The 54894-nt window shown below is 42.8% G+C and overlaps 2 protein-coding genes, 1 long non-coding RNA gene and 1 pseudogene across 10 annotated transcripts; 1 reads left to right on the plus strand and 3 right to left on the minus strand.

The window, feature by feature from the left end:
* Nucleotides 1-263: 263 nt before the first annotated feature.
* ZNF594 (zinc finger protein 594) lies at nucleotides 264-14082 on the minus strand. 6 transcript variants are annotated; one of them, XM_074320895.1, is made up of 6 exons: nucleotides 13744-13894; nucleotides 11811-11880; nucleotides 10550-10664; nucleotides 5884-5931; nucleotides 5127-5280; nucleotides 264-4947 (listed from the first exon to the last, which is right to left on the minus strand). In XM_074320895.1, the coding sequence occupies exon 6, from the start codon at nucleotides 4925-4927 to the stop codon at nucleotides 2936-2938; it is 1992 nt and encodes a 663-aa protein (XP_074176996.1). In that variant the 5' UTR covers nucleotides 4928-4947; nucleotides 5127-5280; nucleotides 5884-5931; nucleotides 10550-10664; nucleotides 11811-11880; nucleotides 13744-13894; the 3' UTR covers nucleotides 264-2935. The 6 variants fall into 6 exon arrangements, with proteins under 6 accessions (XP_074176996.1, XP_074176995.1, XP_074176997.1 ...); XM_074320894.1 differs by having other exon boundaries at nucleotides 5127-5780; XM_074320896.1 differs by lacking the exon at nucleotides 5127-5280.
* Nucleotides 14083-14588: 506 nt separating this feature from the next.
* LOC141569017 (uncharacterized) lies at nucleotides 14589-30632 on the plus strand. 2 transcript variants are annotated; one of them, XR_012492414.1, is made up of 4 exons: nucleotides 14589-15526; nucleotides 16268-16360; nucleotides 25059-25375; nucleotides 26776-30632. It is a non-coding gene; the product is annotated as an uncharacterized LOC141569017 (long non-coding RNA). The 2 variants fall into 2 exon arrangements; XR_012492413.1 differs by having other exon boundaries at nucleotides 14589-16360.
* On the minus strand, nucleotides 20328-42391 carry SCIMP (SLP adaptor and CSK interacting membrane protein). The gene is made up of 5 exons (XM_019715122.2): nucleotides 41736-42391; nucleotides 29804-29927; nucleotides 28072-28135; nucleotides 25512-25585; nucleotides 20328-23690 (listed from the first exon to the last, which is right to left on the minus strand). The coding sequence occupies exons 1-5, from the start codon at nucleotides 41943-41945 to the stop codon at nucleotides 23482-23484; spliced, it is 681 nt and encodes a 226-aa protein (XP_019570681.2). The 5' UTR covers nucleotides 41946-42391; the 3' UTR covers nucleotides 20328-23481.
* A 9160-nt stretch (nucleotides 42392-51551) lies between these two features.
* Nucleotides 51552-51803, minus strand: LOC109436494 (metallothionein-1A; annotated as a pseudogene). Its single transcript, XR_002136121.2, has one exon. The product of XR_002136121.2 is annotated as a metallothionein-1A (transcript).
* Nucleotides 51804-54894: the final 3091 nt, after the last annotated feature.

Here is a 54894-nt window from a genome sequence, read left to right on the forward strand (position 1 = left end):
ATGAAAGCAAACTTTTATCCTTTAAGCTCTTTTCTCAAAGTTCCAAAGTAGGCTGCTCCCTAACAGGTAGATCTTATTCTGTGGAATTCAGGTTTACAAATTGGACATTGCCACATTCACTTCTACCCATTAAAGCTTTGAATGGACCCTCATTTCATAAACTGTCTTCCCTTAGCCTCCACTGGATTGTAAACTCCTGGAACAAATGTCTTTCTCTAGCCCTTTCAAATTATAGCCCTGGCACATAGTAGGCACTCAATAAGTATTTCTTCAACAACTTTTATTTCAACATTCACATTTGAAAGCATTTCCATACTGTAACAAAAATTTCCCCCTGCTTTCAAGAGTCCGATACACTCAATATAATTCAAGCTCTATCAGGGATGAAATGAAAAGGTTAGTTTTCGATCTGAGGTTTTCAAGCAATAGTTAATCTTTTAAAAAGCTCAAAGGAAATTATGTATTTGCCCACAAAAGGGATAAAAAGGCTAATGAAAATGTTAAGTAGTTTGATTTGGGCTGGAGTTTTAATACCTAAGTCTGGTTGTTATGCCAATCAGAAGCATGATTCGTGGTTATCATGCACTTGAATAACAAAAAATAAAGAACTAATTAATCTTTAATAAATGCAGTTTGGTAAATGAAAGCTTTTAAAACAGAGCCCAAGAGAGTAAAAGAGAGGGCCTCGATATTTTGATAGTGGGAAACTACCGCATTAAATTGCCTTCAAGTTCCTTTCAATATCCTGTTTATCCTTATAAACACTACTCTCACTGTACAACACTGCAAGTACAGGTAAAGGACACAGAGATGGGCTTACTAGAATGAATTCCCAATTCCTTTCTTTTACAAAAATAGAAAATTAAAATTTCCTGTTAGCTATAATGGTTTTGATTAGAATCTGGGATAACTAAAAAAATTTACGTATCTTTAATTTTTAATCCAAGTGTATCACTGATGATGGCTATTTTGAATTCCTTTTGCTTCCCAAATATATTTAAAGATGTTCTCATGTAAAAATATTATTTGTTTATGTGAGATTATACTAACGAGCTTAAACCTCTGAGACAGGTGATGGGGATGGTCAGGCTTCTGTACCACATCATCCACAAGCAGCTGCTTTCAGCGATGGTGTGGAAGGGCTTTTCCACTTCAAGACATCCCACTACTGTCCACGATGTCCCTCTGGGGAAGTCACAGCCCCCAGGCTTTGAACTTTAACAGGTCATATTTTTTATACCAGCCACAAGACAGTGCTGTATCTTATACACCTTAATATTTTTCTTGTAAATACTTCATCTTCTGTTTGAAAATGATTACAGCTCCAGATGCCTTCCTATGTGTCAACAGATTTCAGTTTTCTCATTTAAACCTCACAATTACCCCCACGAGGGAGATTATGTTATCACTATTTTATTAATGAGGAAAATAAAGACCAGATGGGTTATATAATTTGCTCCAGTCACGAAGCCAGTATGTCATACTGGATTCAAACTCGTGTCTGTACTCCCTTCACTACAGCAGACTGCCTCTCTTGAAACAATCAGACTAAAGGTTTCTATCAGACTCTGGGTTCCCCTGGTGCTGCACTGCCACTGCTCATAGCACCCTGAAACGTTTGCTTAAATGGCCCCAGGTGACTGATGTTCTAAATATTGATGGGCAAGTGTTTCTCAACCATGGCACTAATGACTCGTGGGGCCAGATAATTCTTTGTTGTGTATGTGTGTGGGGGTGGAAGGGGGCTGTGTATTGTTAAGGTATTTAGTAACATCCCTGGTCTTCAGATGCCGAATTTTCTTCCCAGTTATGCCAACCCAAATATCTCTGGACATTCCCAAATGCCCGTTGGGGGCAGAATCACACCAGTTGCGAGCCACTCATCCCCTCCCTCTCACAAGCTACTCCCACGAAGGAAAGATATGAGGTTGAAATTCTCCTTGCCTTACACTGTCCCTTTCATTAACTTTCTTATCTGATGACTTATGTAAACTCCTATGCAATCTGCCAGTAGTTCAGAGTACGAGAAATATTTGACAACTGAGTTTGATTGCACAGATAATTACCAAATTAGTTATCAGCTTAAATGATGACTGACCTTTCTCCAGAGTTCTGTTTAGACTCTCCAGTTCTCAAATAAGCTGTCCCGAGTTACAAAGCCCTGGTTCAAGACAAAATTACTGTCCCTATGATCACCTGACGTTTTATAGTAGATGCCTTTTTCTAATTCCCACCAACTCATGTCACCTAAATGCTCGGCCCTGGCACTCAGTCTAATTCTATTCCCCAAACCTACTGTTCTCCTGTCCCTTTCTCTTTCATTTCCTGATACAACTAGTACTCTTTCTCAGGGGAAACTCCTCACTTGGTTCTTGTGTCCTGGCTTTTAGTTACCTGTTGTCAAGTCATTTCTATTATTTTTTGTTTTCTCTCAATTAGTAGACCATTCCAATTAGCATTTTTCACATATGCATACACATATTTTTATAAGGGAGAATAAAAGGGAATACGTGTAAAACACATACCTATGGGGAAGAATTCATCCCAGAGAAAGATTTAATCACCCTAAAGGACTTAATGTGGATTTATACTTGTCACTAGACTAGGTAGTCAAGATTTAAAGGGCTCCTCCCACGAAGAACTTAGTTTTTAGGCTTGTTGCCAAAATGATTGCTAATGATTTTAGTAACAGTAGACGTCACCTAAAACATTCTCAAGTAATTATATCCTAGGGACCATACTCCAGTGTCAACTCTGAGGCCAGAAAAGGCTATTATGTCCAAGAGCTTTTCTACCTGATTACACCTACATCCAGTAGGACTCTTCTAATGTTTTCCTACCTTCAAATGGTTTTCAATAATAAAAATCCTCTATAGTGCAAGAAGATGTGGTCTCCACCAGGCTTTTCCTACATCCACTAGGTTTCTGTTACCTATTAGAATGAGTCCTGTTTGAAGACTCTCTCACATTCTCCAAGTTCCTTTCCAGTATGAAGTTTCTGATGTTTAAGAAAAGCTGTGTGTCCACTGAAGGCCTTCCCACAGTGGCTACATTCAAAGGGTTTCTCTCCAGTGTGAATTCTCTGATGACTACTAAGGTGTGAGTTCTGACTAAAGGTCTTGCCACATTCAAGGCATGCATAGGGTTTCTCTCCAGTATGAACACGATGGTGTTTAATAAGATCTGAGCTGCCCCTAAAACATTTCCCACATTTATTGCACATATAAGGTTTTTCTCCACTATGAATTCGATGATGTCTCATAAGGTCTGAGCTCTGATTGAAAGTTTTCCCACATTCTTTACATTCATATGGTTTCTCTCCTATGTGAATTACATGATGGCTGATGAGGTCTGAGCTGCCTTTGAAAGTTCTACCACAAAGATTACACGGATAAGCTTTTTCTTCTTGGTGAATTCGCTGCTTTTCTCTAAACAACTCATCCTTGCTGAATGTTTTCTGACATTCTTCAAGTTTCTCTCCAGTGTGAAGTCTCTGATGTTTGAGGAAAGCCGTGCGCCAGATGAAGGGTTTTCCACATTCCTTACATTCATAGGGTCTCTCACCACTATGGATTCTCTGATGCTGAATAAGGAGTGAACGCTGCCGGAAGGCTTTCCCACATTCATTGCATTGATAGGGTTTCTCTCCAGTATGAATTTTCTCATGTGTAACAAGGTGCGACCTCTGGCTAAAGGCTTTCCCACATTCACTGCATTCATAGGGTTTCTCTCCAGTATGAATTATCCAATGTCGAATTAGATCTGAACTTCCCCGGAAAGTTTTTCCACACTCAGTACATTGATAAGGTTTTTCTTCCCTATGAATTCTCTGTTGTTTAGTAAGGTCCAAGTCAGAAGTGCAGGTTTTTTCACATTCACGTTCCTTTCTAGTATGGAGTCTCTGATGTTTAAGAAAAGTTGTGCGCCCACTGAAGGATTTCCCACATTCACAACATTCATGGGGTTTCTCTCCACTGTGGAGTCTCTGGTGTTCGGTAAGGCGTGAACGCTGCCGGAAGGCCTTTTCACATTCATTACATTTGAAGGGTTTCTCTCCAGTATGAATTCGCTGATGTGTGACAAGGTGTGAACTTTGACTGAAGGTTTGTCCACATTCGTAACATTCATAGGGTTTCTCTCCCGTGTGAATTCTGTGATGTATTATAAGATCTGAGCTTTGATTGAAGGCCTTCCCACATTCATTACATATATATGGCTTCCCTCCACTATGAATTCTCTGGTGTAGGACAAGGTTTGAGCTTCCCTTGAAGGTCTTCCCACACTCTTTGCATTCATAGGGATTCTCCGCACTATGAATTCTCTTATGTCTAACCAGATTTGAGCTCTGATTGAATTCTTTTCCACATTCATGACATATATAAGGTTTCTTTCCTGTATGAATTCTCTGATGTATAATAAGATTTGAACTTTGATTAAAGTCTTTTCCACATTCATTACATACATATGGTTTCTTTCCTGTATGAATTCTTTGATGTATAATCAGGTTTGAGCTCCGATTGAAAGTTTTTCCACATTCCTTACATTCATAAGTTTTCTTGGTATTATCAATTTTCTGATGTTCAGTTACTTCTGACGTCTGTTTGAAGCTCTGGCCACAGACATCAAAACTGTGGGATCTTTCTCTGGCAGGAAGTATTTTTCCTCCTTGATTACATCCATGGCCACTCTCTCCTGCAATGGCTTTCTTGGGGATGAGATTCACATCCCTGATACCTCTCTCCTGGAAAGGGGGCTGTCTCACTGCATCCTCTGAGGGGCTTACCCACTGCCTTAATAACCTGTCCTCAGGATCACTGGTGTCGACTAACCCACATTCCTGGGAGATCTGTCTTTGGAGTCTTCCTGATACAGCCCTCGCTGAATCTTTATCTCCAGAAATTTCCATCTTTGACTTCCAGTCCTTCATCTGATTCCTGGTCTCAGAATCTGAAATGATAAGCAGACCATTCAATAATTCCTAAAGTATAAATATCACCTTTCCCTATGCTGGGACGTCTAGGATCTAGGAGGGAGGAACAAAGAACCTAGAGGAGGACGCTTCCTCCCTTCCAGGGCTGAGACTCAGACATTTTTAGAGAGATTGTGGCTACCACAGGAACACGCACCCTATTTATGGAGACTAAATTTGCCAGGTGGAGGCTGGAGCTGGTGTGTGGGAGTGGCCTGTAGAGTGGTGGATAAATTCACTGAAGGAGGCAGGCAGTCTGGAGCTGGTCCACAAGAAGTAGCCTGTTTGATGGGGTAGGAACTTGCTGGACCCTGTGTGTAATAAAAAAGCACACCAGCACCACGGAGAGAAGTTCCTTCCTTATTCTATGGCTTTGCATTGTCCCTGCAGCACCTTCTATTGACAAAATCTAAATCTTGTGCCAACTGGCAAAGGAAAAGTGGTCCAGATCTAGTAACACAAGCAAAGCAAAGAAGGGTAGATTTGGAGTTGAAAGGCAATAAATTAATAACTAGCACACTATCCATTCCTCTAAATATACCATGACAATTAAACAAAGCTGAAACTATGCCACAAATAAAAATGTTTGGCTGTCATTTTAATAGAAATCAATTCTCCCTTTCTCAGACCTGGCATTTTCTTTCTGGTATTCTGGTGGAATTACTTCCTTTTGTATGACAATTTTGTATCCTCCTGTGACTGGAAGTTTTTTGACTTTCTATATCATCAAATCCCTGACACATTTCTGAGCTCCTTGAGAGAGCCATCTCACCATGGCCTTGGTGAGACGAACTCTCTAGTCATTAATCTTCTGCAATAGATAAGAGGCAACACAACATCGTGGTTAAGAGCACAGACTCTTAAGGGACTGTAGAGCCATCCGCTGGGGTTTGAATCCTGGCTACACCACTTACCAACTGTGTGAAAGTCACTGGAGCTCTTTGTGCCTCAGTTTCCTCACTCTAAAATAGAGATAATAATAGTATTTACCTCACAGAGTTGTTATGAGAATGAAATATATGTAAACATATGTAAAAAATTTAGAAAAATGCTTGCCATATAAAAAGCACTATCGAAGTGACAGCTACTGTTATTATTCCTATTATGATTATTAATCTTTATCCTTTAAGCCCAAGAATTATCATTAAGTAATGTGTCGCTAGCACAAACCTCCATATCCAGGGTGGGTTTCATTTAAATAACATTCAAATAAAATACTGGAATGAATTGGCTTTGTCATAATTTTCTCTTATAGTGCTTTTTTCGGGTTTGATATATATATATTGTTCAAAATTCAGAAACAGACTGAAAGATGGTAAAGGCATTTCTCAAAACTCATTGAAAACAATGAAAAGAATAACAAATGAGGTGAACTCCATCTTCAAAAAGAGGGGAGGGGTGTCACAGAGAAATAAGGATTGTCCCCGTAGAGACCTAGTTTGACATATTACAGTAGCAGGGGAGAAGACGCTAAAGAAGGAACCATGCTGACAGGTCATTTCTATTATCTTGCACCTGGATCCTAGCTAAGGAACAGTGACAGAGGTGAAGCTGGGTGAAGAGGGAGTAGATAGTGTGACTTGCAAACTGTATTATGAAAAGCCTGTGATCTCAAGGGCTTTTTCTTGTGCCATACTGATCTCTTGGAAACCAAAAGCTGAAGAGATATGTCTGTAGATTAGAGGAGAGGGTGTGTGTTGCAGCAAATCTGCATGATTACTTTGAAGCACCCTAGCTCAATTCCCTCTGCCTCTTCCCGTAGTAACGAATGGACAGCCTGCTTCATTCATTGCTGAGTAGTAACCATTAAGGTAACTTTGTGGGATGTGTGCTTAAAAATAGGTGGTGGTTGTTTTAGGAAAGCAAGGAACATGCGGAACAGAGGAATTAGGAGCATACATCCAAGAGGAATGCCAAAGGAATTAACAGGAAGCATCAGCAGACTTCTCTCCATTATCTCTGAGAAATTACAGACAAAAATCAATCTTTAAGTAAAAACTCAAAGAAGAGATATAAGGCTTCAAAATAGATTTTAAAAGATTCTAATGCAATTCAAAAAGTGAGAATTTTGAAGAGCTGAGGAAAGAAATGGAAGAGAATCTAAAATCATTATGTTGACGAAATTCATCTAAGAAACAACCAAAATAATCACTACAGGGGCATGATGAGACCTGGAGAAATCATCCAGAATGAAATGGATATAAATACGATATCGAGAAGACCAGTAGCAATAGAAAGATATTCAAATTCACGTAATTAGTGTTCCTAAAGAAAAGAACAAACAGAAGGAAAAAACCCCCACAAAACATTCAAGTATTTAACAGAAGAAAATATTGCTTAAATAAAGATTTGAATCTATTGGAAAGGTACACTGTAGTCCATAAACAGTTGAGACATAACAGTCAAAACCAAGACATATTCTGGTGATGTTAACTAAATTTCAGGAATAAGTGAACAAATGGGCATGTAGGCAGAAAAGCAAGTAATGTGCAAGAGACAATTTCAGGCTGACTTTATACTTCTCCAGTTACACTTAATGCCAGAATACTGCTGGCCCTCCGTATGGGAGGGTTCTGCTAATGTAGATTCAACTAACCACTGACTGAAAATATTTTTTTAAAAAAAGTTACACTGTTGCTGACATGTACTATGTAGTTAGGCCTAGGAAGGTTACATCTATACTGAACATGTGCAGACTTTTTTTTCTTGTCATTATTCCCTAAATAATACAGTATAATAAGTATTTACATAGCATTTACATTTACGTATTATAGGAATCTAGAGATGATTTAAAAGTATGTAGGAGAATGTGTGTAGGTTCTATGCAAACACTATGCTACTTATATAAAGGACTTCAGCATCCGTGGATTCTGGAATGGGGGATTCTGGATTGGGGGATTCTGGATTGGGGGTCCTGGAACGAATCCCCTGCGGACAGCCAGGGATGACTGTACAGTAATGCCTATAAAGTTCTGAAGAGAAGCAAAGTGTGCTGCAAAAATTTTGTACCCACTGATGTGTTCCTTCAAAGCATAGGCACACATTATCAAGTAGGTAAAAACCTCAGGGATTATGACACCCATGAAACCTTTTCGAAAAGAACTACTGAGGATGCCAAAAATATGTATACAAGTGGACACTGGTCAATGTTGAAATGTTGTTCAAGCAGTAGTTCGCCGTAATTGAGCATCTCTTGCAATTGTATAAGTCAAACGTGACTTGTATTCATCTTTTGTTAGCGGTATATATTGAGTATTACAATTTTAATAGTTTTTTCCTTTCTTAAAATGTGCATATATATATTTTGGCACCCTCTGTATTGGGCTGAAATAAAGCTGATAAATAAATGAATTAAAATAAACATTCAGTAATTGACAGGATATTGTAAAAGAATGGATGGTGAGCACTGAATCAATTTAAATGGAGAAGTGAGATTAAACAATGGAAATTATTTTTGTAGAATAGAAAGTAATTGCTTTAAACCATGACAAGGTAAAAATAATTATATTATAAAAATTTCACTGTGAGGAGAAGTGGTGGGAGTAAGTATAAATTGTGCTAATTTACCTATCTTTCATGACCGGGAATCAACAGATACCATCTAAAGGAGAAATGTATAATTTTTAAAATTGACTCAAACCTTTAATGTGTTTCATAATCATTTTTTTCATAATTTTAGAGGAAGAATCTTTTAATGTTACAGAGAGACACTTTTTCCATAACATTTTTGTTGATTACAAAATAAAAAAGAGAAGAAAATAATAAGCACCCATAATCCCACAATCCTGCCACCCAAAAACTACCACTGCCAATGTTTTGTTGTATACTCTTCAAGTTTTATTTCTGGGCATATGTTTTTTCTGATTAAAAAAAGGGATCATATTATACACGCCCACTTTGTCATCTATGCCTTCCTCACTGGTGATATTGGAGCTGGACCCTGAAACATTTCTCGTTTGTCAGCTAGCTTTGTCAATAGAGGGCGCTGGAGGGACACTGTAAGACATTCAAAGAAAAAGGGATTTCTCTTCCTGGTATCTGGAAGCTGTTGTTTTTTGGTGAAGTTGGCCAAATCAACATATCCGGAGGCTTGATAGCTTCTGGTGGACCAGCTCTGGCCCACCCATGCCCTCCAATGAGTTTTTCCACCACCCGGTAGGCCTTTCCTAGGGACTACATGTGCCTTTTAGTGAATTTCTCTGCCATGTGGCAGGCCATGCCTACAGACCAGCCTCTTCACCACCAGCAGGCTGTGCCCTTTGGCAGCCACAACCTCAACAAAAACATCTGAATCTCAGCTTTGGTCTGTGGGAGTCCTCTTCTAAATTCTTGGTTCCTTCCTTGTTTACTCTTAGTCCTAGTAGTAAGGCTGCTTTTTGTATTATCTATTTCTGTATTTCTTAAAGTCCTCATTTAAGCCTTTTAGTAGTTAACTACCTTTTACTAGTTAAACATTCTTTATATTAAATGTCCCTTATTTAAATTACTGTTACAGTTTTTGTCTCTTGACTGGCTCCTGACTTGTAATGGATACAGAATATAATTTCATATTAGATCTAGAACAAAGTGAAGATGATAATAAGGAAAGTAGTAAGAGGGCTAGAAAGGGGAAACAAAAAGTGTTTGGAAACACTGATTGAAGGACTCCTCTCTATAACAATCGTTACTATCAACCTTTGCCACAGGCCTGGGCATGGCAGAGGAGACACACAGCACACTGTTCAGAGATGAGTGGCCACACTGCTCAAATTTTTCATCCAGTTCCACAGGTAAAAGGACTAGGGAGTAATTTAAGGAAATCTTTCCTTGAGAGGATGTCTGAAGTAGAAGGGCACAGCATCTGAAACGTAGGCTCGATCAGAGGTGAGTCCTCTATAGTCCAATCCAGCTGACCGCAGAGTTTCTGGGAAAAGGGCCTCAGGATTCATGTCATTCATCGATTTGTTCACCTAACATATATTAACTGAGCGCCAACTATGTTCCAGACATTGGAGAAGGTATTGAGAACACAAAAATGAACATAAGATATGGCACCTGCCCTCAAGGAACTTACAGTTTAATGGAGGGGAAACGTGTGTAAATAGATCATAACAAGATACTGTCACCGGTGACCAATAAGGTAAGCACTATCTACAATGCGAAAACCTAGAATCAACAGAATCCCAATGGTAACTGTATGTGGGGAAAGAAAGGAGTCAATAATGACTTCTCAGTTTTCTGACTTGAGCAATGGGTGGGATATGGTGCTGTTTATGAACACAGAGTAGATTTCAAGGGTGGGAAGAGTAGGTCTGAAGATTTGAAGATCAGTTGAGTTTTGGTCATCTATTTGTTTCTAACAGGACTAGAAAGACAGAGATAAAGCAAGTGCAAGGAAAATCAAGGAGCTATCAACCTCCAAGTCCACAGATCAGGCTAGCCATCCTCCAACTAAGAGCAGAAGCATGTGGACTCCAAGAGTCAAAGCCATTGGGAATCCTTAATCCTCTAATTCCACTGAGCTCTGAAAAGCTTTTCTTGTTTTCAACTGAAACTCAGAGAACTCAGAGTGTATGGATTCTAAGAAGACAGAGCCCTTACCCAGTGAGACCAGCTCGGCTCCCTCCTCTAGCATCTCTTCCTTGCAGAGATCCCACTGAGTGCAGATATCCTTTTGTGATTCATTCACAGCCACATCCTGCAGCATCTTGAATTCCTGAAATAGAAGTGCCTGCTCAATAACTACCCAACGGAGAGCCAGTAGCAGATACTCCAAACCTTCTCTTTTTAAATCTCTACTACTCCCCACATTACCCTTGGCCTCAGTAGACAATCTTGCCCCTCGCTTTCAAAATGTGTGAGACTATGTGGTAAAAAAATCACCTCCCATCACCTTGTCTTTTCAATGACACTTGGTCTTTACTGTATTTCTTCTCTTCCATTCTCTACTATTTATCTGCTCTTTAACTGAGCCCCCACCCCCCACCCCTGTGGGCCAGGCACTCACTGTGCCAGGTAGTGCAGTGATGAGAATGACAATACCATACAATAATGAGGACAGAGACCCTCTCCTTGAGAAGCCTGTGGTGGCTGTTACAGACAATGTTAATTAAACAGGTTAAGTGCTCAGAAGGGAAGTATGGGGTGCTGTGGGACCTCAAGGGAAGAGCATGACCTTGAGAGGGTGGGATGAATAAGGAAACTTCCTCAAGGAGGTAGCTTCTAAGCTGAGGCCTCAAAGACAATTTGAGATAACTAGACCAAAATAAAAAGGAAGGGCTTTTCGGATTGACGCTATGGCATGTACAAAGGCCAGGAGGTGAGAGAAGCTACAATGCATTCATGGATGCACCATGTGACTAAAGCCCAGGGTACTAGGTAGTAAACAGGGCAGTTGGTCAAGTCACGGAGGGTCTCGTATACCAGGCTCAGAGGTTTGGACTCTCCTGAAGGCAATGGAAACCACTAAGGGGTTAAAGCAGGAGAATGACAGTCTCAGGTTTACCTTTTTAAAAGACTGTTCTGACTGCTTTATGGAGAACGGACTGGAGGGTGCAGGCTGAAAGCTGCAGTTTCAGTTGGGAAACTACAGCAGTAATCTATGTCGGAGACAGTGAGGGCCTAAATGAGCTATTGGCAGTGCGGAGAAAGAGAAGGAGATTGAGTCAATATATTAAAGAAGCAGTAACAGGCAGGACTGGGGATACCCTAGACAGGGGGTGAGGGAAAAGAGCAGGCATGAAGGGTGACATCCAAGCTTCTAACTTGAGCAACTGCCTAAGTTGGGGTGTTAGAGTTAAAGAGTGGGGATGAGGGAGAGGCAGTGGTGAATTCCATTTCAGACATGTTAGGCTTGACGTACCTGTGGGGCGTCCAGGAGGAAATATACAGGAAGCTGACAGCTCAATGGGTCAGAAACCCAGGAGGAAAGTCTAGAATGGAGACAGATTTTGGAATCATCAGCACACCAGTAGTGTTTAACGCAGAAACACTAGAAGGCTAGTGGGAGGCTAGAAGTCTGAAATGAAGGTGTTGGCAGGGTGGCTTCCTTCCGCAGCTTCTGAGGGATAACTGCCACACCTCTCTAGCTTGTGGCGACAGCTGGTAATCCTTGTGTTCCTTGCTTTGCAGATGCATCACTCCAACCTGTCTCCATCTTCATATGGCTTTCTCCCTGTGTCTGTCTCTTCGTATGGCCATCTTCTTATAAGGATACCAGTCACAGTGAATTAGGGGCACATTCTACTCCGGTTATGACCTCATCTTACCAAGTTACATCGGTAATGAACCTATTTCCAAATAAGGTCACATTTTGAGGTACTGGGGACTAGGATCTCAACATGTCGTTTTGGGGGGACACAATTCAACCCATAACAATAGCCCTACTCTACTATTTACCCCTAAAAGCAAACCTATGCTCTAGAATCCTCCCTGATTTTCCCATATACACTGCTTCTCTCTAATTCCATCCCTTTGCCCATAACTCTACTACTTGGGATGCCCTTCCTACTCACCTCTGTCTACATCTGGAGTAAAGAACTCAAATGGATGCAAGAGACCAGGTAGTTAATCAGAGTGAAGCGAACTAGGTGATACATGACCCAGCGTCAGTTGTCAGGGAGAAAATGGATTAGTGGGCACAGGGGACCTGGACATTTTATACTGAGTCTAAAGGATGAAATTGCTACTCAACTCCTGCTAATAGCATCATGCAGGAATGTGGGCCACATTTGGCCACACCTTCTGATTTTTCAAGAGATACTGAAAATCTAGATTTTTGTGTGAGTGGATGTGAAAGAAATTTCCCGATTTTAAAATGTTGGCCACTAATCAAAATAAAAACAAACAGCATGAGCTAAGAAAATGCGTGTACAGACCGATCTGGCCAGGGGCCATAATTTTTCAACCTCTGACTTACACAAATACTTCCCACTGTTGCAGGTCCACTTCAGTTAGTACTTTCTAACCATTTCAACCCTTTTAAATTTGTATTCATGGGAATGCACTAGGTGATGCTAAACAGAGTTCCTGCCTAGAGAGCAGCCTGAAAAACTTACACACACACACACACACACACACACACACACACACACACCTTAAACAAGGTGATAAGTCCTTATGAATTAGACACTAAATAAACACTAGCTAAATGAGCTTAAAAAAAGATGACAAGCTTAAAGTGGGAGGTAGGGAGGTGGCAATCCTGGAGGGCTTCCCAAAGAAAATGACTTTTGAAGCTATTCCTAAAAGGATATGCAGACCTTCACAAAGAGACCAGCCTAAATCCCTCCCTCCTCTGAACTCCAACAGTACGAATATTTTAGATCAACTGTTAGAATATGTCTGAACCACACAGTTCATTCCTGTAGTTCAGTCTACTCCCCCCCACGGGGCTGTCAGTTACTCCTGGTGCGTAGAAACCAGGTCTTGTACATTAAGTTACATCTACAAAGGCGCCTGCCACAGCGCTGGGCATGGAATAGGGTCATCTTACACCCGAGGGTTGATTCTGGGTCTGGGGGAGATAGTTTGCGGTACTCACAAGTGGGAACTGGGTAAAGTAGTGGGACGCGGCAGGCGGACGGCCGTGGACAGGGCACGCCAGAGCCCAAGAAGACCAAGGGCGCAGGAGGCCCAGCACCACGGACCACGCGCCTACGTCCCTGAGACCCCAGTCCTTCCCCACATGGAGAAAAGAGGAGTCCACTGCCTGCCTCTGAAGATCTCTCCACCCCACCTCCCGGAGGGACCCAGGCACAGGGGCCCCCAGCTCTGCGAACGCAACGGAGTCTCACCTCCAGGCCACCCCCAGCCTCCCGCTCGACTGGGGGCCCCTCCACAGCCGCCATCGCGCAGCCCCAGCTCCTCACTCGGGCGCGGAGCCAACACCCTGGACATCACGCCAGTGGCCGAGCGGCCACTTCCGGCGTGCTCCCGAAGGAGGCGGTCCCCCTGCTCCCTGCGCACCCCTTCCCATCCCGGCTGTGCCCACCAATCGGCGGGCGCGCCCCCAGGCCACCTCCCACAGGCTCAGGTGTCTCCTCTGCGCAGACGCGGCTGGCTTGGTCGTCCGCTCGGTCCCGCAGGAGTCGGCTCCTCGAGGGTCTGATGCTCCGCAGGTTGGTGCACCTGTTGGCTCAGACGCTTTGTGGGCGAGGTTACCACCGAGATGCAGAGTCCTCCGGGAGTCCTAGACCCGCCTACGGCCGGGCCTCGGGCTCTGTCGGTCTGGATGGACGATCCTATCAAATAGTTTTACGTTAATAATAATATTCTGCCTTTTTAATCGGTTTACTTTTTCCCTTGCGTGACTTTGTGGTCTCATACAGAGATAAAGAAGATAGGGTAATGTTTAAAAAGGCAAGGTCTGAAATCAGAAAGACGTTCAGAAAGTCAGAAGAGCCGACTCACCAACTATGGGCTATGTGACTTTGGGCAAGTTACTTAACCTCTCTGAGTCCCGTTTAATGGATCATCTTCCTTTTCCTCACTGATTTTAAATGCTGTCTTTATCATTGACTAAGTTTACATATGTATTCGTTATGTATTTTGGGTATGTTTCTGTTCATTTACATATTTATCTCTTCTTTGATCATAAACTTATAATTATTGCGAGCTTTTAAATATGTTTCAAAATCTGCTAGGGCTAGTCCTCTCTCCATTTACTCTTATTTTTGAAGAAAAATTGTAACCATGAATGTTTTTTTGTATTTCTTGTATTACTTTCAAAATAACAAAGATTTCTTTTTTGTTTTAAGATCCAAAATCTGCTTAAGCCAGAAGGATGAAAATGGAGGACCCAGGGAAAGACAGTAGTTACATTTACATTACAAGTGGTTTATTTTGGCTTTTTTTTTTAAAGAACAAAGAACTAACTCTTCTTTGTGATCTCTTCTGGGCTTAACATGCGGTCCCTGACAGCAGTGGGGATTCATTATGTAATTCATTTGTTCTAAAATATGTATGGCTACTCACTCTCTGCCAGGCACTGGTGATATAATGAATTTTGAGCAAAACCCAAGGCCCTCTCATGGTAACTGTGGTGATTGCTATGCTGGAGAGTTACGTAGTGCCCTAAGAGTTTATCAAAGATTTGACCTACATAGGAAGGTCTGTGAAGGTTTTCTGGAATCTGGCTTTCCCTGAAGAGTTAGGCAGATGAAGGACAATGAAATAGTAGAAACCCAATTCTAACTTGACCATATCTTGGCTCATGTGTCAGGAAAGTCAAAGGGGTAGACTGACTTCGGGAAAGGCCAGAATTCAGGAATTTAAACACTGTCATCAGAACTGCTTTCTCTCTCTCTATTTCTTAGTCTTGCTTTTTCTGTATTGACTTCATAGATTTTTTTTTTTTTTCCCCCACGTGGAGATGTTTCGGTGCCCAGGATTACATACAGAAGGAGAACATCTATAGCAATTACAGAAAAAGGACTCTGGACTCTGCTTGGTTTTGCTTGGATCACATGTTCAACCCTGGACCAATCAATCACTGTATCCAGTGGATGAGGTACTGGATTGGCCAGCTTGAATCACTGTTGGAATGTGTGAAGGGAGCCGTCACCCATCACCCATCAGGTGATGGAAAAAAAGATAATTTTTGTTTGTTTGTTTTTATTTTTACCAGAAAAATGAGACAGCTCTTTGGACAGGCAAAGTAGCAGATTTTTACTATGGGAGAGATGTTTATTATAAAGGGAAGGAATTACAGGTATCAGGAACTACATGTGCAAGGTCCTGTGCCAGTTGGCAATGTGTCTGAGAAACTGACAACTAGTGTAGGTGAACAGCAGGAAGGGCTCAGGGTGGCACGAGATAAACTTGGAAAGATTGGGCCATACCACAGAACATCTGGAAAGCCATATGTAGGCTTTTGGGCTTTATCCCAAGGGCAACAGAGACCCATTAGGGGTTACACGGGGCTGGATACTTGGGTGTAAGGAGGAGGAGCCCCTATCCTACTGCAACGGCATTGGAGACTCCCCAAAACACTATGCAACTATGTATCTTTGTATCAATTTTCTCTGCCATATTCTCTTTGTCAATGGCTTTGCTTGTGATTCAAGCATTTTCCCCCATCACTTTTATGTACTGTGTGGACATCCTTCTTTTGTTGGAAGATTTGCAATTTTACTTTGTAATAAATTTTGTACAGTATTTTCATTTTATTATATAATGTTTACATCCTCAGAGGACAAGATGTTAACTTGATAGGTGGGGGTAGATATGAATATTAAGTGGGAAGGGATTTTTGCAAGGGGACTAATTGGAAGTTGATGGGTGAATCTTTTCATGATTTGATTAATTTTCCCTATCCAGATTCATAGCTGTGGAGATGTAGATAATGGATATTTGAAAAATGAGGACCCCAGTATCATGTTTCGGGCAGGGCTGTTTCATTGGTGATAAGGGGTAAGGAAACTTGAATCCCTTCATTGTCAGTGCAATGATTTTAGGTTGCCTCTGAAAGCTTCATGATTCACCATGGCCTCTTTGTTATAGTTATTAATGTTAGAACCATAGAGGTAAAAGGCACTCAGAAGAGCATAGCCTTCTATCTCATTTTTGAACATAATCAGCCTTCCTTCTTCCTGTCCATCTTCTCTCTTTCCCTCTCCACCTTCCTTCTGTAATATTTATTGGGCTCCCATGTGTGCTAGGCATTGAGAATACAAAATTGAACATAGAAAACAAAAGCATTGAAAAAAAGGCTATGAATGTTTATGTTTTTCTTATTAGCAGCAGAATTTATTGAGCAGTTACTATGCATTGCTATTTTTTTCTGTATGCAGTTTTAAAAATCTCTCACCGTGTAAATTAGAGACCAAGCAAAATCAAGAAAAGAGGAGAGAAAGAAAAATATATTTACATAAAGAAAATAATCTATTAATTCCTTTTGACCATTGGGTTTACTGTCTGATCTGAGAAATGTTAACAAATTTACCTAAATTATCTTAAGAAAATCCTTCAGTGTAAATGCAAATTACAGGGGTAACAAAGAGATCTACATTGGTTATATTATTTCTAGAAAGGCCTTTAAGTAATTGACTCAATTTCCTTACTGAATTACAGAATGCCCCAAGCAAAATGTGGGCAAAATATTGTTATTTTTCTCTTAACAGCAGTAGCCATCTCGCCCATAATGTGTATACTCTTGAATGTGTCACTAGGTGGCATTGGTTTGCAGCCTGTGGTGATTAACAGATCAAAACGTCTTAAACGTATTCCTTTATTTTTAGACAATAGAAAAAGAAGCTTACTAGTTATACTAGTGTTACTGTAGGCAGGAAGAACAGGGTGGCGGAGTGGTAGGGGGGGGAGGAAAGGAAGACAGAGGGGAAATAAAAAGAGAGAAGATGAGAAAATTTCTAAGAGAAGGTGCAGCTATAGCTAATTGTAATGGATTATAGCACTTAGCATTGCGAACACGGAAGAATCTCCACCCCCCTCTCTCCCCCCACCCTCCCACCCCATGTTGCCATGACAGTCCCTACAAGGGAATCCTTCCTCCCCAGGACCTGAAGGAGTGGTCAGCAAAGACATGCCCTGGAAACACCTATGACTCCACCCCTGAATATTTCACGCCCTCATTCAAATATAATCCTAAATTTTCTTTACGTTCACAGTAGCTCTCCTCCCGGGCCTGTCCACTTCAGCATTTTGGGAATATTTTTTCTTTCTTTTAATAAATCTTCGGCTTGCTTGCCTTTGTTAGCGTGGCATTGTTCATACATCCTGGAATGCCTTCCTATGATGATACAAGGATCCAGTCTCCTATAAGAATTCCAAGATTTGGATTCCCCAGATCACTCCAGGGTGACAATGGACCTTCCTTTGTCAGTAAGGTCACCCAAAGCCTGGCATCTGCCCTGGGGATAACTTATAAACTCCATTCTTCCTGGAGACCTCAATTCTTTGGAAAAGTAGAACAAGCCAATCAGACTTTATAAAGGACTCTGGGAAAGCTTTGTCAGGAGACCTCCGAGCCGTGGCTCCAGTTACTGCCCATTGCTTTACTTCGTTATTGAGCTGCGCCCAGAGAGCCCCTAAACTTAGCCCTTATGAAATGCTCTATGGGAGCCCTCTTCTTAAACCTGATCTGCCTGTAGACTGTTATTTCCTGTATCATTAACTTGGGAGAGGTTCAACAGGCACGCAGGGAATATGGACCTGGCACCTGCCCCAGGCCAAACCCTCTGCACATCATTGAGTCATAAAACCAGGGGACCAAGTATTTTTTAAAAGCCTGGAAAGAGGGGTCCCTGGTGCATCAGTTAACTCCTCCGAAATGGGAGGGACCCCATACAGTTCTCCTGAGCACTCGAACTGCTGTCAAGCTACAAGGAGCCAAGAGCTGGGTCCACCTCTCTCGATTCAAACCTGTTTCATTCAAGTCTCCACAAGACTCTCCCCTAGAGGAAGACTGTCACCTGTGAGCCAACTGAAGATCTTAAGCTCCTCTTTAGACAAACAAGTCAATCTCCCAAGACTGATAAGTACTATGACTAACCCCAGACTCCTGGGTTTGCTAATTATTGCCTTTCTCTTCAGCCTTATTTCAGCTCTGGTTTTCCTCTTTACATGGTCCTACTTGGGATCCCCATTGAACCATAGCCAATCATCACCATGATTTTAATCCTTTTGGCTCTCCTCTTCCCTGGGCTCCTCGGGGGAGAATGAGAAAATAACTTTATTGTCAATTCTTCTCAGACTGCTAATTTTTAGCCCTTGTCTTTGTTTTTTTTAAATTACATGAACTAATAAGTATTTTAAATCTTTCTGTTTTAATTTCCAATAAGGTAAATATCAACAGATATCTTCTGTATAAACAAAATCTCTTTAGTGTCTCAGTGATTTTTAAGAGTGTAATGGAGACCTGGTACCAAAAAGTTCAAAAGCTACTGTTCTAGGGTATGTATCCTGAAGTAGGGTTGCTGGGTCACATTTTCAGTTTTACTAGATGTTGCCAAATTGCTCTCCAAAGTGGCTCAAGCAGAACTTTAAAAAAATCTGTATATAGTTAGGCTTTTTCTCAGGTAAATCTCAAATTTTAAAGAATCACAGAATTATTATTAAACTGGTCCAGTGCTACAACAGATTTGATCTATGAAATGTTGATTCAATATCTTTTCTAAACAGTAGTGAGAAATGCAGGGTAATATTTATTTTTAATGCATTCAGAGGAAGTTTTTCTTGGTCACTGAAAATAGTGTTGCAGACTGTCAACATTAAATGTATCGGAAAATTTATTTTTGTTTGGTGCCTCATGGGAGGTAGAAAATGTACAAGTTATGCAAATAAACTTTTTTCTTTTTTTTTTCTTTTTCTACCATCAGGGGAATTTCATTGTTCTTAAATAATACCTTCTGCAATTTTTGTTAAAACCTAAGCCATGTTCCACTGACACCCAATTTGTAAAAAAAAAAAAAAAATCCTAAGGCATCTAGCATTAAAAAAAAATTCAAAGGCTGTTAGTTTATAGGTCACTAAGTGACCAAGGTTATTTAGTGTTGTTATGTGATTGTAGAATATTTAAAATGTTCAAGTGTAGCTGATCTAAAACTTTAACTGCACTAAAGTTTGGAGATAAAATGTGAGTAAACGTAAAAAACTGAATTTTACAGTTGAAAGGCCAAGATGCAATGATACTAATTGGCTGTTTCTTACGATGGTTTTGCATGTAGTGATTTGCACATTCTGTTCTAATAAAATGAAATGTGACCACCGTCACTTGTTACCTGTTATTTATGGTGGAGAGCTTTCTGTAATCAAGTGTAAATCTAGGGGAGATTTCATGTGGCTGCTTGGCCATGGCAGAGCACGCATTGGTGCACTCAGGGAAATGGATGGGATAGGTTAGAAACTGAAACATACCACAATTCAGGAGACATGTCTGAGCAGTAATAGTACTATTGATGCAACATGCATCACTAGAACAAATGGCAATTGTTTTTCATGTGTTGTGAGGAGATTATCCAGCTCCTGGTGACGCTGAGGGAACTGTGTCTTCAGTTATGTTAATAACCAGACTCCCAGCAGATCATGGTCTCTAAAATTGTTAATGCAGGTGTGAATATGTTTGACAAAAAGAATCAAGCAGTTTTTCTCTGGGCGTGTGTAATTTGGTTGAGGTTTTATTCTGGGGAGCTGTAATGTCCAACATCCAACAAATGTTTATTAAATGCCTGCTATGTGCCAGGGTTTGTGCTGGAGGCGTGGAACATAGCAGTGAGCCCCACAAGCTCCATCCCAAAGGAGCTCCAGATTAGAAAGAAGAATGGAAAATTAACCAGGCAATTATAATGCAGAGGGAGAAGTGTTTCCATAGGGACAAGTACAGGGAGTGGTGAGATCCCAGAAGAGTTCATTCATTCACTCATTCAATTGATCATTTATTCAACATGTTCATCGAGCACCTACAGTGCCTGGGCATTGTGCCAGGAACAGAGAGAACAATGGCAGAAAGAGAGACACAGTCTCTGCCCTCATGTTGCACTCAGTCCAGTGGAGGAGAAAGACAGGTAGACAGATAATTACAGCATGCTGATGTTATGAGAAGAGAACATCTAAGAGGGCACCAGAGCCAAATTTGGAGTGGTGAGGAAAGGATCTAAGCAGAGATGGCAGGGTTCAGAAGGTGGGGAAGAATGTTCCAGACAGAGGGGAGAGTACTCTGCATATCCATAAGGGCAAGAGAGACCACAGACAAGGTCATTTTAAATGGCCAGAACAAAAATATGGGCACGGTGGAAGTTGCAAGGAGGTGAGGAAAGAGAAGGTTGGCAAGATATAACTGGTGACCAGATCTGGACAAATCTTGTAACCCATATTAAGAAATCTGGGCTCTTTCTGAGGATAATGTGTAAAGAAGAACTTTAAGCAAGGGGATAAAGTGGTCAGGTGTTCATGTTAGAAAACCACTGGCTGCCATGTAGAAAGGGGATTGGAAAGTGAGATGCCAGAGGCAGGAGATCAGTTGGGAGGCTACTGAAGTTCTCTTGGCAAGTGCTGGTAACACCTGACCCAGGAGTGGCGATGGAGACATGTGGACTGATTGGAGAGCTCTTTGAGAGGTGCAATCAGTAGGAGGCAGGGAACATTGGAAAGGACTCCAGACAGTATGCTAGTTTCTGACTTCCGAAACAAAGAAGATAGCAGAGCCTGTGGGGGTAGGTAATTAGTTCCTTTCACTTTATATTGAACTTGAGGGGTCTGGGGGAGAGTCATATGGAGATGTCCTGGAGGCCACTCGGTCTGGAACTAAGGAGAGAGCTCAGCTGGAGTCTGCGATTTGGAAGTCATCAGAATAGAGGGGCTCTGAGTCCATGGGCATTGGTGAGCTCACTCATGAGCATTTGGAGCAAGATGAGGGCAGGGATGGGGAGAGAATCAGAGGAAGACCAACATTAAAGAGATGTTTCAGAGAGAGGGGCTCACAAACCAGACTGAGAAGGACAGACAGGCAGGAGAGCCAGGAGAAGTCCCAGAAAGCAAGGAGGAGTTAGCATTTATCTGGTATTTGCTTTTAACTTTCATCGTACTGTGTTTCCCCCAAAATAAGACCTAACCGGAAAATAAGCCCTAGCATGAATTTTCAGGATGACATCCCCTGAACATAAGCCCTGATGCATCTTTTGGAGCAAAAATTAATATAAGACCCAGTCTTATTTTCGGGGAAACACGTTAGATGATGAAGACTTACAGAAAATTTATAAGAGGAAAGCATACACATGAAACACTTCTATCCATTAGCTTACTTTCTATAATTTGGGGAAATAGTTTCTTTCTTTGGTTCGTGGAATCCCAGAGTTCCATAAGGCCATAGTCAGAGAACCAGTGGCCTAAAATAAGGAGGTACTGACAGAAAGCTAAAAGTCTCCCAGGAGTCTAGAAAGAGAGAACTGGTCTGGCATTAGTTGAAAGCAGAAACTTGATACGGCAGGAACACACTTTCTATCTCTTGAGGAGGAGCTCAGTCCAAGAATCACTCCCAGGCTTTTCCACTGTTCATTGTGATCTCCCAAAAGCTTGCTCATTAGCTGGATTTCTCAGGGAATGCTTAGAAATCAGCATCTCATGAATCTGGTTAGGAAGTGTCAAGCTCCGGCAGGCACACTGGCCCAGGTGGTTGGAGTGCCGTGCTCCTAATGCCAGGGCCACAGGTTTGATTCCCACATGGGCCAGTGAGCTGCGCCCTCTACAGCTAAGATTGTGAACAACAGCTCTCCCTAGAGCTGGGCTGTGGTGAGCAGCTAGAGGTTGGCGCCGGCTGCAGCCCACCAGCTGCCTCAGCTGCGGGGAGCGCAAGGCTCATAATGCAGCATGGGCCAGGGAGCCAGGGAGCTGTGTCCTACACAACTAGACTGAGAAACAACGGCTTGAACTGGAGTGAGGTCAGGGGGAGGCGAGGGTGGGTTGGGGGGGAGGCGGAAGAAGAGGGGAAAATGTGTCAAGCTCTAGGGCTCTAGCAGATTAACTTGAAAGAACAGATGAGCTTCAGGAACCTACAGAGCTGACATGGGTCTCAGTAACCACACTAGGGCACTTATTTAATAGGACAGAGGCGCACTTTCCTGGCATCTTACTAGCTGCAGCTCACCACACTAGAGTTTCCGCCTCCCAGACAGTGGGAAACATGATCTGGAAGGAAGGGTCTAGGCGCTGTTTGCATAGAACTTTACATAAGGGAGGAAGCAGTAATGGAAGAGGGAGGTAAGCCCCCTGAACTCTCATCTTGCATCTGCCATTTAGTTGCCCTTTTCTTTCCTGTTCCCCATGACTTTTCTTGGGGAAAACGACTTTTCCTATAGCCCAATACACATATTGCAATATGACACCTCTACGCGTAACTTCTGTCCTTTGGTCCAGAAGGTAACTTCTGTCTTCTGTTGTTTGGGTGCAAACAGGAAGCACAGGAAAAAACCTGGGTGAGAACTTGACTCTCTATGGTCATTCTGGCCAACGTCATAGAGAGGCACTGGGGTTTGAGGTGTGAGTTGGGGAGGAGGGTTCACAAGAACAACAAGCAAGCCCCACCCTGGAATAAAGCACAAGGCTGACACGGTGACTTTCGCGCAAGAGCAGTCAGCTGTAACTACCACCCCGTAGATGCTCAATGCAGGAAGTGGGTGAGGCTAGCTGGGAAAAGACCATATATGTGCTCTGTGGGGGCCGTGCTGGGTGATGGGAGCCTGGGAGGCTCCCACAATTAAGCACCAAGCTTTAAGTTCGCTTAGAACCACACAAACAAAGGAAGGAAAGGGGGTAGAGTGTGGAGAACAGCGTGGTTTCTCACGGATGGGAGCCACGGAGCCCAGTGGTCCTCCCGGTGGAAACTTGATCAACGGAAGCGCAAGGCCTGAATCCTCTCGCCTTCAGGGCTGAGCTTCGCATCTTTTGTGTGGCGCCAATCATTTGATGGTTGACGCTTCTTTATCTCAGGTTCAGGAAGTGCTTATCTTCCAGAGCCTCATAACATTACCACTGGTGTTCCGGACCGGGCACCTGTAGAAGTTCAACCATTCTTGATAGTTTTAAAATAAGTTGTGTGAACCCTCTTCAGCTTGCCAAAAAGAAGAAACGGTGGTTTCAAAATGATGGTTTTCCATTTCCGCAGGGATTTCCACATCGTCATAGTCACATTCGGGCTCAATGTAGCTCGGGATGGAAACTGTCTTCTTATTTTTATCTTTATTTACCAATGAGTACATCGCTGTTGGCTCACTCGGGGTTTCCTGTGGGGCTAGAATACACAAATAGGTTCTTAACATGCAGTGCTCTTCTGTGTTAATATATTTTTGACCAAATGGCTCAGCATGGTTTTCATGGGTTTTGGTGATCCTCCCACTTCTTGGGGGACCAGATCCCCATTTTACAAAGTAAACAGGCACAGACACGACACAGTCTCAGGATCACCCAAGTGACTAAATGGCAAATGTTGGTCAGACGTCATGACTCCCATGTCCCTTTGCCTGACTGCACTGCAGTGGGAACCATGAAACAGAAACTCAGACCAGGAATTGACTAGAGCGAGTAGCCAAGTGAATAGTGTTGTGTCTGTAGATCCTAACTCCCCACAAGGAAGTGATGCAAACCATATTTCCTTTTTGGTACACTCCTCACAATGACTTACACCATTTTGCAGAACTCTTGCTAATTGTTCATGAGTAAATCTCTCTGCTAAGAAGGAAGGGGACAGTGGGGTTTTCAAAAAGTGGAATTAGTGGAGAATGAGTACATAGCAAAAGGACTGAAGTGGCGAGGGGAAGGCTGATAAAACAGCTCAGCTCTACCTTTCATGGAGATGGGAACTACCTCTCCCACAATCTCATCTTTTCCTAAGAAAACCTGAAAAACCGCTGCCATTTCATTTCCTGCAGAGCTTTGCAGTTAGACAGATCTGAGTTCATGTTCAGACTTCAGCAGTCACTAGCTGTGTGACCATGGGTAAATCACTTAACTTCTCTGTGCCTCAGTGTCCTCATCTGTCAGAAGCTACTGTACCTGCCTCATAGAGTAGTTGAGAAGATTAAATGAGCTAATGCCTGTAAAGTGCCTAGCGTGGGGCCTGACACAGTGCATGCTGAATAAACGTTAGCTATTATTATTGTTTATCCATTCCACCAAAACATTTGCATTGATTATCTAAGCTCCAGGCACTGTTCTTAGTAGTGGGTAAACAGTGGTGAACAAGACAAGAAAGGTTCCTATTTCTTGGAGTTTATGATCTAGTGGAGGAGATAGATAAACAAATGAATAATAACTAAATAAGATCATTTTGATAATTGCCATAAGTTTCATAATGAAAATGAGCAGGATTGCTCTAGATAGAGTGCCCAGGAATGGCCTCTCTGAGGTGGTAGGTAACATTTGAGCTGACACCTGAAGGATGCGGTAAGGCCAGTTATGTGAAGAGCTTAAGGAAAAATGTTCTAGTCAAGGGAACCAGGCAGAGTTTTTCTGATAGGAAGTGTGAGAGGCCCAGAGACACCCTCCAGTTCCTTTTTACCCATATTCCAAGCTGGGATTTGAATATGAATTTATTCATTGAATATCGGGAGCATTGGTACTTACTCTGCCCCTTTTAAAAGTGTTCATCTCTTTTAAACAGGTTGCTTCCAGCTTCAAATCCTAGTGTTACAGACTGAATGTTTGTGGCCCCCCAAAATTTGTATGTTGAAGCCCTAACCCCCAGTGTGGCTGTATTTAGAGATGGGGGCTGTGAGGAAGTAATGAAGGCTCAGCAAGGCCACAAGGATGGGGCCCTGTCCCATAGGATTCGTGTCCGTATGAAAAGAGACACCAGAGAGCCCTTCCCGCTTTGTGAGGACACAGCAAGAAGGCAGCCATCTGCAAGCCAGGAAGACAGACCTCACCAGAAACCAAATCGGCTGGCACCTTGATCTTGGATTTCTAGTCTCCAAAACTGTGAGAAAATAAGATGCTGTTGTTTAAACTACGCTGTCTATAGTATTCTGTTATGGGCAACCTAAGCCAACTAAGACACTTAGATAAATCTGTTATCCTACCCTGAACGAGACTGCTATCAGCAAAATATACTTACAGGCATCTTGTTGAAAAAGCAAGCCCCTGGGTGGCAGAGGTGGTAATTGAACTGGTGATTCATTGTGAATATTCCTGGAGAGAAATCAACAGGAGTCAGTGTTTGGTTTTGACCATGCCCACTGCCGGTGGAGTTAAAAGAAAACGTCAAGGAAAGTGAACAGGGTTGAACATTCGAAGCATAGTCTCTAAAACCTGGAAGCATTGCCTTGCCTTTCTAGGTCTCACACCCCATTTATAACTAGCACTCTAAAGAAACCACTTCCTCTAGCCCAGAGAACAGCAGGACTTGAGGGAAGGGAGTTGAAGCACTGTAGTTTAGAGCATGGAGCATCCCTTCCTGGGCTCACCTGAGCTGGCGTAGCAGGAAAGATAAGCATAAGCTGTATTTTGATTTGCAAAACAGACATACTGCTGAAGGTAACTGTATACGTACCATGTGGCAGCAGTTCCACTACTGGGCATATACCCTACCGGAACGCTTGTAGATGCTCACCAAAAGACATGTTCTAGAATGTTCATAGCAGCGCTATTCACAACAGCCCCAAACTGGACTCTATCCAAATACCCACCAGTAGTAGAATGGATAAATTCATCATGGTATATTCCCACAGTGGAATACTCTATAGCAATGAGAATGAACAGTCTATAACCACAGACAATGAATCTCACAAAAAACATTAAGCCAAAGAAGCCACACACCAAAAAATACATACTGTATAACCCCATTTATATAAAGCATAAAAACAAGAAAAAAACACGAACTCATACTATTTCCGAGAGTGGTTATCCTTGGGGTGTAAGCGCTGAAAGGGAACATGAGATGTTGAGGTAGGTGCTGGTAATTTTGTTTCTTGATCTGGCTGCCAGCTACCTGGGTGTGTTCTGTTTGTGGCTATTCGTTGAGTTGTACTCTTACCATGTGCACTTTTATGTATTTCATATTCTATTTCAATAAGAAGTTTCAACAAAAAGTCTCCAAACCAGCCTTCTTAGCTAGACACCCATCCCCTTATAAGTCCTCTGATTTCCAAACTGGTACTAGATTCTTCTGAGGCAAATTTTGGCCTCCTCTATGGGATTAAGTCCCCCTGGGAATGCATAAGCATTTTTAGGTTGTTGGGGTGAGTGGAGAAGGGGACACGTGGCAAGAGCTCCATCAGTGGCCTCTCTCCACCCCTCCGTGGCTCTTCCTAGGGGAGGAGGGAAATATTTCTGACTTCTAAATTTGGGGAAAATCCAGCTGTTCCTACTTTCTCTTCCAGAGCTGGCCTGACTGCAGAAAGCATATATTCTGCTTGGGTCTTTGCCACTCAAAGAAAGGGGCTGCCCTGTGGAGAAGACCAGAGACTCTCCAGGGCTGCCTGTGCAGGAAAGTTCACCTGGTATTGAATTAGGAAGCACACTTGCCCATGGAGAAGAGCTACATCCTGCAATGCCAGTTTCATTCTCAATAAAGGCACTATTTTGGTTACCTAGCTGACTGACACATTTGAACTGGTGGGGGGAAAAAGCCTATCATTTGCTCGATCCCTTGAACCCCAGGAAAAGTCCCATTAGAAAAGCATAGATTTCATTTCAGATAGTGTGTGCATTTCAGAAAAAGGACTGGCCCCTGACCAGCTCCTGGGAGATAACCTCTAAGCTTTTAGACTACCCTGCCTGGTAAGAGTGTCTTTGCGTACCTAGGGCCTTGGACGAGCCAGTTTATGCTAACAAGGTGATTGATGGAGAGTATCTGCTTGTGTTTGCCTGGGGTCTTGGGTCAGGCTGTAACAGTTTGGCTTCTGGAGGGGCTGGAGACTGAGTAGATAAAGTAGTCATGCCCACACTCTGTGCCCATATGACTGACCCCAATAAAAACCCTAGAAAGCAAGGCTCAGGTGAGCTTCTGTGGTTGGCCGTGCTTTGCACATGCTATTGCAGTTCACGGAGAATTAAGTGCTGTCCATGTGATTCCACTAGGAAAGGACAATTGGAAGCTTGTGCCTGGTCAATCCTGGACTCCCCCCATACGCCTTTTTCCTTCGCTGATTTTAATCTGTATCCTCTCACTATAATAACCCATAACCTTGGGTGTAATAGCTCTTCTGAGTCTTGTGAGTCCTTCTAGTGAATCATCCAGCCTAAAGGTGGTCTTGGGGACCCCCAACATGGATAGCAATGCTAAAGCCCCACAGATATCATAAAATACAAAAGTAAAGTGAATGGCATATTTTTGTTCAGCACAATTACTTTTAGAGGACTACACCTTTTATCCACCTCAAGAAAAGAAGGGTAGACCTCACCCTGAGTGGTGGGCCCTGAACACAGAGCCCAACCTGTGACTTCTAGCGAACTAGACGAGGTAAAGGAGGACCTGGAGAGCAGAGAAAGCCAGATGGTGCCTGCACCTTCAAAGACCTGAGATTGCTCCTCTTAAAGTGGGGAGAGTTGGCAGACATGACATTTCACTGGCTGGTGGGCACTTAAGTCATACTAGCATCGCAGTGTAGGCACAAGAGTGGAAGTGAAGAGGCAGTTCTCAAAATTGAGAAGCAGAAGGATTTCCCCCTACTTACTCATACATCATTTCTTCATCTCTTGGCTTTTGTTTCAAGGGCTTGGCAATTTCCAGTTTCTTGCCTAAGGGGGGAAAAACACATATTCCTTAAGGAAGAATTAGCAAAAGCTCTGATTTTAGAGCTCAGAAATCCTCAAAACTCAAGTGAGTTCAGGATATTTGGAAGAAGAACCCCCAGGAGGAAACAGACTTAGGGACACAGAGCTAATAAGTGATAGAGCTAGAATTGAACCCAGGCCATCTGATTACAGAGCCTTTTTCTAGTTCAATGAAGGCAGGACCATGTGGGCTGTGTTTATTTTCTCACTGCCCAGTACTATACCTGGCACGTAGTTGGCTCTCAGAAATATTGGTCACATGAATAACCAAAAGTGTGGTTGGGAGGAAATGAGATAAAGAATGGGAAAAGCAGTTTGTAAATTGTGACGTGCTGGGTGTATAAGTTATTTTTAATTATAACCTGCTTGTTAATAGGAGTGGGTCAAGATAAAAGAGAATAGGAAAAGTTTTTATTCAGGGTCATATTTTTGTCCATAACTGAAAATGAAAAATTTTAAGAAGCCAAATGGATGGAGGACTATAGGGGCCAGACTATTTTAAATACATTTTGTATTTTTTTAAAAAAATTACTGTCAAGATTTAGAGGGGGAAAAAACATTGAACCGGGAGCCCAGCAGACCTGAGCTCTGGTCCCAACTCTGCCACCAACCCCTGTGAGACCTCAACCAAGGCCTCACCTTTCTCTGAATCTTAATTTTCCTATCTCTAAAAAGAAATCGAGAAGAATGACAAAAAGGTTTCACTTCTGGTGCAGCCCGGACCTTCCAGCACTGGGGTGAGCAGGATTCTGAGGCTGTGTCCAGACGCAGCAGGAGGACGGTGCCTTGATCATAGCGGGAGCCCTGCTCAGGGTGCTCTGAGGGAAGGTGGCTGGACCTCTCAGTGTACTCACCATCCCCGGGTGTACTCCAGGCTTAGGCCATTATGTAAAGGGATAAGATCTCAAGAAAACACACCATTGAACCAAGGATTTAATGTTTCTGGAGATGAGTTGTCAAAATGGAAAACTCACTTGGAGATAATCTAAAGTTAGTATTAATCACCAGGTAGCAGGTTATTTATATCTGAGGATGCCAGGTACCTCTGGCCAAGGTGAACATAATACGAGAATTTGGAGTATGGTCTTAGATGAGGCAATCATGGTGGCCAAACAGCTTGATCGTGGATTGAGTGCATTTTTCACACCACAAGAGAGTTTTATTTAAACCACTGTATTAAGGCATGATTGGCATACAGAAACGCTATACGCATTTCACGTATACAACTTAATGGGTTTGGTAGCATGATAGTTTTTGACATTGCATAGACTTGTGCTCTCTTTCCAGCCTCAGAGAGAAGATGCTGTGATTAGCAGCCACGTGAGAGAGAAAGCAGTGGAGCGCAGTGTGGCAGCGTGCCTTGAAACAGATTCTGCTCCCACCCATGCCCTTAGGGCTGGAAGAGTTCTTGGACTTCAGTTAACTTCCCTCCCTTCACCGTGCAGATGGGGAAACCTAGGCCCAGGGATACGAGTTAGTGGCAGGGCTTGAACTGAAATCCAGAATGCACGGACTTAATCCAAAGTTCAGCCCATATAGGCCCAGAATGAATCTTTTTGCTCTAAAGGAGCCCTAATGCACTGGCAACCGCCCCTCTACTCCCTCCACCTGCCCGGGTGAGAAGGCCATTACCTCGTCTAAGCAGCCGCCTACAGACACAGTACAGGATGAGGCCCAGGATCATAGAGACAACAATCATGGCCACAGCTAAGATGATCCAGAAATTGGCCTTCCACCAACCCATCGCTGTGGGTTCCTGAGGAGAACGGAGATAGAGGAATGAGGCATGAGTGAAAGGTATCCTGGGGTTGCAGGGGTAGTTACCTACCATGTTGTGTGAAGATGCATCTGCTTAGTGACCAGGCAGACACTGGTTCACGGTCAAACCCTGCTGGATAGTAACTCAGGCGAGTCACTATCTCTGAGCCTCAGCGCCCTCATCTGCAATATGAGAGTGATACCATCTACTACTTCACAGGGGATTTGTGAGGATTAGAAATAAGATACGAATTTCCAGGTATGAAACAAATAAGTCATGGGGATGTAATGTACAGCATAGGGAATATAGTCAATAATATTGTAATAGCTTGGTACAGGGTCAGGCGGTTGCTAGATTTATCATGGTGATCACTTCTTTAGGCCTATAAATGGTGAATAACTACGGTGTACCCCTGAAACTGACATAATGTTGTCTGTTAGCTATATTTTTTAATAAAAAATTTTAAAAACAGATATCTGAACAAATTAGGTGCCAAACACTTAATTCAATTTTATTTACTTTTCAGCAGTTATATAAAGATGGAGATGTAGTTTTGCTGTCATCACATTGTTTCTCTGTCATTGTGATTTGAACTTAGAGTATGTTCATGTTATTTAAAGTTCTGTACTATTATCCATCATGTCCTTCATAATCTGTGCTATTTCCAATTTTCTGGTAATAAAAATGATTATGGTATTCATAGCCAAAGTATCTGTCCAATATTTACACCCAAGCATCATTAAATAATTCCAATTTATTTAAAAAAAGGAATAAGATATGGATCGACTAGGTACTCTAGAAATGGAAGACATAATCCCTGCACTTTCTTACACTGTCAAACATTCAGTGTGGGGAGGGAATGCCATTTAAAGCAATAATTGACTGGAGTTGTTTTTAAATCATACGGGTAACATAGGCTTAATTCATAACAGGGAGACAGAAGAAGTTTTTTTGTTTGTTTGTATTCTAGAAAAATACCTTGATGGGTCTTTTTGAGTGTGACATGGTCAGAAGGGGGAAGGTGAAGATACAAAGAACACTGAGTTTGCCTGCGTGAGGAAAGTAATAGAAATTTGGGGCCTGAAAGCTGGCAGACTGCAGAGGCGAAAGTCTGGGGAGACGGCAGCAGCCGAGGGAGAGGTCAAGAGAGCAGATCTTAAATGTTCTCCCCACAAAAAAGAAATGGTAATTATGTGACACGATGAATGTGTTAACTAATACTACGGTGGTGATCATTTTGCAATATATAATTGTACCACATCAACACGTCAAGCAGCTTAAACTTACAGTGTCATATGTCAATTATATCTGAATAAAGTTTGGGGAACAAAGAAAAAAAATAAAGAAGAGAGAAGAAAGTTGGATCATCATAAGAAATTCACCACAGTGGAAAGTGACCAGTGTATTTTTAGGGCCATTATGTCTAATATTCATTCTTAAATTGTTGCCTAAATAACGCTGTGTTGTAATCTTCTGTTCCCATCAAATCTTCAATTAAATTGCACAACAAAAGCTTATATGAACAGAGCCTGGGGGAACATGACATGTGTGCAGTGGTTTTCCAAGCCAGGGATGACATACGGGCAAGTAGAAAGAAAAGCAGCTGCCAGGCTCCAGATGACAGTGGGAAGCAGGGTGGACTTTAGGAGTAGCCTCCAGGAATTCAGGGAGATTCAAAGGAAGGGCTGGGCTCCCCTCATGCATGGAATGCATTTTGCCAGGTCATTTGATATTAAAGTAAAAAAACTATCCTTGAGGTCTGGGAGAGATCCTGAAATATCCTGTTTATGTGAGAATCAACTTCCTGTGTCACCATTTAGCCAATGGAAACCACCATGCATGTTGATATAGTGCATTTCTGACTCATGCTTTTGAGTAATATTAACAATGTCAACAGAGACCCAGGCAGGGGGCAGAGGCACAGGGGTAAAATTAGGCTGCTGCTAAAGCCATTATTACTACAAAGACCTTTTAGCTTGGCTTACTATTTTAAAATGTGCATTACTGGCACAGTGTCTTCATTTGTTAAGTTGTTATATTACGATTTGGATTTTCAGTTCCAAATTCCGTTTCTTTAGGGAAGATTTGGCTTAATCAAATGTAATGTTCTCTGGCTATTAATAAAGTTATGTGTGACAAAATCAATCATGTATAACCAGAACTCTTCTGTCCACATCATTCTGCAGCTTGCTTTTTTGCTCAAGGTTGTTTTTGTCATTTTTCCATGTTGGTAGATGTGCTGCGGATTTCCTCTTAAGAGAGCAAAGTGTCAGCTATCTGGGAGATCTTATCTGCTAGGCATGCAGTGGGCAGAGGTTTTGTAGACCTCCCTATCAGGATACACAAAAGAAAGTAATAGAGGAAGAAGAACAAAGAGGAAAAGAAAAATCATGGAGACTGGAAACTTGGCTTTCAGTGGGGGCTGTGAAATTTGGTTTTCACCAGTAAGGTCAAAGGGCACTGGATTTAAGAAGCCACGACAAGCCATGACATATCAGAGGGCAGCCTCTTTGTTGAACAAATCTAAATTGGAATCTCATCTTCTTAGCTCTGGGAAACCAGATACACAGATGGATAAACAGATAGATAGAATTTCTTCCCTCCATTTTCTCTTTCTCTTTTTCCTTTTTCAAATGTGTGTCTCTTGGTTCTTTGTCTAATGTTCCTCTCCTATTTTCTATCTCTTTGTCTTTTTGTTTTACTCTTGAAGGATTTCTCCAATATAAACATCATTTTTAGAGCTATAGAAGTAACTTCCATGAAAAGCCATAGCTCAGATTCAAAGAAATTTCATCCTGATCAGATTCCTGGGGAAGAAAGAGGACATAGAATGATGTCAGAAAGTGAAAGTATGAGTCACTTTTCAGAACTACACAGAGTGATAGATATTTTGCACTTTTGTTCTTACAAATCGAGTGCATTTGATTTGCCATCAGAGGTTTTGAGTGTGTTCAGTGCACCAAGCTGTCCACAAGTGCTTTCTCATCTCTCACCTCATCTCATCCTCACCCCCACACCCTTTTCCAGACAGGAACTGAGACTGAGGTGAAATGACATGCCCAAGGTCACCCACATAGGAAGGAGGGTGGAATGCTTTCTCTTTGTCACAAGGCCTTCCTTTGTTGATATTAATCAGAGTCATCAACAAAAGGCCAAATGGGGTTCAGGATATCTTACTTTAGAAGGAGCATTGCTGTGGTAGTGATATGTGGTGTGAGAAGCCAAGGGATTCCCCAGAATGAAAGATCAGAGCCCACAGTTGCAAATAAGCATCCCAAGTTCCCCACATCCTGGGACCAGAGAAACAGTCTTCCCCATGGACTGCTGAGAGATGCCTTTTCTACAGAACCAAGAAGCACTTGTCTTTTTTGGGAGAGTGCTGCTGTGGGGGCGGCAAGAAAATCGTATTTCATTCCCAGTTGGATGTCATGTCATTCCCAGGTTGGTTTCATGGCCAGGGTGCCACCAGGGAGCAGAGAGGAGCTCTGGGGAGTGATGGCAGAGAGTACAGCTGGGGGCGGGGGAGGGGGGGCGAACATGCAATGGCTACATGATCAAGTTCAGGCCCTGGAAAGGTGTGCAAGCTGAATGCCACCCATGTTGGCAGGCCTGGAGCAGATACGATTGTGGAATGCAGGAGGCTGAGAGCTACTGAAGCATGCGGCAAAGAAGTGTTTGCATAAGAGGATGCTGGCTGTAGCTCGGTGATGTAACCGCGTCTCTCAAGGGCCCACAAGGGACCTCTCAAGGGCCAGAGTCTTCATCCAAACACCGCAAACTAGCTCAGCAGGAATGGCCCACTGATGGGAGAGTTGCCTTGGAAAGCTGTCCGTCTCTGTCTTTCCTCCTCCATCCAATACCAGGGAAGAAAGTGCTGGATGGGGTGGGGGGGGGACAGGGGGTACTGAGGGAGCTGAGGCAGCTCCACCCCTCTCTCTACTCCTTTCACTGGGGCAGAGGGGAGAGCTTTGGATCAAAGACGGAAGTTTTAAAATAAGCACAACTGAAATTTTAAAACTAAAATGAGTCTGTTTCATAATCAAAAGTAACTTAAAAGTTTTGGAATTGGGCTGAAATGTCATTTGGGGAGGCCACTCCCTCCTGGAACGAGGTGGGAGCCCAGGCAAGGGCAATGTTTGGAAACCAACTATATTCATTTCCTGTGGCTGCTCTAATAAATTACCACAAACACAGTATCTTAAACAACACAAATGCATTATCTTACAGAGTTGGAGGTCAGAGTCCAACATGATGTCACTGGGCTAAAATTAAAGTGTGGGCAGGGCTGTGTCCCCTTCTGGAGGCTCCACTGGAGAAGCCATTTCCTTATTCTTCACAGCTGCCATAGGCCACACATGTTCCTTGGTTCCTGGCCCCTTCCTCCATCTTCAAAGAGCAATGTTGCATCTGACATGGGAAGGTTCTCAAGGCAAGACTCAGACTCAGAGATAATGCAGGGCCCTGTGAGCCGGAGTGGGGGCCCAAGGTCCAGTATAGACTAGAAGAGGGTAAGATCTGATGTGTGGACCAGAACTTGTCCAGTCCCGAACCACAGGTCACCAGGTCCCAGGGCACGTAGGGTGGGTACAGGCGTAGGCATCCCGGATGTTGGGATGAGGTCAGGGAGTTGCAGGGCCTGACCTCAGTTCCTGTCAACTGGGAGAGCATTTGGTGGATACCATGAATGGAAGAAGGAACAGGAACTATGGGACACCCTTTAGTTATTACTTGTCGAGTTCCTTGGGTGTGTCAAGCCAATAACTTGAGGAATAACATGAATTCCCAGCCATGCCTGCACCTTAGTAATACCTGGGGAGCTTGAAAAACTGCTGCTGCTGCATTACATCTGAGGCTGTGATTGAGTGTATCTAGGGTAGGGCGTGGCCATCGGGATTTTGTTTTTAATAAAGTTCTCCAGCTGATCCTAATATGAGGTCAAGGTTGAGAACCACTGACGTACATGTTATCACGTAATCCTCATTATAACCTTTGGGGGGCTATGATTACGCCCGTTTTATTTTACAGATGAAACAGAACTCAGAGAGATTAAGCAATTTGCTAAAGCAACACAGCTAGTAATTGGCTAACTTCAGATGGCAGCTCAGCCCAGTCTAATGCCCAAGTTCATGTTCTCTTTACTCTGCCAGGCTAACACCAAGCTGATAAAAGTTTCTTTTCATTACAGAACTGAAAGCAGAACCCTTGTTCAAGAACCGACGATACTGGCAAGACCTCGGCTTTTAGCTGTGACTTGTTTTACATAATAATAGCCTCAATATGAAAATGCACTTTATAAAAGTAACATGCATCATGTGCTAACTTACCACGAGTTTTAAGTACGTACTCTATCTGCGCCATCTCATTTAACCCTCACAACAACTCTATAAGGCAGATCATAATTATTATCCCATTTTACAGGTAAGAAAATGGAGGCTTACAAGAAGTCTGCTCAAGGTTGCAGAGCTAGCCAGTGGAAAAATCAGAAGCCAAACCCAAGTCTTTCTAACTCTAGGGCACTAATTTATGACCACAAAGTCAGGGCCTTGGGAAAAGTATTAACATTGAGATATGGTACCAGGGTCCTCCATCCCTACTCCACTCCCAGTTCTGGTTGGTAGGTCTGGTGTGGGACTCAGGTATCAGCATGTTTAACAAGCACTCCAAGTGGTTCTCAGGCCTAAGGGAGGAACACTGCATCTGGTCAATCTGCAGAGCCCCTACCTGGGGCAGGTGAGAAAGCTGGAGCCTTGTTCCCCGCAACAGTCATGGGCAGTAGCAGCAGCAGCTGGGTGGAGTGAAAGGCACTTAAAAAGACGCCTTGAACCCAAATACTTTTCCTGTCTGCTTGCTACATTGCCTAGATTTTCATAATCCAGTCATTTCTCCAGAGCAAAGTTCCATGCTCCCTCCATTTAAACTCATTTAGCCACGTATGCCAGATACTGAGGAAGTGAAACTGCTTTTTACTAGGGTGTGAATGACTTTATTGGATCCCCAGGATTCCTTACCTAGGGCATTGGCAGGAGCAGGGGCATCCTAGAATCTTACCCAAAGTCCTCAGAGGTCGGTCATAACTCAGTACCATATAGGAATGAAGTTCCCGCAGGACCAAGAAGGCACAGGGAGACCCTGTGATCTAATCGTTCTCCCTGCTTGTCTTCCCCTCCCTACCTCACCTGATGCTCTGTGCTCAGGAGCTCAGAGCTCCTGTACTTTCTCTGTCTTTCTCTTCAAGCATCCTGCCCTCAGGACAGACTGAATCTCCTTCACTCTGAAACCTCCATGACTGATGACAGCTTCAGGGGAGCTCAGTGCGATGAAAGCCCAGAAGGCAAAGGACGCCTGAATTTCTTTTCCTTTTTCTTTTCTTTTGTTGTTGTTGTTGTTAAATTAAAGTTTATTGGGGTGACAATTGTTAGTAAAGCTACATAGATTTCAGGTGCACAATTCTGTAATACATTATCTATATCTTATATTGTGTGTTCACCACCCAGAGTCAAAGCCTGGATTTCAAGAAGAGAGGAAACTGAGGTTGAGGAAAGGTTGTATGTTTAACATACAGAGCCTTCAGTGTGTTTATAAACTGTGAAGGTGCCAGGAGAGAGAACAAGAATGAAATGCAGGGATAGAAGAGAACAGGAACGAGATCTGAGGAGCAGGGGAGACACCTTCACGGGCCCAGATGGAAGAATGAGCTTTTAAAAGGGATCAAGGATGGGGAGAGGGTGTGCTGCTGGACAAACCCACGGCTCACACCCAAAAGCTCCCATTCTCTCTGAAGTAGGTATCAAAGACGATGGGCAGGGTGCTGGGCGGGGAGGGGTGGGAAGCTGACACACACCCTCTCCACCAATATGTCAGGATCAATACACGAAATGTACTTTTTCCTCCAACTGAGCCCATATATTCTTACTGTGACAGCTGTCTCTTGGTTTATTTGTTCACTGTCTATCTCCCACACTGGCCTGTAAACTCCGTGACAGCAAGGGCCTTGCCTCTCTCTTTCTCAGTTTCCAGTGCCTAGAACATCTCCTGGGAGAAAGTGGGCCCTCCATACGTATCTGTGACTATATGAACCAATGATGCCCTGGCCTCTTTCCCCCGCTACTGGCAGACTTCCCTTGCAACAATACAGGGTGGGAGGCACTTTGGATCCAGGGTCTGAAATTCAGGCACTGTGCATTCTAACTCCAAAGCCACCTCACCTGGACACGCGCGACCTTGGGCAGTCTCCCCGCCCTCCATCTGCCATCGCTGCTGGCATTGAACGGCTGACTGGGGAGCAGAGGCCGTGCAAGCATTAGGAGGTGGAGTTCCAGCTTCTGTCCTGTTTCTCCCCATTCCTCCAGTAACCTAACACGTTTTTGTCAGTGAGCCTGTTGCAATTCTGAACGGTGTCAGAGGAGAGCAGCTCAAAGCAACGTCATTCAGTCCCAATTCTCATTTCCCCAAAAGACACATCCAGGGAGTTGGTGACAGAAATCACACTCAATAGCCATCATCGCGAATCCCAGAGAATGGGTTTATTTAGCATTTGCTTTTTTTTTTAAACCGAGATTGTCAGAGGAAGAAATGCAGCTTACAATGTGACGGCTGTTGGTATATTCACATAAATGAAACAAGTTTCATAAAATGTCTCTACAACATGTGATGCAGCCGACATTTTCTCACCTAGTCCAGCTGATTTCATGAAAAAAACTACTGAGTGTAAGCCCCTAAATTTATTTCACAACCCACTAACGGTCGTGTCCTGTATGTTGAAAAACTGAGTTTTTTCTCAGGAAAAAGAAATGATCTGAAATAGCCATGAGTCCCCAAAGGAGTGGGTAGAATGTGTGTGTAGGGGAATTAGCGTTTTGGAATGTTGGAGTTAGAAAAGGCCTCAAAAAAATGTCTTGAGGCAGACTTGGCAAACAGCTCAGCAGGAAGATGGGGAGATCTGAATTCTAATCCAGCTCCTTGCTATCTGCCACTAAGGGCTGCATGGCCTTGGACACAAGTCTCTTTAGTTGAGGCCTGCTTTGTCCAAGACAGCAGCCACCAGCCCCAGGAGGCTATTCTATTGAGTACTTAGTGAGCTAGGCGGTTAGTTGGAGCTAAGATGTAAGTGTGAAATGCACACTAGATTTCAAAGACTTTGTGTGAAAAGCAAAAGGAAAAAGTCTCATTAATAAATGTTTATATGGATTACATATTGAAGTGATAATATTTTGGATCTATTGGGTTAAGTAAAATGTATTATTAAAATTAATTTCAGCTTTTGTTCCTCTTTTTATTCTCCCTCCCAATTGAAAATTTCCTTCCTCTGCCCTGTTCACACTCATATTCTTTTTTCTTTTTTTTAACTTTTTAAATTTACTAAGTGTGTTTTTCCCAGGACCCATCAGCTCCAAGTCAAGTAGTTGTTTCAATCTAGTTGTGGAGGGCGCAGCTCACAGTGGCCCAGGCAGGGATCGAACTGGCAACCTTGTTAAGAGCACCACGCTCTAACCAACTGAGCCAACTGGTCGCCCCACGCACTCATATTCTTAATATCAACCATCTGGGCATGTTGTATTTACTCAAAGAATGTGAAACTGTAAAAACAGAATGGAATTCAACAGGAGAATGGATAAACAGGCTGGTATATTCATTCATACAATGAAATGCTACCTAGAAATTTTAAAAAACGAATTCGTGATACAATATAGATGAATCCTGAAAACATTAAGTGAAAGAAGCCAGATGTAAAAGAGTGCAACCTGTATGAGTATCCTTATAGGAAGTTCAAGAACAGACTAAACTACTCAATTGTGATGGAAATCTGAATAGTGGTTTCAACGGAGGAGGAAAAGTGATTAAAAAGGGGTGCAAGGGGACTTTCTGGGGTGTTGGAAATATTCTATGTCTTGTTTTGGGCAATGGTTACAAAGTGTACCCAATTGTCAAGTGTACTGAACTGTACATTTAAGGCCTGAGCATTTTATGGATGTTAATTACACCTCAATGAAAAAAATAAAAGTAAAAAAGAGAATGAGCTGCAGTTAAAGTACTTAGCTGGCGGGGCAGGGAATAGGCTTGCTGGTGGGAGCTGGAGAATGTTGAATTCCTCTGGGTGTTGAGTAGGGAGGGGGACTTGGAGTTCTGGAGGAGAAGAAAATGGGAAGGGGTGGGAGGAGAGGAAGGGGAGCCCGCCAGATGGTACAAAGGGGAGAAGCAACTGACAGAAGGTGCTCGGAATGGAGGGGCCGTGACATTTTAAGGACAGAGCTGTCGTTCGAATTGCTGCTTTAGAAACCTCTCCTGTGTACCCCCACCCCACCCATCTTTAGTAAAGTCTATTGCATCTGCCAGTGCGGGAACGTTTTATTTTGTTTTGTTTTGGTATTGCAGGGAACCAAGGAAGGGGCTGAGTTTCACCCCTGGGTCAGTGCAGTATGGGGCAGAGGCTCACCCGCAAGGCTTGGAGCCAGTGCTAACCACGGGAAAGGGGTGGCCTCCTGGAGACCCCACAGAAGTCTCGGGAAGGGCTCTGAACTTGAGCAGGTCATGGGATGAGGGTTTGAGCTGCTCTCAACCTAGATGTCAAGTGTCTGGGAGACTGTAGGTAATATTTAGGCTATAACACTAGCAAGTCAGCATGAGCATTTCCTGCCTGAATTCACCTCTAGTTCCCAGATTGTCACTGCCCATGCTCAGTGAGGGCAAGTTCCCAGCTGACCTCCTGGCCAATGTCAGCACCAGAAATGGCCATGGGGGTAGTTGATGGCAACTGAAAAACCAAGTGTGCCTGGGGAAGGGCAGGGCAGTGTAATCAAAAGGAGTCCAGCCTCTCTTCTCCCTCTCTCTATTCTCCCATTTCTGTGAAAGGCTAAATACAAATCCTAGAGATCTAAGGAGAGGGTGAGCTGAACATGCCTTTTTGGCCATGTAGAGCCATACTGGCTGCATTCAGTACGGTGGCATGTCACACTATTACTCCCAGATTAACCTTGTAGTCTGATTTATTTCCTTATGGGACTCGACTCTGTTCGTACATGATCCCCATTATAGTTTATTGCTCCCCTGGCATGTTTGTCTGCCCACAGTTAGAAACTACATCAATTTGCTAGGAAAAATTAAAAAATAATGATAAAATCCTATTCTGGTAAAGTTGTGGTGAAACAGATCCTCCTATATAGCCATTGGCTGTATACATTGACTTAAAAAAAGTTTTTTTGAAAGCAAGTGGTAATACACTTTTAAAAACGGCACCTCAGTCTAGATCAACAGCAGGCAAACACTCAGGGATTGGGAAGAAAATTACAGAAGGGCCACTTGATGGGATAGGATGCAGCAATCCAGTGACAGGAGTAAAACATCATGAGAGGGACAATTGGGAAATCGCATAAAATGAAAAGAGCAGAATACAACATTGTGTTGTCACATTGTCACGTGCCATTACCTGAGTATGTGGCTGGGACGACTGGGAGAAATCACAGAAAACACAGTTTGATTTTTTAGTGTGTGAGAGTAGGAACCTTCTTTCTTTTTCTACCATTCCCGCCTTGCATGAGGCATAAAACAGACACATTTTCAAAAGTTTAGGCATCACATCTTAAAAGTGCTTCTGCTTCCTGCCCCCAAATCAGTCTCTTTCCTAGTATCTCTGAGGTATTCGGTGGGAAGTGTTCACCCTTGACAGAACCTTCCAGAGTGCCAGATTACTCAAGCTTCCTAGTACGTTTATCCCAGGATGTCTGCAACCCAGAGGTCCTTCCTTGGGTCCAACCAAATTGTCTCTTGCTACTGCTTACTTTTCTTATTTGTTTGGTTCTAAGAACGTGGAGGAAAACTCAAAACCTGTCCCTCAGGGGCTCTCTAGCAATAATGCTGGTGTTGTTAGTGGGTGGAGGAGACAGGGATGCCTGGGCCCTGATGACAGTTTGTATTTCTATTTCTAGAGTGTATTTACATCAGTGTAAAACAATGATAACTTCTCCAATCTCAGGAAAAAAGATTAGAAGGCAAAAAACAAGCTCTTTCCCACAGTTGTTGTGAGATGGTAGAAATTAGGGTCATTGTTTCCCTGTTTTTCTGCAGTTTCCCAATTTTCAGAGGGGGAAAAAGATTCTAAAAAAAAAGAAGAAAAAAAAAGGAACTCCCAGGCCTTGTCTTCTCCAAGTTCATCAATTTCCACTTTCGATGCTCCCTCAGAACTCAGTACGTGTTAAGGGGCCAGGAAAGGGAGTGGCTTTCTGGCAAGTGATGTGTGAGAAAGTGGAAGTGGAAGCGACAAGAGCTGAACCCACCAGTGATTTTTCCAGAAGTCACCTTGATCCCAAAGCCTGTGGAAGGCAAGATGCCTTATAAATAAATCCCCGAATGCCAGAGACACAGTGACAAAGACAGCTAGGCTGGTGGTGTCCTAGGTTTTTCATCCAGTGGCTCCAAGACGCAGCCTGAAGTTCACACAGTCAAGACAACTCCACCCCTGCCTCCAGCACCGACCCTCTCACACAAGGTCCTCTCACGTATCGGTTACTGAAACTCACTATGAGGACCCAGGGTGATAACAAGCCCTTAGCAGCACACATCTAAGTCTGTCATTGTCATTTCGTCCTGAGACAGAGGCTTGTTCATCACCCTTACACACACACACACAAGGAAATGGAGGCCCAGGGAAGTGCAGTGATTCTGAGGTCACCCAGCCAGTGACCGCCAGAGTGGATTCTACAAGACCAGTGTTTCTCCATCCCCACCCAGCGGTCATACCAAGGCCCCAGCTACAACCCCCCAGCCCAAGTTCAGGCAGCCACTCACACCAACACATGCTCAGATGCTTACCTGGGTCACAAGGGGGTCTATATGCGACCGGCTGAGGGGACAGCAGTGTCCTGAGTGCTGTGGCTCAGGCACAGCTGATGAGAGGCGGTCCTCGCCCACAGGCCTTCCACCCACCTCAGAGCAGCGATTGCCAGCCTGACCACACTTCCCCTTTCTGCTAAGCCCACAGGGAGAGGCCCAGGCACCACGATCACCAAGCAACCAGTCCATTTTTCCAGCGAAGCTGACTCCTAAGGCTTTGCAGGAACCAGAATCTTCTTGCTGCCCCCACGTTCCCACTAGGCCCAACAGAAGTCCATCCCAGTGGGGAGGAGTCAGGCCCCTGGTGGAGACGTGGCAGTGTGTAGGGGGGTGCAGAAGGTCCCCACAGAAGAGCCTGTCTTGAGCTTTCCTGGAGCTCCAGAGGAGTGAGAGGACCCGGACTCCCAATAAGAGACAGACCTGGGTAAGAAACCCAAGTGTGACCAACACTGCATCTCACAAGGGCTGCAGCTCTCGCGAACCCGGGGAACCCTGGAACTGCTAACCTGGCTTCTGCTGTGAAGGAAAGTCTCCTGTTTCTAAGGGTGTGTAACAGGCTGCATCAAGAAATGGGTCCAGCGGGCCATTCTGACTGTATTGGGTTTTTCCCTGCAACTCTAGGAGGCAGAGTTCCCAGCAAGTCTCACAGCCTCAAAATGGGGGCCAACCAACCAAAATGAAACCAATCAACCATTTTGTTGATTGACCGCTCTGATGGGCAGGTCAGTAAAAATAGCCAAACTGGTGTGCTCGGAGTTCACAAGTTATTATTCTCAGTAATAATAATGATACCCTGGAATGTCTGGTAAACATTTAATAACCAGCTTTCGGGAAACAAAAAGATTCCTGATATGTAGTGTTTGCTGATTTCCGTGATGCTCCCACTATGGCCACTTTCAGGCTACGAGCAGGATGACACTGGACTTGGCACTGGGAGGAGATGAACGCAATGCGCAGTGCACCACAGCATTGGTAAATCCCAGTATTGAGCACCTGCTGGGGACCAGGGCCTGAAACCAGGCTTTTCCGTTCCTTAACTCATCTCATTTTCACTTACCTAGAAGATTATCATCTCCATTTTTTCTGGTGAGAACAGGGGAGCTCTGAAAGGTTACATCATGAATCAACTCTGCACAGACAGGGAAGGACTTTGAACCCAGCTCTGTCCATCTGCAAAGTCTGTGTACTTTCTTATTAGGGTCTATCCAAAGTTTAGCTGCTCAAAAACCTCCCTAAAAGCAAATATTAAATGATCTTTTGAGAAGAGAATGAATGCTTCTGTGGGCAGAGCTTGCCCTTTGCTGCCAAAGCAGTGGTTCCTTGGTTTGTGTTCCATTGATTCATCCAATAAATGATTTGATTAACCCTTTGGGACGGCCCTGTTCTGTTATTAATACAGCAAACTTGGCTGACCTGCTGCTTCCCACAATGCACTTAGCACAGCAAGTCCAAGCCTGGGTGTCAGGAGATGGGAATTCCAGACTCAGTTTGTGAACAACTTCCTACATAAACCTCTCTTCTGTCTGAGCCTGTTTCCTCATTTATAAAATGAAAGAGCCCGACTGATAAACATTAAGGTGCTCCAGCAATGGTGCCATGGCATCTCTCATCTGTTATTGTCTGCTCTTCCTCGCTGGGACAGGGCATCTCCTCAACTACTGTCCCAGCCATGGCAACCAGCAGTCTCGGCACAACAGAAAATGCCTGATAGATATGTGTTGACTGGAAAAAGATATCCACAGAGAGAAGAGAGTTTACACACACGGTCTGACAATTAAGTTCATGAACTTTTTTTTTTAATCCCGTCTTCATTACTAAATTACAACCATCCCTACAAATAATCACAATGATGATGAAAAGGAGAAGTGCAAATACAGGGAGGGGAGCGTTAGGATCCCAGTGGTGCTACATCCAGTATACCTACCGTGGGCAAAGCGAAACAGCAGACCCATCCGGAGGCGAAAGGAAACCCCACGGCAGCCCTGCAAAGCCGGGTGGGTGCGGCTGGAGAAGGGGGCTCTGCAAATTCCGCGCCGGAGAGAGGCTGCGCCCCCAAGACAGGCATCCGCAAGATGCCAAGTTCATGAACCTGTTGCAACAATGTTGCTAACCTTTTTTTTGATATCAGAGGGATTATTCATTATGAATTTGTACCAACTGGACAAATGGTTAACCAAGTTTACTATTTGGAAGTGCTGAAAAGGCTGCGTGAAAAAGATGAAAACGACCTGAACTTTTTGCCAACAATTCATGGCTCTTGCATCACAACAATGCACCAGCTCACAGGGCACTGTCTGTGAGGGAGTTTTTAGCCAGTAAACAAATAACTGTATTGGAACACCCTCCCTACTCACCTGATCTGGCCCCCAATGACTTCTTTCTTTACCCAAAGATAAAGGAAATAGTGAAAGGAAGACATGTTGGTGACATTCAAGACATCAAGGGTAACATGACAACAGCTCTGATGGCCTTTCCAGAAAAAGAGTTCCAAAATTGCTTTGAAGGGTGAACTAGGCTCTGGCGTCACTGAATAGCTTGCCAAGGGGAGTACTTTGAAGGTGACCATAATGATATGTAGCACATTATCTAGGATTAGTTCACAAACTTAATTGTCACACCTCATACTCTGCTCTGTCCACAGGAAGGAGGTAGCTTCATTCTAGCAAACTTCAGGGCCTACTTTGTCAGACCCTGTGCTGGGCAGTGTGAGGGCCAGAGAGAAGAATCAGATCAGCAGGGAAGTCTTCCAAGGTGTAGGAGGCAGGTGAAGACATAATAGAATGTAGGCGAGGGTCAATGTCCTTCACTTTGTGCTCACAAGTCTCTACTCAGAGCTGAGCAAGTCACAGTCCCACATGGAGCCCATAGTCTCTAGGACAGAAGGGCACATGAGTAAGTCCTATTTGAAAGCAATGAATGCTGGTGCTGAGGGAGCACAGAAGTGGGAGGGCTTAGAGGGTCCCAGTAGTGGCATTTGAACTGGGTCTTGAAGGATGTGTAGGAGCTCACCAAGTAGAGAGAATGTGGATAAACCAAGCCAGAGTCCTTGGAAAGCAGCTGATGATTGTGTCCCGGCTCACTAGGAGTGAATGTGTTGGCAGAGGGAGGCTCAAGAGCAGAGTTTAGGGGCCCACACCAGGGCATGTAAACTGCCCACTTCCTTGCCGCCTACATTCTTCCCGTGCCCGTGGCTCCACTATTGTCTTTTCACCACAAGAGAAGGGCAGGAAGTTAGAGTGGTCTGTTTGGCCTTCTTTCTGCACACTGAAATGCAGCCTGCAGGTCTGGCCAGCTAGGGAGCCCTGAGGCTGTCAAGGAGAATGGAAAGCGCCCTCTGGTGGTCACCTGTGGTGTTTTCCCAGTGGGGATAAAGACGAGTGAGTAGAGACGACTACAGTCAAGATAACTGCGAAAGTGATCACAGTAAGAGTCCAGAAATAGTCCTAGTACACTTAGGAATTTAGGATTTGATAATGGTAGCATTTCAAATCAGCATGGAAAAGATGGATTATTCATTTCATGGCACTGTCCAGTCACTTTGGAAAATGACCTAGCTAGATTTCTATCTCACTTCTCACAGGAAAACACATTCCAGGTATAGCAAAGACTTAAGTTTAAAACATTAAATTATAGAAGTACCAGGAGAAAATATGGATACTGCTAGGGGTTAGGACTTCAACATATCTTTGGGAGGGAGGGGAGACACAATTTAACCCATAATAGTATTCAAATGTAAAATGTAAAACCTGCATACTTTGACTCAGCAATTCCATATTTAGAAATTTACCCTAAAGTGATACTTAGACAAATGGCAAAGAGGTTCAGGGTAGTGTTGTTTATAATAGTGAAAAATTAAAAGCAATTTAATAGTCAATTGTGTACTAGTTAAATATGTTATCCTATACAATACTATATATAAAACCAATAGAAATGGAGATGTAATTCTGTACTTATTGCCACTGAAAAGTGATCACAACATGTTACTGAGTGAATGAAGCAGATTAGAAAGCAGCATGTATAACGCTTTTGTAAAGTTGTGTACTTAAATCTATTAGGTTGGTGCAAAAGTAATTGCGTTTAAAAGGTTTAAAAGGTTAAAAATGATTGCAAAAACCACAATTACTTTTGCACCAACCTAATATATCAAGAAAGATATACATCAATATGTTAACAGTGGTTACCTCTGAGTTGGTGGGGTTTTTAGAGATATAAATTGTCTTTTTATTGTCTGAGAATGTTTGGGTGTATTTGTAAATCACCAAGACAAGAATTCATCCTTAAAGAGCTCTGAGAGGGCTGTGGGAGGCCAAAGCACTCAGGTAGAAGTGGGGGTCACCACGAAGCCCACTGTGGTTGCTCTGTTTGTCCCCAACAACAGCCAAGCAGGCATTATAGCTCCTTTCCCTCCCATCCCTGCCTGGAGGTCACTGAGGTGGGATCTTCCTGGCTCTCAGCGTGTAGATATTTGGGGGTGGGGGGGCAGGAGGCAGTCACCTCTTGTGTATGAAAGGGGTCCTTGCCTACTTCTCCCCATTCCTAGAGGTGAAGGTCCCCTGAGAGGGTATGGGAGCATTAACAGTCCTTTCCTTACCCAGGTGCTTTCAATCCTCAGAACCAATGCATATGTTACCTTATATGGGCAAAGGGACTTCGCAGATGTGGTTCATTAAGGACTGGGAGATGGGAGAGTATCCTGCGTGATCCAGGTGGGCCCAAGGTAATCACAAGCGTCCTCCCAAGAGGAAGCAGGAGGGTCAGAGTCAGTAGTAGATGATGTGACCATGGAAGCAAAAGAATGGAGTGACGGAGGAAGGGGATGTGAGCCAAAGGGTGCTGGCAGCCTCTAGGAGCTGAAAAAGGTAAGGAAATAGACTGTCCCCTAGTACCTCCAGAAGGAATCAGCCCTGCCGATCCATTGTAGACTTCTGATCTCTAGAACTGTAAGAGATTAAATTGGCGTTGTTTTAAGCCACTGAGTTTGTGGTAATTTGCTATAGCAGTAACAGGAAACTAATGCTCCCCTCCTCCCAGCATCCCCAGGACCCTCTCAATAATACCTTCTTGTTTATGGCTAAGCCAGCTCAAGGAAGGTGCCTGTCATTTGTTACAAAACAGCCCTTTCAGAGCAATAAAAAGTATCACATCTACAGGCCTGTCTCCCCTCACACTGTCAGCTCCTTTTTATCTCCTCCATTCTGTTCCCTAGAGCCTTCTAGATGGTGGGTCACAGTCATTGTTTGTTGTTTGGTTGAGAACTAAAGGAGTGGGGTGGGAGGAGGAAGGTTTATTTTTAAAAGTCACATACAAAAAAGTTGAGTTTCTGAGAAGCTGTGAATTTCAACTTTCCCCACAGGAACCCACCCAGAAAGGTATTCAAATTAGCATCTCCGTCTCTCAAATTAGCATCTCTCTTGAGATCTAGAGCATCTAGAGATTCTCTCTCTCTCTTTTTCTTTCTCTCTCTCTCTTATCGTGGTAAGATGTATATAACATAAAACTTACCATTTTAACCATCTTTTAAATGTATAGCTCAACTGGCTAATTAAGTACATTCACATTGTTGTATGTCCATCAGCACATCCCTCTCTAGAACTTTTTCATCTTCCCAAGCTGAAACTCTGTAGCCATTAAACACTGAACTCCCCATTTCCCCTTCTCAGCAGCCACCTGGTAGCAACTTCTTCTTGAAAAAGACTAAAGCCTTTCAAAACCTTCGAAAGTCAACCATTTAACCTCCTGGCAAGAGCTGGGCTTCTCGGGGGGCAGGGGACTACCTGGCTGGGTGTTAAAGGATAATTTTCAGTGAAAGGTAAAATCATGACTCTCATGCATATATAAAAATGAGTACCTGTTAATGATTTCTCCTACTCATTCATGAATGAAGGAGTCAGCCAGATGTTATAATAGGTTTAAAAGACAATCCAAAGGACAGACACATTTATAGATGAGGGATATTGAAATGGATGTACACATGTAAGCAGAACTGGTTTTCCCACAGAGTGAGTGGGGTGGGGAGGAAAGTCAATTCAACCTGTACAGCACAGGACAGAATTTCCATATCTGTAGACAAGAATTATTTCTCTGTTGCTATCAGTTATCTACACTTTACAGAGAACGGGGGCTAGAAAACCCAGAGGAATGTCCTCTAGAGTTCTAGACAATGCATAGTTTTACACTGAAACACAAATGTTTCTCTACATGAGGGATGGCACGGCTGAGGCTAAGGAATCAGAAAGAAGAGCTGGTTAATGGAGATTCTGAGAGGAGGGGCATCAGGAGTACAGTAGTTTGTAGACCAACAAGAACTAGATACTAGTTTTTGGTGCTTCAATTGTTAAATTGTTACTCACTGCCTAGGTCCCTGCCGAATTTTGCAGTGAAACTCTGATGTGCAAGACCTGAGGGCTTGCTTCAGGGACAGCCAGGAAGGAGAAGCCACAAAGCAAGGCTGGACCACAGAGCCTTGGTGGGCAGGAAGCCCAAAGTATTTGAGGTGAAGGCAAAGCTGCAGGGGAATGGTGCTTGGGCCACTTGGGCAGCTTGACCAAGGCCGCACCACTCAGACAAGTTGCTGCCTTGGATATTCTGCATGTGAGAGAGGCCCTGAGGGCTGGGCCTGAACAGAGGGATGTGCATTCCAGCACTGGAGTGAGAAAGACAAGGTTACCTCAAAGGAGACCCATGGATTCCCTGAAGGAGGAATTCTGAGAGTCTGTAAAGGGATTCCTGCTTGGGGGCATGGGACATTTTGGAGCCCCTATGAACACAGCATGGGGAGCTTTGCCTGTGATCTCTGTCCTGGCTGTCCCCCCAAAACTGAGTAGGGTAAGGAAGCACTTCAGTACCCACTGAGCTGAAGAGATTCTCAAAAATATGAAGCCTGGTTGGTGCAGCTAAACCCTGCCTCTACCTCCATCCAGCCTCTTTTTAAAATTCTCAATGGAAATGATAAATTGCTGCAAGTCAGGAAACATTCTAACATCTACCACCAGAGGGCGACCCTCACACTGGCTAATTGTTAAACCTGGCAAGAGGCTCTCACACCTACAAAGGAGCCTGGCAGAACCTAACCTACCCTGCTTCCTCAGGAGATGCACAGAAACCATGGGAATTTCAAGTCTCCGGGCTGAGGGGAGGAGCAGAGGAAACAGATACTGCCTGGAGACCTGAGAACCCAGACAGGGAAAGGAGATCCTGATCAGAAATCTCTCTCCAACCCTTCTCACCACACACACTGCTCTTACTCTTATTGTTTCACTTCGCTGTGTACAAAGATTGAAATTCCAACCATTAAAAACTCAATGGTTCAACAACAAAAAACACCAAACAACTTGATTAAAAAAGGGAGAAAAGGTATGAATAGACATTTCCCCAAAGAAGATACACAAATGACCAACAAGCACAGAAAAATATGCCCAACAGCGTTAATCATTTAGGGAAATGCAAATCAAAATCACTATGAGATAACACCTCACACCTATTAGGATGGCTACTATTAAAAAAAACCCCAGAAAGTAACGACTGTTGGTGAGGATATGGAGAAATTAGAACCCTTGTACAGTGATGGTGTGCAAAACAGTACGGCAGTTCCTCAAAAATTAAAAACAGAACTACCATATTATGTACCAATTACACTTCTAGAGATATACTCCAAAGAATGAAAGGGAAAATCTCAAGGAGATATTTGTACACCCATATTCATAGTAGCATTATTCACAATAGCCCCAAAGTGGAAACAACCCAAGTGTCCATCGATGGATGAATGGATAAGCAAAATGTGGTGTATACGTATAGTGTCTATAATAATTCAGCCTTAAAAAGAAAGGAAATTCTGACACATGTCCTTCCATAAAAAGGAAGGACATTATGCTAAGTGAAATAAACCAGTTGCAAAAGGAAAAAAACTGTATGATTCCTCTTATCTGAGGAACCAAGAGCAGTCAAATTCATAGAGACAGAAAGTAGAATGGTGGTTGCCAGGAGCTAGGGGGAGGGCAGAAAATGTATAGGTAAAATCAGAATCATACTTCACACATCAAAATTAATTCTAAACAAATTTTAAAATTTAAATGCAAAAAATAAATATTCTTGAAGTAGGAAAGTCTTTGTAAATATGTCTTAAAGTCAGAAACCAGAACTGAAAAGGTGATTGATTTTAATGAAAATAAAACAAAATTAAAAGAAAACTAATCCTTTTTCCCCAAAAATATATTTAATAAATACTTATCATATGCTTTGTTCTTGAGGCTTGGGGAATACTGAGGTAAATAAAACAGGTAAATCTCTGCTCTTCTACAGTTTTCTACGTAAGAGACAACCACAAAAGGAAACATAACACACACACACACACACACGTAGTAATAAGGATTTTATAGAAAAATGGAGCAAGATAAGGGAGATTGGAGTATTCCAGTGAGCTGTATTCCAGGCATAGGGAACAGCAAGTACAAATTTGAAAGACAAATTGTAAAAAATATCTGTACTATGTGACAAGAAAAGAGTTATTTTACTTAACATGTATAAAATTCAAAAGGCCAGTAAACCCAGAAAGATACTTAAAATACACTGGATGAAATTTACAGATTGGACACTACAGAAGACAAGATTAGTGAACTTGATACAATAAGAAAAACTATCCACAATGAAACATTGAGGAAAAAATAAGGCTGAAAATAGATGAACACTGAGTGTGAGATAACTTCAAGAATCCTAATCTACATGTAACCGGAGTCCTAAAACAGGAGAAAACATATTCAAAGAAATAATGGATACTTTTTTTTTCAAATTCAATGAAAACTATAAACCCACAGATCCATGAAGCTCTATGAAAAACCAAAACACAAGAAACATCAAGAAAACTACAAGGTACATCATCATCAAACTATTTAAAACTAGCAATAAAGAGATAAACAGTTCTTTTTAACACAATGTTGCTTTAGACCCAGCCCAAAGGTAATTTTGCTCAGTTTTAATATTCCAAAGGTTTAAGGAGTAAGGTATGCAAAGCAGTTCTTCTGGGATGGCAGCTCCAGCTCCATTTGAAAGTGGCTCCATTTACATTATTTTTCACAGAATCAATGTGATCCAGAAGGTAGTGGGGAAACATTTTAAGATTTAAAAAGAAAAATAAAATCAATCTAGAATTTTATACCCAGTGAAAATATCTTACAAAAATATAAGAAAAACTGAGATATTTTCAATATATTATTAGCTGACCTGAACTTGAAGTCCTCAGTCAGAAGAAAAATACCAGATAAAATCTAATCTGGATCTATACAAAGGAATTAAGAACCTGGGAATGGTAAATATGCAGATAAATATAAAATATTATTTTATTATTTAAAAAATCTCTTTCTCAACTTGATAAAGGGCCTCTATGAAAACCTATAGCTAACATCAGACTTGATGCTGAAATACTGAATACTTTAACCCTATGATCAGGATTAGGTGACAGTGTCTGCTTTCATCACTCATATTAGACTTTGTATTGGAAGTTCTAGTCTACAATAGAGAAACAAAAGGCATCCACATTGGAAAGGAAAAAGTAAAACTATGTATTAGTCACAGAAGATATGCTTGTCTATGTGGAAAATTCTATAAAATGACAAAAAAGATAATAGAATTAAGAAGTTTAATATTGTTGCAGGATATAATACAAAACTAAATTTTTTCCCCAGAAGAGTCTAGATATGTTTATTGTCATTCAAATAGTTCATACAAAAAGGAATGTAGCAAGGGGGGGGGGGTCAGGGTTTATGAAAAAATAAAAAAATGCAGGTTTGAACATGTTGCTCTATTTATATCAGAGAGCAGGCTCTCCCTGACGTCATGCACAGCAGCTGCACTTGTCTGATGCTCCTTTGCAGATGCAGCCCTGGGTGTACTGGGCACAGCCCATGGGGCAGCAGGAGCAGCAGCTCTTCTTGCAGGAGGTGCATTTGCAGTCTTTGCATTTGCAGGAGCCAGCACAGGTGCAGGACCCACCAGTGGGGCAGGAGTAGTTGGGATCCATTTCAAGCAGAGGTGAGGCAGGAGGTCCAAAGCGAGAGGCTAAGAGGAACCTGTGCTGGTACGACATGTGGTCTCTTTCTTTTTTTAATTGGGGAATATTGGGGAACAGTGTGTTTCTCCAGGGCCCATCAGCTCCAAGTTGTTGTCCTTCAGTATAGTTGTGGAGGGCACAGCTCAGCTCAAAATCCAGTCACCGATTCCATTTTCAATCTTAGTTGCCCACAATCCCATGAGCTTGGGCTCTAACCAACTGAGCCATCCAGCCACCCCTCTGGCAACTCAGCGGCAGCTTGTTGTCTTCAATCTAGTTGTGGAGGGCGCAGCTCACTGGCCCATGTGGGAATCGAACTTGCAACCCTGTTGTTCAGAGCTCACGCTCTAAGCAACTGAGCCATCCAGCCACCCCTAAATTGTAGTTCTATATACTGGCAGTGACCAATCAGATACTGAAATTTTAAAAATACCATTTACAATACCATAAAAATATTAAATACTTAGGGAGAGATCCAACAAAGATTTGCAAGACTTACACATTGCAAACTACACATTGAGAACATTGCTAAGAAAAAATTAAAGAAAAACCTAAATAAATGGAGAGCTGTATTATATTCATGGATTAGAAAACTCAATATTCGTAAAGTGTTGAGTCTCCCCAAATTTATCTACAAAATCAACACCATTCCAGTCAAAATCTCCGTGGGCTTTTTTTTTTTTTTTAAAGATTTTATTGGGGAGGGGGAACAGGACTTTTATTGGGGAACAGTGTGTACTTCCATGACTTTTTTTCCAAGTCAAGTTGTTGTCCCTTCAATCTTAGTTGTGGAGGGTGCCATTCAGCTTCAAGTTGTTGTCCTTTCAGTCTTAGTTGTGGAGGGTGCAGCTCAGCTCCAGGTCCAGTTGCTGTTGCTAGTTGCAGGGGGTGCAGCCCACCATCCCTTGCGGGAGTTGAACTGGCAACCTTGTGGTTGAGAGGACACACTCCAACCAACTGAGCCATCCGGGAGCTCAGCAGCAGCTCAGCTCAAGGTGCCTGTTCAAACTTAGTGGGCGCTGCCCACCATCCCTTGTGGGACTCGAGGAGTTGAACCGACAACCTTGTGGTTGAGAGCCTACTAGCCCATGTGGGAATCCAACCGGCGGCCTTCGGAGTTAGGAGCACGGAGCTCCAACTGCCTGAGCCACTAGGCCGGCCCCTCCGTGGGGTTTTTTGAGGGGAGTGGAACAAGCTGATTCTAAAATTTATATGGAAATGCAAAGGACCTAGAATGGCCAAAGTAACATTTGGTCCTTCCACTTTTTATCTATCCATCCTCCAGTAAATTACTTAACACAATAGTGCCTTAGTGTCCTAATCTGTAAACTAGGGACAATAATGTATCTACCTCATAGAGTTGTGAGGATTGCATGAGTTAAGATATGTAAAGTACTAGAATAATGTTTAGCACAAACTTAGTAGTATAGAAAAGTTTATTATTGCAGCATTGTATGAGGACTAAAAATTATCTTTATAAAATTTACGGGACAGATTATACTAATGTGACTGGGGAACTGGGGTCTGGAGTCCAAACACTGTGTCTGTGTCACTTATATATTTATTATATCACTATTAAGCTCTACCTTAGGAGTGTTATTTAACCTCTTAAAGTTCAATTTTTATCACCTGCAAAATGAGGATAACAGTTGCAGCTAGTACTGAATACTTACTCGGTATTCTAGGAACTTAATATAATTATCTCATTTAATTATTCCTATGACTGTTGGAGATAAGTATTAATAAGCCCATTTTATACATGAGAGAACTGAAGCATAACAAAGTTAAATAACTACCTAGGGTAGATTAGGTTAATAAGTGACAGTGATAGAATTCAAATCCAGGAACTTTTAAAGTCCAGAGCCCATCACCCATGACATTGATCATCATGTAATACTGCCACTAAGGAAAATAACAGTACAGTACCCACCTCAGAGTATTACAAAATAAATAAAAAAAATAAAATTATGTGGACATGCAAAGAACTTAGAATGGTTAAAATAACAATGAAGAAGAACAAAGTTGGAGAACTTAGTATTACTCGATCTAAGACTTATTACAAAGCTACAGTAATAAAGACAATGTGTTATCAGTGTAACTATATCAAATATACAAATAGATCAGTGGAACAGAACAGAGAGTCAAGAAATAAACCTGCATATACATGCTCAGCTGATTTTTTAAAAAGTTGCAAAGGCATTCACTGGAGAAAGGATAATTTTTCAATGCTTTAAATAGGTCAATGGAACACAATAGAGCGTCCAGATATATAAGTACACATATATGGTCAATAAATTTTCAACAAAAGTGCAAAGGGAATTCAGTGGAGAAAGGAAGTAGTCTTCAACAAATAGTGCTGAAACCATACATAGGGCATCCATATGCAAACAAAACAATCTAAAATAAAAACAAAACCAAAATACTCAAATGAATCATAGAACAAAATGTAAAACTTAAAACTTCTAGAAGAAAACATGGGAGAAAATCTTCATGACCTTAGGTTTAGCAAAGATTTCTTAGATACTACACCAAAAGCACTATCCATAAAAGAAAAAACAATCACTAAATTGGACTTCATCAAAATTAGAAACTTCTCTTTAAAGGGCACTGAATGAAAAGACAAGCCACAGACTAGGAGAAAATATTTGAAAATCATGTATCTTATAAAAACTTGTATACAGAATATTACAAAGAATACTCAAAATTTAACACTTAAGTGTTAGGTACGGCTGGAGGAATGAGTCACTGGAGACCAACATTGGTCTGTTAGAATTCATTTGGTGTGTTTGAGCTGCAGGAGGTCAGGCTGGAGCAGAGGGAAAAGATCATAACCTCCCTCAGCAAAGAGGGGTGTGGAGTTTTATAGGAGGGGGTAAGCGAGGGTGTTACCCCTTCAATGCTTCAGGGGGGTTTTGTTGACAAAGGGTTTCAGGGCATGACCAAGCCCTCTAGCTCCACACCCTGCCCCAGGTCACCGAAGGGACTGCCCAGGCCTGCTGATCACAGGCCCATAGGAGATAAAGCTAGACAGATCAAGACACGATGGCTTTTAAGATAAGCTTTCTGCTCCTGGCCTAAATGTGGCTTAACATTAAG

The sequence above is a fragment of the Rhinolophus sinicus genome, linkage group LG15, assembly GCF_036562045.2.
Source record: "Rhinolophus sinicus isolate RSC01 linkage group LG15, ASM3656204v1, whole genome shotgun sequence".
Classification (NCBI taxonomy): domain Eukaryota; kingdom Metazoa; phylum Chordata; class Mammalia; order Chiroptera; family Rhinolophidae; genus Rhinolophus; species Rhinolophus sinicus.

Bases quoted from the DNA above. Each gene is read 5' to 3' on its own strand.
- ZNF594 (XM_074320892.1), bottom strand. From the start codon at position 13,846: ATGTCCAGGGTGTTGGCTCCGCGCCCGAGTGAGGAGCTGGGGCTGCGC. The intron at 11,881-13,754 runs GTGGCCTGGAGG...TCTCCATTCTAG, and splicing joins AGTCGAGCGGGAGGCTGGGG to ACTTTCCTCCTGGGTTTCTG. The intron at 10,665-11,810 runs GTACGTCAAGCC...CTTCTATTTCAG, and splicing joins TCCTCCTGGACGCCCCACAG to GAATTCAAGATGCTGCAGGA.
- SCIMP (XM_019715122.2), bottom strand. From the start codon at position 41,945: ATGGACTGGTTGCTTGGTGATCGTGGTGCCTGGGCCTCTCCCTGTGGG. The intron at 29,928-41,735 runs GTAAGCATCTGA...CGTTCTCCTCAG, and splicing joins TAGACCCCCTTGTGACCCAG to GAACCCACAGCGATGGGTTG. The intron at 28,136-29,803 runs GTAATGGCCTTC...TTCCCCCCTTAG, and splicing joins TAGGCGGCTGCTTAGACGAG to GCAAGAAACTGGAAATTGCC.